The sequence below is a fragment of the Lissotriton vulgaris genome, chromosome 5 (genome assembly GCF_964263255.1).
Source record: "Lissotriton vulgaris chromosome 5, aLisVul1.2, whole genome shotgun sequence".
NCBI classification, from domain to species: domain Eukaryota; kingdom Metazoa; phylum Chordata; class Amphibia; order Caudata; family Salamandridae; genus Lissotriton; species Lissotriton vulgaris.
The window spans coordinates 864,952,191-865,024,279 of NC_141693.1; positions in this window are offsets into that span (position 1 = coordinate 864,952,191).

Sequence of the window (72,089 nt, forward strand, 5' to 3'; positions counted from 1 at the left end):
TCAAGTTGAGTGTCAACGCGTTTCGGCGTCCTGCGCCTTTATCAAGACAGAGAAACACTCCCTGAAAATAAAAACACATTTTAGTACATAAATTTAAACCAGGCTCTAGCTAATTCCTGTTACATGTGTCAAGTCATTACATCAAATATAGTACAAATAAAACCTGTGGAAACTGCGCAGGAATTGGGAGGGTTTTTGTCCTGTTATTTCAGGCAATAATGGCGCCCTAAGGATGAGAGCAAGGGTTGATAGTAGCCTCTACTGTGGCATCACGAACCCAATGGTTCGCAAGACAACTATAAGCTATAGGTAAGCCAAATAAATGATGATATAAAACCCGATATTATCAAAAAATTATTTTCTTCTTTTATAAAAAATGAATAAAAAAATTAAATTCAGGGATAGAATGTTTCAGGCAGCTTTACTAGATCTATATCTATCCTTCTATCAACTTTCATATCTATTTAATAATCTGTTGATTCTTTTGGCTGTCCGGGAACAAACTTTGCTAGTTAGTTAAATTGTAATCATGCATGTCTGCCGATAGGTTACAACCAAAAGATAGAAAGCATTAGATATCTTTTGAAATGTGAACCTTGTCTCCATTATCAGTAGATGCTTAGAAACCATGAGCGAAGGATAAAAAGAAGTGGATGTTCATAGATATGGGTATCCTCGTTCATATAGTATCATGTTTCCATCACTTTGATCCGCTCCAACATGTTACAGTAGTATGTTTGAAGTAAATTATGTGCCTCTCATGCTTCTGTTTGCTATTCTATCAACCTAGATACATCTTAATATGAACTCTCAAAATGTTTGATGTAAAAGTATGTACACTGCATACCTCTGTTCATCATTGTCTTGCGAACCATTGGGTTCGTGATGCCACAGTAGAGGCTACTATCAACCCTTGCTCTCATCCTTAGGGCGCCATTATTGCCTGAAATAACAGGACAAAAACCCTCCCAATTCCTGCGCAGTTTCCACAGGTTTTATTTGTACTATATTTGATGTAATGACTTGACACATGTAACAGGAATTAGCTAGAGCCTGGTTTAAATTTATGTACTAAAATGTGTTTTTATTTTCAGGGAGTGTTTCTCTGTCTTGATAAAGGCGCAGGACGCCGAAACGCGTTGACACTCAACTTGACACACCACCTTTTGGAATTTACAAAAGAAATCTATATGTGTTTTTTATTAAGTTGTTTTGTTCATGAATTGCATTTTTACTTTGTATTGAAATATATGTGGTTTTATACTGTTTGTCTAAAAATAAAATCTATTTAGAGTATATATACAATTAGTATAATTTTTATTGGAAACTGCGGTCCTGTAACCATTGTGTAGGCATTCTAAGACTTCCGCCTAGGTTGTTTTTTCCATTATATTAGTGTCTTTATCCAACATTAACCCGCATGTCGACATCTCCCCTCTTTTACATAAAAAACTATTAAAATCCCCTCCCTAGATCATGAAGACATCTTTGATAAGTCCACCAAGTAAACTTTTTACATTACGACTCACATTTTTTAACACATCTTCCATCGCCTCAGGGGGGACATTATTATAAAAATGTACAACAATCAGGCATAAGGCCTTATCCACACGTATTCTAACAATGTGAAAATAAATGTTTTTATGGACCATTTCAACTTTCACACACTTTAGCTGGTTAGAGATGTAAGTACAAAGGCCCCCTTTCTCTCTACTGTGTTTCGCACTAATAGCTGGTGTGTGTAATGTTTTAAAACCACAAATATTGAGGGGTTCGATAGCCCAGATTTCTTGCATACATAGTATCTCATAGTTATTTACAAGATCCACCCACACATTATTAGTCACCTTAGTTTTTTAGACCAGCCACGTTCCAAAACATAATCTGACATTTATTATCTATGGAGTTACCACCGGTCTGACCAGCACTGTCCAATTCTTTGTTGGGGATGATATTATCATCAGTGACAGTAGCAGGGACATGATGCTCTAATTTATCTTTAAAGGCAGTGACAGCAACATTCCGACCCAGAATAGTTAAACTAGATTCTGTTTCCGGGATTTACATTTTGAAAGAGAGAACAGATTTCCTTGCTATGGGAGGGCGGGATAGACACCCCGAGACGCTGCAAGAACTGGCCCTCCCACAATACATAAAGCCTCGGGGACTGGTGGTCACCGGGGCTTTGGAGACCTTACAGCCTCCCCAACCATTTTTTTTAAGCCCCGGGAGGTAACAGGGCCGTCGAGTGCTCCAAGAGGGGGGCCACGCAGTCCCCATCCCACAATACATAAATCCCCGGAGGTGGTGGTCCCCGCGGCTTTGAGGACCTTCGACCTCTCCCCCCACCATTTATTTTCTTTTTAGCCCCAGGGGGTGACGATCCCTGAGGCTGGGGACCCCTCTGGGCCCCACATAAAATGTAATAATTTTTCCCCTGGTATTTAACCCCCTGGGGACGAATTATTTAAAAAAATCAGTTTTCTTTTATTTATTTTATGCAACAGTCCCGCACCCTACACGCACCTGCCAGGTTAAAAAAAAAAAAAGAAATGTGGGCCCTGGGGGTAGCAGGTCTAGAGGGTAAAATTGTATTTCTACCCTGCCCCCTTTCTCTGTTTTGCACACATATTCCACTGACTTCCTCAGCCTCGCTTCAACCGAGGCGCAAAATGGCTGCCAACAGTTCTGACCAAGGGGTAACTTCCTTACGCGTGCAGTCCCGGTCGTCTCACACCGATCAACCGCTACAAGGAGTTCCCCTGATTTTCCAATATCTATCCCAATACGATTACGTTTGGATTAGAGAGCTAGATGGATTTGCTCCGTCCATTTTAAATGAATTTGTGATTCTTGCGGGACGAGAATTTCTTAAAAGGAGGTGTATACCCCTTGGTCAGACGAGTTCTCTATAAGCTGAAACAGAGAACTATTGGGGCGACATTGTATGTTATCCTGATGAAGGTGGTTACATATATACATCCACCGAAACGCGTCGATGCCAAATGAGAAACACATTGCACATAAACTAGGGATAATTCTGACCTACCGGCTGAATTAATTCTCTGTTTTGTGTCTCCTTTTTACAAATAGGAATTTCTGTGATTTATTGTGTAATATTTTCCTTCTTTAATATCTGTTTCCCAATTTTTATTGAATTTTAACTGTGTATGAATAAAAAGTGCAGAATTATAATTTTGAACTGTTGTATATATCTGTTGCATTGCTTTCATAGTTTTCTATAAGGTTGTTTACGTATATGTCCAAGTAGATGTTTGCGTTACGTTTCATGTGAATGTGAGGATTGTTATCTCAAGTACAAGGTACCCAAAGGGAATCTTTCTTTGACTAAAGTCAGCTGTGGTACCCTATCCCTTTGGATCTGGGGTCCCTCTCTCTTTTATTAGAGCTGTGGCTAAAGGTCCTATAGGAAATTGCATGGGGAAAACATGTTTTGGGACCCCCCTTTTTTCTCGGCCCCCACTTGACCAATCACCCCTGAACTTTCAGCATAGGAGAGGACCAGAGCTGGCCAAAAGTTTGGAAAATTTCACAAAGATTCATCAATCGGCGCAAAAGTTATTGGGAATAGAATGTTGCGGATTTTCTATGGATAATGGGTCCTAACTATAACTACCTACTGGTGACCGCCAGTAGGTAATATATACATATATAGATGCTGCATTTACCCCAGTAATGTAGCAGTTTCGGAACCTTTTGCCTTCATGTGTCTTGTTTATGCACGCTGCAGCCCAATGGTAATCTATCGGTCCTATTTATGCTTACTTACTCCCTGCGTAACCGTAGGGAAATGTATCTATACACTTTTAAAACGTTATATATTCATTTATGCTGTTTCTACCTCAATAATGTATCTGCTATTGATCCCAATGGCTCTGGTATTTCGCTAACGTCCTGTCTCTATATCTTTATACCTACCCAAGTATGTGCAATACTACGCGTGTTAAAAGAATACTGTTTTTGTAGCTGTCTCTACCTCAGAAATGCCTTAGATATTTCGCTGACGAATTGCCTTTAGGTCATTATGCCTTTATGGCTATACAAATTGTACTATTATTATGTACTGCTCAATCAATTTTATAAGCTGTGTCTACCTCAAAATGTATCAGCTACTGATCCCAACACTGTCATTTTGATTGTTATGTATACCCCAATATGTATAATGAAATATTGTGTTACTCTTATGAGAAGCATGTGAGTCGTTTCTCACTTCTTATGCCTGATTACAAGTGACTTGTTAAATTCCCCGACCCTGCACTCGTTCAGGAAGCACCTCAAGACCTGGCTCTTCGACTGATCCAGAGGCGCTAAACCCCCCCACACCACCCCTCCACAGCGCCTTGAGACCTCACGGGTGAGTAGCACGCTATAAACCCCTGATTGATTGATTGATAGATTGATTAAATACCAATCCCTCCGCAAATACATGAGCACAATTATAAGCGGTGCAATGTTTATTGCACTTGGTAATTACCGGATGTGTACCAGGTGTGATTAAGTTTGCACCCTAGTTCAATTTCATCAGGTCAAATCTGCTGTATTTTAACTGTGAAAATAGTCACGCTATTGACTGGGACATGCAGAATTTGGTGCGCTAAGCAGATTTTAGTGCAGGAAAATCAAAAATATGCATGTTAAACTCTGTTACTGAACCAAAACCAAGAATAGCTGAATTTATCACACACGATAAATCCCAAACCCAGAGGTATCAGATTTTATTGGATGCAATAAATTATGTACACCCCTTCTAATCAGCCCCTTGGTAGGTAGCCCTGTGAGTTTTGTTCCTCAGCACACCACTTGACTGCAAATGTTATCAATATTCTTTTTTTAGCAGATTGGAATAATTTAAAGATTGAGCAGGCGAAATTACCTTCTTCTTTCATGCCTGAGAAGTGCAGGAGAGCTTCGAAAGCGAGGAGCTCTTTTCTAAAGTTTGATTCTCAGAGATATGAACCTGAAATGCCACTATTACCAGTTCTTTAATTGGGCCGGTACTCACAGGTACTGAGTACAGGCACTTCTTATTTTTACTAAGCGGAGTACCAGCACTTCTCCACCGCCAAGGAGATGTACAGGTACTCAGAGTAGAATTCGTAAGGCGGGCACTTGGCCTGTGCCGATGGCCGGCTGTGTGCCGTTTTTTATACTGCATATTTGCCATTTGTCTGCGTCATTCAGCTGTGGCAAGAGGCACAATGAGGGCTGTAAGGCCTGCTGGAGGCCTGCTGCTGCGGCAAGTGGGCCTCTGCTCCCTCCCCACCCAGATGAAAGCTCTCATTGTCCTCAACAGCCCCCTGGCGAGCCTCCTTGCTGGGCCGTCTTGTAAGATAGTGTATGGGACATTTTCTGCCTGGGGCACAGTGATGTGTGCAGACTGAATAAGTGGGAGGGGGGGAGAGCCTGCCCAGGAGTGACCACTTAGGAACCCAGTTAACAAGGGCCATTTTTACCCCTTGGCCTCCCACTGGGGTCTGGCTGTCTTTCCCCTGACTCACTTGCCCCTGCAAATCAACCCCCACCTCGCCCGCCTGCAGTGATATTGAGTCCATGATGTGCGGGGATGAGGAGGTGGACTCTGTTGCCGAGTAGAGGTGAGAGGCGGTCGGTCTACTGACCTTCCGGTTAAAGGCCAGTATTGTCCTGCCCCTGACCTCTTCCCTTCTGAACACTGTGCATGTTCACGGCCCAGAAGTGCTCACTGTCTGCCGCTGAAAGCTTACCGACCATGGGGTCTTCTGCCGAGGGCAGAGGATGGATAATGGGGTGAGAGAAGGTGAAGAGTGAAGGGGCAGATATAGAAGAAGCAGACAATAGTTTAAGGGGGAAAAAGATAGACAGAAGGGGTAAGCGCAGATAGAGATGCGGAAGCGATCGAGACAGCTATGGAAAGAGTAAGTGAGGTATGGAGAAATAGAGAGAGTGATGGTAGAGAATGAAAGGATACAATTGGGGTAAAGAGAGTGGGACAGACTTAGGTACATATGGGAGAGAAGTGAGGGGGAGGGATCGAGAGGTTAGAGATGTGAAGACTTATAGAGAGTGTTTGTCTGCTTGTTTGTGTGTATGTGTATGTGTGTGTGTGAGAGAAATGAAATCAGATCGGAAGAGAATCGGGTTACTCAGGAGGAATTTGAAAAGAAATGCGTTGAATATCTGTTTTGTGTGTATGTGTGTGCATACTTGAATATATAAGGATTGCGCCAAATGCATAGGAATAGTATGACATTAAGAAGCTGCAAATATTACAAAACAAGGAAACTTTAATATGTGGTGTTTGACATTCATTTTGTGTAACGAGTTAGCACATTTTATTTATATTGATACATTTCTCACATGGTTTGGTATGTCCTGCAATTGGTGCTATTGCCCTTCTCTGCACATATGAAAAGTTTGAGGCAACTATCAAGGACAATGTAAGGACAAAATGAATGCTCAACAGAAGTGTTTTGATCTCACCCGGCCTCTAACCCCACCCACTCCCACGCCCCTAGCTCAATTTAAGGAGTACTTGCCTTATTTGTTTCCATTTAAAGCTCTATTACTTTATATGCGTTGAGTTATGTAGCACAAATCAAGCTGGGATGCTCTACTTCGAAATTTTTGAGGCAATCATTTTTTTACAGTCTGCTAAATTACACGACAGAAAACCCCCCCTTCGAGATTCTACACCTAAAAATGTTTTGTAATATTTTACTGTATGAATTTGTATTGTTAGTGTTCATTCCAGTCAAAGGTCTCAGTCATGCTACTGTACACTCTGGTCCTCGCATATGTCGGAAAATATGAACAGTATTCACACTCCCTTTTTTCCTTACAAGCACCTACAGTTGACTTTCTATAGTCCTTCTTGCTTTTCCTAGTGCTATAAAGTAAGCCCTGCAGACTGTTAAGTGAAGGAGGCTACTGCCCTTCAGATGAGCCTTGCAAGATTATAAATTGCACATCTCCCTACAGGGTGTGCCAAAGTGAGTTGAAGGTTGTGACCAAGAAGAGGCCTCTCTCCCGAAGATTCCTTTCACTCGAGTTGTAAGTTTTGACCTGTTATTTTAAGTTTAGCAAGGTTTTCAAAACCTGGCTTTCCCAGCTCTAACTGTCCTTGCCAAATTCTTGACTCTAGTTCTAGCACCATTATGAAAGAGGGCGGGCTGGTGCTGGCGATACCTGTGGTAGCCGCCCGCAATGGCTGCAGGTAAGAGCGGTGAGTCGGGGGGAGGCCGCCACCCCCAAAACTCGTGCCGCCCAGGCGGACCACCCCCCTTGCTACGGCACTGTGTACTTTAAAGACCATAGAATTTGATGTCTAATTCCTGTTGAGGACTTGGATATGGTTACTTTTCGAATGCCGTATATTAAAAGTGGATATGATCCTCACAGATCTTGAACTGTGAAATTCTGACTCTAAATTGTGCATTCTGTCTTAACCTGTTCTTTTTTTTTTGGAAGCCTGGATCCGAGAACCAGTGGAAAATACCCCATGTGCGTTCCTGTTATTTCCCCAGAAGGGGGCAGGCGGCCCAAAAGCGGACCTCACCCAACACCGAGGGTTACTACTGTCCTGTCACTAGACTACAAAGAGACTGACGATTGGTGATACCTCATCAGTATACAGGGGCATGTGCCTTTTTATCTGCATACCTTGGGGCATGTCTACCTACCTTCTCAGTAACTCTGTGAAGCATGCTAGAACTGGAATCCTCTGCTGTCCGTGAGCATGTAAGTGAGTGGCTGATTGCATGAGTGCCTCTGCTACACAGGTCTTCGATGAAGGATGCTGAGGCACTTGGTAAACATGTCGTCCTCCTGGGAGAAACTATAGAGCCCAATTAGGGATCACCATGCATGTTGTGGAATTGGACCAGAAAGAAAGTGTTGTGCTCCAGGGAGTTTTGTTTAGGGTTTCCTGTCCTGGTTTAAAATGTGTGAAGTTGGTGTACCTCACTAACATAAGGAAACAAGCCTTGGCAAAACCCAATGTGTTTCACTTATAACATCTATTAACTGCCTATGTTTTACCATACTGTAGAGCATAGTGGCTGCTGTCCAGCATGGCAAAATAAACAAATAAAAGATTTGATGAAATGGCAGCCGCATCTTTTGTAGGGGGGCAAAAGCATTCAACAAGCCTGCGCGTGCCTACAAAAGGACATTTTTTTCTATTTACTAATCTGAGATGGATCTTTAAACTTAAGAAAAAATTTCTTTTAAAATGTAGTGCGTACCCGCTTTTTAAAATTAATACAAATATTAAACGATTAAACGGAGTGTGTTGCAGAAGTGGGTTGTCGAGGGGGTGAGGGTGAGGTAACATGACAGGTGGGGTGAAACAAAACGTGGGAGGAGGGTGAAGCATCAGAGCAGGTGGGGGAGACTCAACGTGAGGGAGAGCACACGGATCAAAGAGAACAACGTGGACCTTGGAGGTGGAGAGAAGCACACGGAACACACGTGTGAATGGGGGAAGAGAAGCAAGCACTTTGGAGAGAGAGCAACGTAGAGGGTGAAGCAGAAGAAGCACACTAGGGAGATAGGTGGAAAACACATGCACTCATCGAGTTCTTAAAAAGAAAACAGTAGTACCCTAAAAGAGCGCTGAGGAACCATAGAAGCCAACCAATCAAAGAGATAATGAAGAGGCTATTCTGCATGAGAGGAACAAAAACAAGATGGACAGACTGGAACAAGGAAAGCAAATAAGAGTGAAATCAAAGCCAACCAATGGCAAGCAATTGTCAGGCTTGCTTGCTCCCCGCCTGGACCTTGGTGCTCGGCAAGAGCGGAGCGTGTAATCTATATAGAATGCGCTGGCCGACAGAAAGCTACTTCCCGTTCTAGTCTTTTCGGTCTGCAGCATCCGACTGTCACGTTCACTCACCTGACCTCGCGGTTTCCTGGGCTCTCGGCAGCGTTCACGTCAGGCGTCTCCTGGGCATCTCAGTTGTCATGCTTTCGGGTCCAGTGTCTTCCTGCTGTTCCATGGTCCTGGGGAAAGTCTTTTTCCAGTGAACCTACAACACTGAAAACAAGAACTCCTAAGCTACAGCTGAACATGTAGGGTAATGTGCCTTGTACGCTTATTCATATGTCTTTGGGACAATTACAACCTGAAAAACGTATCTAATTTTGATGCACTTTCTGCAGTTTTCTTATAATAATGGAGAAGGCTTTATTCAGCTGGTTCTATTGGGATATAAAAGACATTTATGTTGATTGATTTGGCATTTAGACTCATAAATGCAGAACTCAATGTTTGTATGAACAACTTCTGTCTTGTTTGTTAGACTATATACATATATATACACATACACTACACATCGCACAGCAATAAACTAATTGCTAAATGAAGCTTTTGTGGTCCGCCCTCTTTCTTCCTCTGGGGTATGAGGAGTATGTTGGAGTTACCTGCTATATATATATCATTAAACAGAGACCTATTAACTGATTGCCTCTCCCTAGATGGCGTGTCTAAAATCAAATGGCTATCTTATGTGAGGAATATGTTTAAGGAATTAGGCCACCTGGAATACTTTGTAAAACCAAGTACGATGGAGAAGGTCCCAAGAAGTCTGATTAAAAAGATGGCCTTGGACCACCTTGTTACATCTAGATGGAACACAGAAAAAGAAAAACACACCATCATTAGATATCAGCAAATCACCTCCCATGAAGGGTTACATGAAGGGTTACAAAAATATCTAATATCAGTAAATAGCTCTTATGCTCGTTTGCTGTTAACTCGCTTCAGGCTAGGCATTTTCTACCGACTGGTTACATTCCCCCAATGTAATAACTGGTCCATGTCAAAACTTGTATGTCCCTGCGATAATATTTCGTATCAATCTAATATTCATTGTGTCTTCTTCTGTAAATTTTATCAGACACCCCTCAGGGCCTATCTTTTACCCATTTTGAGGACATGGGGGATTCGAACTTGTAAGCTAGCCTTTTTTAAACTGCAACGACTGGAAGAAGATCATGTTATTTAGCATTGAACTGTTTTTTAAAACTTGTAGTAAAGTTCCGCAACTCAATGAATTGACGACCTTTTCCTAGTATGGAACGACACCAATGAACAATTTCAAAAATATTTTGCCGCATTGAATCAAAACGAGGTTGGGTTACAATTTACATGTTCAACTAACAGAAGAGAAATAGACTTTCTAGACACCAAGGTCTATATCTCCAATGGTAAACTCGAAACCACATTGTTCCGTAAAAAAACTGCAACTAACAGTGTGCTACACTGCACCAGTTTCCACCCGAAGGCATTACTGAAGAGCATCCCATATGGAGAATTTGTACGATTAAAAAGAAATTGCTCAAAACCAGAAGATGCCGAAAGCAAAATACATGAAAGCAAAGCCAGATTCCAGTCAAGAGGATATAAGGACTATGTCCTAAAAAACTGCAAAAATAAAGTGGACAAGATCAGTAGAGCAGGGACTTTGATTGAGAAGCCAAAACCCCCACAAGACAAAGATCCTCCAAGATTCGTCACCACATACAGCAAGGAAAGTGGAGTAATTGCCAAAAAAATGAAAAAATATTGGCACTTGATATCCAGTGATCCGGACATAGGGTCAATGGCTGGCAAACATCCTTCCATCACATATAGAAAAAATACCTCACTTCAAGACCTATTGGTTAAAAGCTTTTTTCAGATCAAACAGCAACCTAAATGGTGGACAGAACAAAATATAGGCTTTAAACCATGCACTTCATGCAAAGCGTGCAAAATAGGTAAAAGAATGAGAAATGTGGTAGAACCGGGTGGGAAATGCATGCCTATAAAGCAATTCATCACATGTACATCAAAAAACGTGGTATATGTCATTGAGTGCAGGTGCGGAATGAAGTACATAGGATGCACTACATGCATGCTGAAAAAGAGAATACTGGAACACATCCGTCCTGTAAAAAACTCCAACATGCTGTATGCTACAGCTAAACACTTGAGTACTTGTCAAAATGGGGATTGGCGAGCTATGAGTTTTTACGGACTGAAAATGCTCACTAAATTGGAAAGAGGAGGGGACACTGTCCGTCTTCTTCGACAAATGGAATCACGTTTCATTGTTCGGTTCCGAACAAAGCATCCAAGAGGCATGAACTTTAGAGTGGATCTCCACATACACCTGGAGTAAATATGAACTCAACCGGCTAAAAAACAATGGAAAAGGGTACTATACCCAAAACAACGATAAACTCACTTGTGTAAAGATAAAGAAGATCAAAACGATATATGCCCTAAGTGAAATTAACTTTGGACGTAATGTACTATACATGTACAAAAAGAACACACCAGTCCTTTGTCTGTTATAATTGTTTTTTTTAACCAATTGCTTCACAAACTACGTATCCCATAATGCCACTTTAAGGCAAAGATAGGGCAGTATATAAATGAAAAGCAAAAAAGGACTTGCTGACCGTGAGAAAAGCCGTGAGGCTGAAACGCGTCGGTGGGGTGTTGTAAAGTGCGAATAAAAGCTTCTTAAAAAGTATCCGGTTGTGCCGCCCTTCTTGTGCTCTAAATATATATATATATATATATATATATATATATATATATATATATATATATATATATATATAGTCACAAGTCAGTATTTCTCGAAAGTGCAATCATGATATAATGCACTCTATTGTATATATCGATTGTCTTCCTTGTTTTTGATTTCCTCTGCAATCCTGTAATGAAACCTGATTTTGACAGAAACATAGAGGTACTAAATTAGGCCTCAGTTATCTATCTATCTAGACATTGATATAGATATAGATATATACATATTTGTGTAATCATTTCTTCCAGGGATTATTCACATTCCAACCATTGTTATTTTGCCCCTAGATATATTGGCATTTCCAGTTAACCACCCACATCACATTAGAGATGAAAGGTAATCAACAGGTACCTATAGAAACAGTAGCTCATAGCCACTCAGGAAGAAGCTAGGGAGCATCCGTCTATGTATTATTGTGCTTACATGTTGCTCCTCTTGGTTTATAGGGAGAGACACACAGACGGGTTCTGGTAGACACCTCACCTGCAGCCCAACTCTCTGTGGAAGTCATCTGTTTTTATCTCTTCCCTTCTCCTTTTCCCCATCGGTCAGAATTGGCTTTGACCTTGTTGGGCCTCCTCGCTCATAGGGAAGTTGGGACCTTATATCGTGAACTTCGCTCACCCCTGCGGAAAGACCATGTGAGACTCCTAATGGCAATGGGCAGGCTGCAAGCCCCTGTATGTTCTCGATAAGTCCACAATATTCATTTTGCAAACAGACAGCCTGTGCTGCCTGGTAGGCTTGATCTAAAAATGTCAGTGAAGATATAACAAATCTAGGGAAACTGTTAGGACACAGCACCATGTACAACATTTACTTTGCATTTATGAACAACCGGCACAAGTCAATTAGTTAACTGTACTTTTTTCATCCTTGACAAGGAAGAAATAATCATTTGACATGATATACAGTCAGGCATAGATTACTAAGTGACCCACATTCTATGTGGTTTTACTCCAAGGAGTGCTACCCTTTTTTTTCCAGAATTTCTATTTCATTGGGGTACACATGCTGGCTCCTTTGGTGAAGGAGGAGGGATTACAAAGAGAGGGGTCTAGATGATGCTGCAGATGAGGACCAGCTGAGAGGCCAATGTTGGAAATGGGTTAGAGATAAAAGAGCGTTTGGGAAGTAACTGATGAATATGGTGTTCTCAAACAAGGAATAATGTCTCTGGGTACACATTGCCTTGCTGATGAAATGCTGTCCCTGTGATAGAGTTAATCCTGATAAAAATCTAAGCTGTAGAGCCCTCTACGTTACAGGAAGCCGCCAAAATAACACAATCAAGCATCCAAACTGCCTTGCGGTTGGGTGTATGTAGGTGAAATGCAAAGTGAGCAGCCCGCCCCAAGTCCTTCCTGGCAGTTAAGCGATCTGGACAGTTTTATGTGGTCTGGTTGTGGCGTGCAGGGGTGCAATAGCGGGTGGTAAACTTGAGTTCCTACACCAAGAGGCTGCAGCCTCATTAAAGTGCCCCTGCCCTTACCACCAAGAAAGCCTCAACACCCAGGCTCCACCCTATGAAATACATCAGAGGATGACGTGAGCTTCGCACAGTAGGACATTCCAAGACCTCACCCCTCTTGGAGCAACAGCCGCTCCCTCCTCTGAGGAGCTGGCAGTGCAAGAGAGTCATATACCTAACTTCACACATTCACACCTTGTTGATATATTTTCAAGGCACATAGATGTGGAGTTAAGAATTGTAAATCCATACACCCTTTGTGCACTTCCCATTGGATATTTTGTCTCTTGGTGCTGTTGTTATGATATGTATCCCGTTGATATTTGGAATTCGATATCTCTAGCCACAGTCAGTCATAGTTCTTTTGCCCTCAAGGGATAATTGGCAGGTATCCATGCAATCCCCAAATGCTCATTCAGACTCTGTCTGCTAGGGCACATCTGGGATTCCTCCCCAAGTTGTAGAAGCTTTCCATCTTCCAGATCTCTCAGTAGTCGTACTAAAATCCATGATGGGCTCTGGATATCTTTCACTGCTCATCAGTGGTGCTGCTGTCAATATAGAGTGGTGAGGTAAAGCGGATGGGTTGAACAATAATAAATTAAAAGAAGACTTACCTGCTGCTGACACTGCCGGCCGCCTCAGTGCTCCTCTGCGCCATGGGCCACACAGATTCCCCACCCAATCCAGGTGCTGCTCTCATGCTATTACTAAGCAGGAGAGAAGCGCTGAGATTGACCTGAGCTGGCTGGTTTGACGCTTGCTCAGTCAATGGGAGCCTGTGCCTTTTCTCCACCCGGCTGTACTAAACAGCTGGATTGGAGAAATATAAGTGCACATTTCAGTTTTGTTGTTCTAAGACGGCTAGTCAAAGTGACATGCGCACTTACAATGCTCACTACTCTTCCTCGCTGACATGGCCCTGCTCCGCCCGGCCCTAGACTCACATAGCTCAGTCAGTCACCGACAACTAAAATGATAATAACATTGTTTTATTATCACTTTATTTTTCAACTGCTGGATCTGAGCAGAGGGCTGATGCGCCTGCGCCATTACGGAGGAGCCGCAGCTGCTGCGCATGCCCAGTTGCATCCTCAGGCCTTGCTGTTTAAGGCCCCCCCCCTGAAGCCAGGGGCTTAATTAGTGCTGCAATATTGCCGGGGAGTAAACCTGCATGTGCCAGTCCACCAGATCCTAGTCAATTAACCAGCAGGGTGCTCATAACACGCTAGCAGCAGTCAGCGAACAACCAGGTTCTTGAACGTCCTACCTGGAATTGGAGAAATGATGAATGTATCAGTAGCTTTATAAGGTAGCAATCACAGCCCCTCCTGCATGCTCAAACCCCCAGGGCTCAAAGTCTAGGGGCCTTATTTATGAAGGACTTGCGCCGCCGGTGCGTCACTTTTTCCCATGTTAAAAGTGACGCACCGGCGGCGCAAGTCCTTCATAAATAAGGCCCTAGGGATGAAAATTGAGCGCAGACAGCCTACACAGGTGCTTCCTTCTCCAAAGTGTGCCACCTTTACGCTTGACACTCGAGTGAATAAACATACATGTAAGTGAATAAATAATCAAAGGAGAAGTTCTGAATGAAAAGGAACGGGAATGCATGAATGGGTGGATGAAGGAATGAGCGAATCAGCGAGTGCGAGAGCAGACACATGAACAGTTTTGTAAGTGAGTAAATAGTACAAGTTGGTGCAGAAGTACACAAATAGGTGTGATAAGTCAATGAATGGATGAATGGATGTGCAAGTGGTGTTTGGGTCCCCTGGCACTGGATGAACGAAGGGGTGAAGAGGATGTGTGCGTCGTTAGTGACTGGGCTCATATGACTGAGCCCCAAACTCTTGATGGCCTCTGTCGCTGCAGGCTGCCACCACTGTGAGGGGGCAGGTTTCCCCAGACTCGAGGGTCCAAGAGTTCTGGGCGACCTGAGCCAGGCACCACTATTAACTATTACTTTCAGACGATGCTGCAGATTTATAGCAGGGGGTTTACAGCACAGACAGATGCAGCGAAGAGCTGTGAATTAATTGAAAGAGCTGCCAAAGCGCTCCCTGAAGTATATGGTGCTTAGGAGCTGGAGGCGTGTACTTTATTTTAATGTACATCTTTTATTCCTGCTCAAGAGGCCTGGGCGCAGCTACTTAACATGCATCCATCTGACGTAAATTATTATCTATTAATGCCCTCAACCGTGTGATTCGCCTGCATTGGCTTATTGACTTGTAAAGCGCTTGCATGCCCCTTTGTGGTCGTTTCACAGCCGGCTTTTGGGTCGTTAAATATCTGCAGATTGCCCGGGCGACCCCTTGTGTCGGAAGCCCCTTGAGGGAGACCAAGGTTCTGCTGATGTGGATTTCATGAGGGTGGTCGTGTGAACAGTGAGCTCGCCGTCCTTAACATGATGATCAGCTGTTGTTCCCTCTCTGTTCATTCCCTTTCGTCTAACCGCTGTCTTGGATTGGTTTGGTACATGGGGCTTTCAGTCGGGCATGGGGAAGTGTCTGTGGGATTTCACCTGGGATTTTTACATGCCCATTCTAATAAAACTCTCCGTCTCTCTCTTTTTTTTTGCGGCCTTAAAAAATATTTTTTTAGTTTGAAAAATGTTGTCTTAAGGGACTCTAACAATCCGCCCTCCTCTACTTCCACTGCCACCAAACCCCCCAACCCTTAGCTCCTGCATCTCATATAATGTGATTTAAAACAGATCCCTGCTTACTGTTGAGGAATCAGAAGCTCACAACCCCAATCTTATTGACCAAGCTAGACCCCTGCCTGTTTGCAAATTGGAGCAGTGTTTTAATAGATGTTTTGCTAGGTGTGGAAAGCTGCATGAGCCTGCTGCAGGTAATGTTTGTTTTAATATCAGGGAAATCAAGGGAAAAAACCCAGCCCAGTAGACCCTAAAACAGCCAATAAACAGCCTAAAAAATGGCGCACACGCTGAGCAGCCCATCGGGACCTGACTGTTTGCCCTACAGGCCAGTCAGGAACCGTGGTGGTGACTTCACGGAAATTCCTATTGTAGCCAATGTGACATCAAACAGTCTGATCTCTGATGACATCACAGCAGTGAACCCTATCCTTTATTTCCCGAACAGAGCCCTGTTTGCTGCCGAGGACCTAATAAAATTTCAAGGAGGGGGCACTACAAAAAGTAAACAAGATTTCCATTCTGTTCCTGCTGCTGTGTTTATGACCAGGGTCGGATTGGTAAGGCGGGCACTCGGGCAATGGCTGAGGGGCCGGTATCCGAGTTCCAGCTGTGGGCTGCTTTCTTGGACAGCCTGGGGTCAATTTGGGGGTGTCTATGCTATTTGGAAGCTGCCAGCAGCTGGTCAGAAACCACTCCCTTCTTTTTTATAAAACTTTACTGAAGCAGTGTTTTGCGGAAAGGCAATATGCAAATGTGGGCCCCTTTTTTTTAGTGTGCCTGGGCCGATTTTTAATCCTAATCTAACCCTGTTTATGACCCACAGAAATCATGGGTAGTAAGGGCACAGGCAGGGTTACCAAGCAAAGGAGAAACCAGGGGCAGCAGCAACAAACCTTGACGGCTCATTCACACCTGCGGCAGGCAGCCTGTTCAGAACCACAACGGGGATCCTAATGATGGAGCAAAGTTCACGTGAAGGCCAATGGGCGGGTGCCATGCTCTCCTTCCATTGGTGGGTATCGTGATGGAGCGTTCAGGAGTTTTCAACAATTTTTAGAGCACTGCGGGAGTGCTGCACCGGGCTGCTCTAAGTGTTGACCATGTCGGAGCAACACCTGCAGTGATGCTAATTCTCATCTAGGGGCTACTGTAGTGCAGCCTGGGTGGAGAACATGCACAGTGCGCATGACGGTTTGCCCAGCCGAAGATGGCGTGGCCAAAGCGTCATGCGCACTTCTGGTACTACTACCACTCCTCCTCCCTGTGAGTGGCATGGCGCCCAGCCCCACCCGCCCCCTTAACTGCAAGCTGAGTACAACAAGCAAGTATTCAGCTCGTAGCTGAAGCAGTGGGGCTATGCTCCTCCATCTTAGCATGGGAGGAGCCGACACTGCCTTTGCCTTTTGGATAAATGAGCACTGTTAGTGCTTGACTTTCAAGATGGCTGAACGGAGTGCTCCAAGGCTTACCCGAAGGTTGTGTGGGCTAGAGACTGGGAACTCAGTATATACAATAATAATTAATAAGTCAATGTCCAGCCACTGTCTCTGTTAAAAAGAAAAAACATACTTTAATCCCCATATACCTCATATACAATCACATGTAAAACTAGCATCAGAGTCGCTATACATAAGGGATTCAAAGTAGAAGTTATGACCAGGCTCTGATATACTGTAGTAGAAGCCAGGTTTGCTCACAACTCTCTGGGGTTGTTCACAGGGGTCTCCCACTAACAAGACTCCCTTTGAGTCCTTATGCTGCCTCTGTGTCGCTATCTGTTTATAACCATCCGAGATTCCCTGTAGCCCTGTGTGCTCAGCTACTAGGAGCTAGCTTCTCCTGTATCCAGGATGGCTGGACAGAGAGGCTGACTGGTATAGGAAGAGGTGCAGAAGAAGTGGACCCTGCTCGTGAGAAAGCCTTGGGTTTCTTCTGAACTGTCACACTGGCTGAACCCAAAACTATGAGGAAGAGCTCAAACATACATTGTAGTGATGGTCTTTTGTGTGGGTGGCAGTGGCAGCTGCCTCGGAACCTGGGTGGTGGGCAGATTAAAAAAATTAAAGTAAATAAATGTACCTTTTCAACCATGTCACCTCTCCCGCCGCCACACGCCTCTCCTCCATCCTGGAAGGAAGGTCTGATGGAAGCACTGGAGGAACCCAGGCTTCCGGACTCTCCCAATCACGATGCTCTAGCTGCAGCGTCGTGATTGGTCTGAGCATCCCGTTTGGGCTCACTGGCAGTGCCTGGGAGCCTGGGCATGTTCTCCACAGCCCAAGTGCGCATGACGGTATCGCAGACCCTAGAGGGCCGGCCAAACCGTCATGTGCACTTAGAGGAGTGCAAACCACTCCTCCCCTGCTCTGGTGTTATTGCCCAGCCCTGCCCGGACTCCCAAATAGAAAAATAAAAAGATAATAACGTCCTGTTCATATCATTATTTTCTTTTTTGCACTGTTGAAATAGCAGGTCCAAGAGGTGGTGAGTGCTTGCGGATTCAGCGATTTACAAAAAGTGGCGTTTACTCTAGATACCACACCTACCAAGCTGTAGTGTATAATCCAAAGGAGTAGTGCTCAGATCAGGGGAAAACAGCCTCCTGGGTCCCCATAAGTGGATATGATCCACGCTCTTTTACATTAAAGAGATCAGCACTCACTAGCTATTATTTATCCAAATATTGTCTATTCTAGTAACAACAAAATTAATCGATTGCAATACTGGATTCGAGCATTATTTAATTAAAGTAGTTTACATCCAGAGTTCACAAATTCATTCAAATGTGTTCAGACGTGTTGTATGTTGAAAATTCTTTATTGACAATATGCAAAATATTCACACCAATGTAGTGCTTGAGGAGTATGTGGGTGATTGTTAGAAGCTGTTATCCTTGGCCAGATAGTGTGCTGGTGAGATACATGGTTTCAGTGGATATTGTTATACGATCGCTGCAGTGGTGTAAATGCTCTTTGTGGTTCTTGAAACCTCTTCTACTTGATTACCCTCTAAAAAACCTTTCAGTCAGAAGAGGGGCTGAGCAAGCTCCTGCCTCAAATGGGGTTGACCGTAAGTTTGGGGACACACAGAGGTGTGGGAGTTCACCTGGAGTTAGAACAAAGGGGTTCACAAAAGTTCACAGTGTGGGATTTTCCTTCCCCTGGGGGCCACTTTGTGCAAGACGATAGGGTCTAGACCTTCTTGCACCGAAATAAATCTCCATGCACATGGGCTGTGGATCACTGTTCGAGGTAGCTCTTCGCTGTTCGGGCACCTGCTACACTCCTTCTCCTCTGTGACAGCACCTTATCTCAATCTCCCTCCAAGCAGCGTTTGTAGAAGGATATAACAGAATTTCAGGTTTTGGTTCCAACCTGGTAAAGGAACTGGTGGCCAGAGAACTTTCTCTCCCACACTCATCGGTCAGTGAGAACTCCATGGACCACTGACTTGTGCTTTCAATCCAGTATTTAAACTTGGCTTTCAGATGGCAAAATGTATCCCAGAACCCGTCTCTAAAATGGGCATGGTCATGCATCACAGGAGAGGATCTCTTTCATGTGCTGGGTTTGAAGGAATTGATGAATGGAGTTGGAGGTTCCCTCCATGGGTTTTGAGATAATGGCACAAAAGGGGAGGTTCTTCCTTACCTGGCTGCTAAATAAAACTGAAGTGTACCGGTGGTGAAAAATTTACATAGAAAAGGGTCATGGCGGATCCCTACTCTTCATACGGGGCTTCCCTCACCATCTATTCCTATGCACCTTGACCATTTCAAATGAGCAAGGCATGTTCCTTGGCTTCCCACCACATCACATCCTTATCTGACTGCATCCCCCACCACCCTCCATAATGTCAGCCATCCACCCCCAGGAATTCCGTAATGGATCCCTTTCTCCCTGTAGTAAAGCACAACATACATAGTCTGCGCTCACCCTGCCCCGACCGTGCAGCTCATATATGCTTTCTCCATACATGCCCCACACAGAGGGAACACAAGACCCAGTAGACAGGAACTGGCAGGCTTCTTTAAACATGAGAGGTCAGTAGGTGGACCCATTGAAGGCAACAAATAAAAAGGCCTCCTTCATTTACTACAGTCAGTTGCTGCCATCACTGCCAGTTCATCTGAGCCCAGTGAGAGGACAGCAGTCATGCGCAAAACAGACAGATGCACATGATGTGTTCCGCGAGACCACAGAGACCTTTGAGGGTCTCATACCAGTCCGCAGAAGGCCTCAGTGCACAACGTGATTGTCATATGTACTAAGGTGGTAAATCAAAAGACTACAGAGACGTCCTACGAGGAGGACTCAGGTCAGGTGTGCACACTGCACCAGACTTTGCAGCAGGACATTTCTATCCCAACACAAGGACATAATCAATATCCATCTTGAGAGGGTGCATTGTTTTGGGGGTCATGATTCAAATGTAAGCTTCTAGATAAACTCGAATCATGTCACATGAGCACATTCAGGTGGATGAGTCACTCTCTTACAACAGTGCTGAAGATCAGCCAATCAACTAACCTGGGTGGGACTGACCTGCCTCCTATCAGATACAGTCCAGTCTGCTAGATGTGTAGCGATACCTAACTAGATCAATACTAAGAAAGGAAGAGAATGACGAGAGCTCCAGTGACTTGGCCTCTCTTCTGTAATTTGGGTGCTCTCACAAAGCAGGATGTCAGAGGCCGTTCTATGGATGACCTGACATACTGCCGGCCAGTGTCCTTGGACTAAGGTAGTGGGCTGAACAAACACCGTAATCCACCCAGATAAATAGGGACCAGGGGATGACCAGGAATGTTGCCTGCCTCTTATTTGTATTCCATTCTCTCCACTATGCCCCAAAAGAGCAGCAAAATAAGAGCCACATAAAGAACAGAGCCCATTCAGCACACGCCCATCTTGGCTTTGTAAGAGTGGTAATCTGAAAGATTCATCTACGTCCTGCAGAAGGCCATATAAAAGACAAGATGTCAGAAACGTGTTGAGTATTACCAGGAGACTATATTTATGAAGAAATAAACTGCAATTCCACCCAAAATGACTGGGAAATATTAATTTGCTTAAACTATACATTACTTCTCGCAAAGTGATTAGTGTAGGATGTCAATTAAAATACCCTTTCTCTAGAAAAATGTAATCGACTTGGAAAATGTTCTTTTTAAATGTATGCATTTTTGTGTCAGACCTGCTTCTTGAAAGCACAGAAGCACTAGACAATGAAAAATAAAGATATGTTTTTGTACAGCATATAAATAAAAGTCGAAATTAACTTTGAACAAAGCATTGTCCGTCAGTTGTCATCAACACAGCGCGCACATAATTTAATGAAGTATAAAATTGAAGAATAGTTGAGCCATGACTAATTCCATGCTTTGCGCGAAATTATTTATCTATTCCTCTCTGCGAAGCCTTTATATAATCCGTAAAGTGTGCACATTGTTTAATGAAGTTTAAAACTAAGGAATAGTTGAGGCGTGAAGAATTCTGCATTGCCGTGAGGCAACATGATTTATCTATTCCTCTGCAAGAATTCTTTATATTTTGATTGTTGATCCCCATTTTTCTTCAGGAATACAGTTACACAGTACTACAGAGCATGAGTACTCACAAACCTTTGCCAAGAAGCCAAACCGTTTGGTCTGTGATGTGACCGAGGGTGGCTCTGATGCCTACAGGGTGGTAGCCGGGGATTGGAGGGGAGGGGATTGGCAGTAAAGTGGATGTAGGGAAAGCGGATCATATACAACTAGTGGCTAAATTGGACAATGTGGAACCAGAAAACCCAGGATTAATCCCAGCTTCCCCACTTAACCAAATTGTGGGATCCTAGGCAATAGTTTTATTTCACTTTCCCTCCTTTTTTCGTTATAACTTATAAGAGGGCCTCGAAATACATGAATTCAGGATGTACACTTTACAAAACCTTCTCCTGTGTTTTATTTAGTAATTTATAACGTTATTCATGCATAATAGGAACCCAGGCCACCCAAAGGGGTAGATTTTCAAAACTTTTGCGTTGAATTAAAGTCACAAAAGTGACGCTAACCAACACATTTTTTTTCAAATTTACTTTCCAGTGCCAAACTTGTTTTGAGCTGGAAAGTATCCTAAAAGTATTGCAAAGCAACGCAAAGCACTGCTTCGCATTACTTAGCGCCAAGGTGGCGTTACATGGATGGTACATGGGCATTCCCAAGCAACCACTAACTTATGATGCAAATCCCTATCTACAAAGAATTGTAGACAGGGTTTAGTGGCAAAAGTTAATGCTACTTCATTGGAGGCACTAACAGGAGAAATGTTTTCATTTCGCCTGTTTTTTTCCGACTTTGATGCGTGCTGTACTGTGCAGCTCACATACAAAGTGGGAAAAGCTTTTAAACAGGAGAAAGCATGGTATTTTGTACAGAGAGGGTATCCTTCCTGTACAAAACCTATGCTAGACTCATGCACACACCCTAGCGTAATGGCAATAAGGTGTGTGCCTGGTGCACTGCAGCTAGAACAGCACCAGCGCTAGGGAAAGGCGAGGAAAGAGCCAAATCTCAGTAGATAAGGCGCTCTTCTGCTCCGTCGCTGTCACACAGTGCAGTGCAGCCTCTTTGGGGGCTGCACTATTCTGTGTCGCGTGCATTTTCTGAAATTCTGGCCCAAAGAGTGCACATGACAACTGATGTGCCTCTTAGTTCACTATGGGCTTTGTTGGGAAGATTAGTGGGGGGTACAATTAATGTTTCTGTTTTTAAAATTATCACTTAAAAAATGTATACTTCTCAATGCACTGATATAATCTCATGTACTAAGGAAACAATGTTGTCATTGCTAAGAAAATACTTATTTTGAATTTTGAAGAGATTTCATCATTTTTTTCCACTTTTTGCTGCAAGATGCCTTAAAAAATGAAAGTGTTTCTAAAGTTAAGTAGTGCAGGACAAACTTGTTATTTCCTTTCTTTAACTTAAATTAACCTTGAGATAAATGCTTTTGTGTTCTTTTAACATCTTTTTTTTTGTTAGTACTGAGTTGAGTAAATAGCAACCTGGTGCTGCTGTTGAGGAGGGGGGCCGCATTTAAAGGTCAGGAGGGCCGCATGCTGACCCTGGGCCGTACTTTGAGTATCACTGCTATAGAGGAATGTCTAACATTTCCAGTGTTTGCTGTTGAGTTTCTCTTTTCAGCACCGCCCAATCACAAACGTACTTACCCCTGTGATGGGCGGGCCTACAGAACTAGAGCTCCATCTGAGTATGCACGTGCACATGGGCGCTTCCCAGCAGGGGCGGCTCTAGGCTCATGGCGGCCCTGGGCAGGGAATGTAGGTAGGGGGCCCCGGAAGAGGGGGTCTGAGCGGGGCGGAGCACAGAGGCGAGTGAAGAGGGGGGGGGTCAGGGTGTTTGGAAGTGGAACAGAGCCGGAGGCCGCCAAATCCCTGCCAGGGGCCTGCCACGCAAATATGTTTCCATCCTCAGAGGATTATTATATTAAGGATATATATTGGTGTGGTGGCCCTGTGCAGGTGCACAGCTTGCACATGCCTAAGGCCGGCCCTGTTCCCAGTCTACAAAACCAGCTTCCCATCTCTAAGACAAAATAAACTCCGTCAAATATGCAGGGCCTCATCCCCAGTGCACTGGAGCCACAAATGGTATCCTCGCCCAATTTTTAAAGAACTTTATTTTATTTAAATATCTTTCAATATATTACAGAGCGTGTGCCTCCGTCAATACCATAGCCACTGAAAATTATTGAACGAAAAGTCATGCTAGGAGAGGCAGGCTCCTCTTCTCCCCAGACATTGAGAGAAAGATTCCCTAATGGAGAAGATCAACTTGATGGTGAGGGGCATCACTGTGTCAGTGAGGCTGAAGGTGGATTTTGCTGTTTAGAGATATGTCTTTTCACAGATAAACTCGGCTGAGAACGTCATGGAGATTTTGCAGCAGATGAAGTGGGCTGACGAAGAATAGTGCATGAACTGTTTTTGGGTTACTGCTCCCGTTGAGTGAGATGACTACTAACTTGGTGTCTAGAAGAGTTCCTCTGGGATGGTATATAGGACCGGAAATCATAAGTCTGAGGCAGTGCCAAAAACGTATGCCCCCCAGGGGTAGCGTAGGGGAGGCAGAACGAGGACAAACATATTTATTTCCCCTCGTTTTTTCTCTTTTTATGTGTGCTGCATTCTGCAGCACACATATAAAGAGGAAAAAGCATCTTGTGATTGTTTTTGTGCAGGAAGGTTTCCCTTCCTGCAGAAAAATGATCATCCCTGCAATGCAGGCACCCTTTCACCATGGTGCAAAGGTGCCTGTGTTGGCGCACGGCAGCCTATTGTGTGCCAGCGCTAGGGGTAAAGGACAAAAGTGCGCCGTATCCAATAGATGCCGTAGGGCATCGTAGCATCAAGGCCTGCTGTGCTGCCCTACGGCAAATAACCCCTAAATGAGGCCCACAGTACTTCTCTGAGGACTTTGCACTATTACAGTCACAGTGTGTCAGCTTGGACAGTTCCTGGGATACTAAGAACTCTCATCTGGGTTTCTCTGTGGAATTATCTCAGTGATCTACCTTGGCATCTAGCATTGTCATGCCCTCAAGCACCTTGTCCCAGAAGCACATGACTCTCCAACTGCATCTGCCTCCCCTGATATTTTCAGGCTCCTTTTCATTGTGTACCAATATCTCTCTCAATACCCCCTACTCTGTTGGTCAGTCCCTCATGTATCTTCTGCTGTTTTCACTTCCCAATCAATGTTAGCTGTTTTCTTCAGCCATTGCTGGTCACTTTGCATTAATGGACTGTAACAGGGTTCACTCACCTGATGTGAAATGCTGATCACCTTCACTCTCAGTAAAGTGTTCACTTTGCCTCTAGACTATGCCACCACCACTTTGGGTTGAAAAGAAGTCCTTCTTCCTTCCTCTTCTCCCAGACAAGGACTCTCAAAATACTTTGGGTAAAGCAGCTCTGAAGTAGTGCGGGAGCACCGGCGTCAGGTTGATCAAATGGATAGATTTCTTAACACAGACAGACTCCGCTCTGCTGCTCCAGCTCATCCCCTCCAATAGAGGAGACAGCCACTCGATCTCTCCAATGGTTTTCTAGTGTTGTTTGACCCCCAGAGTTCAACGCTATTCCTCCACCTGCTGCTCTCACAGGATATCTTCCTGGTTATCCTTCAGCCCCGGGTCAACTGAGGCTCGCAGAAACTCCACCCCTTACCCATTTTGCTTCTGTTAGCACTCAGGCGGGTTCTCCTCAGTGTTATCTGCACTTTCTCCCCAATCTGCGGCTCGCACAAAGTTGCTACCACTAACCGCATCTCCACAAGTACTCGCATTGATGCTCCAAAATGCTACTCGGCAGAGTGGCTGAGAAGTGGCAGTCACAGAGACTTCGCTGCTGTTGCAACTGGAACCGCTAAAAGAGGCTCCGATGAATCCATACCCTCAGACCATGATCGATGGATCAAAGTCACTGAAAGAGATGTCAGCAAGGGAAGACCGGAGTCATCCACGGAAGTGCAGAAAAAATGCCACCATCTTGGGTCCCACCTTAAAACTTTATTGAAATTAGCATTCAACATGCCTGATAACATCTGTGGTTTAAACAGTTGTTAAAGTCATGTATTGTGTCTCAGAAGCCGCCTACTAAGTAGGGATCACAACCTCAAGAGCATTCCAGATTATGCACATTATTTTAAGAGTCTGCAAACTCCTGTGATACACAACAAATTTGTGAAAGACGCATGCGTCTTCATACATATTTTCTACCCTATTGCGGTAGTGATAGTCTGGTGAACAGTTGTATTTGTTGGCTAGTCAGTTAATAGTCTTCTCCCACTCTGAATCTCTATTATGGGCCTCATGTAAGTGTTTTCAGTATTTCTTGTTGTGTTTTCAAGTCCTTTGCTGACTCCTGAGTCATGTTCTTGTTGTGTCCTATCTGTCCCTTCAGACTGGGCAGTTTTCTTACTCAGCAGATATCCCCTGAGGGGGCCGCAAAATATCTTTATGGGGCGATGTGTGTTGGAGTAAAGTGTCATAGGCATCTATGTTATGATAACAACATACCAAGATCTTTAGCAAGTCTTGCAGTGTGGGAAGCAGATCGCACCCTCAGATGATCGTCATCCTCCAATTGGCGATCACTCTGTACTGCCCACTACAGGCCAGGCGCTTCCCGTATACCTGCAGCACTGTTTGTAGAAGGTTCGCTTGATTGGACAGTATGTTCATCCATTTGGCCGGAGTCGTATTGAGGGGGGGGGGGGGGGGGGGCAAGAGGATGCGATTTCTGCTGAATGAGGTGCATGGGGTTCCAAAGGATACCAACAGTGAGTAACATATGACTACACCACCCATATATATTGATCCATTAGTGGTACTGAGAACCATCCCATTTTGGAATGGGATTGACATTATAGCTCAGTTTAACCTCTTAAGTGCTTCGAACGTTCGGCGGCCGACAGCACCACTACCTCAGGAGTGCTGCCGTCGGCTATTGAACGTTCAAACCTCATAGCTGCAATGGAACGTCCAGAACTGGAGCTGGACATTCCATAGCCGTTATGAGGTTAGTTGTGACTTTTTTCTCGGCTCATACCAACCAGATCAACAGGGTGCATATAATTGTGAAGAAATATTTATTTAGTCAAATGCGAACACTGATAAAAAGGTACAGCAACTTCAGGCGGGCCATCATCTTGATGAGGGATGCTCTTTCTACTGCATTACTGACTCTTACAACCTGGGCATTACCAAACCACAGTTATCATTCTGCATTACATTCGGTTTCTGGTTTGTATTTATCCCTCGATATCTAACTGAAACCTTACAACATCTCACAGGATCAAGGTATGGTTTAGTGGCACTGAGAGTCAGGAAAAACAATTCCAATTTATTGCAATTCATTTTAAGCCAGGCTTGGAGCAAAACACCATGCACTCACCAGTAACTGGAGAATGATTTTGCTCAGAGTCTCTTGCATATAGTAAATTGTCATTTTCAGAAAGGGAGGAAGCATATTACCTCTTGCCTAACCTTAGGAATTTATCAGAGATACTCCTGCAGGCCAGGGATTCAAAAGAGATGACAAATAGTAGGTGGGATAGTGGACAGCCCTGTTTAGTGCCTCTGGAAATATCGATGAAATGTGGCATGCACCCGTTTATATTTATATGGGCCAGTGGTATTGCATACAACAGGAAGCTCAATTTCATTATATCCCCACCCATTCCAGTATTCTAATCATCGCGTAACTAAAGTGACATTCTATGAATCAAACTCAGTTTCTGTTTACTGAAACACTGCCTCAGCAGATGAATTGGGATAAGTTTGATTTATAAGCGAAAAGAGAGTCCTTAGGTTATGTATCGTGGAACGGACAGGTAAAAACCTAGCCTGGTGAGGGAATGCCATTCCTGTGTGGGCAGCAGGGCCCTTGGGAATCTACAATTAAAGTGCACCCAAACATTGGGTGGATCAGGGACGGTGATAACATTAAAAATGAGGCAATGTGCCCCTAGTGATAAGTTTCAAATCAGCATTTCAAAATACAGTCAAAAGAAAGGACTGACTCGAAAAGTGAGTTTTAAGATCTGAAATGCAGAAAAAACATGAATGTTTATTATACAATTCAAAGGAGAAACACAGGAAAAGTACATTCAGATGCAGTTATAATCTCACTAAATTAAAAAGAACTAATTATTCAGGAAGGCCATCAAAAGCAGAATAATATATCAATAGCCAAAAATCTGAAACATGCTCAGTCTAAAGTGTACAGCAAAATCAATAGGAAACCCGATAGCAGGTCTAGAGAGACAAGAAAGGCCTATGCCCCCCCCCTCCCCCAAATTCAAGGGTTAATATACAGTTTCTTGCATAGGAAAGTACATAATCTGCAAAATCAGCATAGAATGATCATGACTCCAACAAATCACAATTTCAGAATCATAAACATCACTTACATTAAGCAATTTAGCACTAACCCGCTACATGAATATTGATTCAGCATAAGTGGCGAGTGTCGTCTGGAGGCGTAGAACAAAGTAGTTACATAAACAACAGGGAACCATTGTGAATGAATATAATACCGCATACAAGAGGAAGGTCATTGAAAAATGTTGCAAACGATCTCTTCTAGCAGGCTCTTCGAGCTGAGTGTCATTCCGAAATAAACAAGCCACATCCTGCTGCACATAGTGTCAAGCAAGAAATATAAACAAAGAGTGAACTTTATGAAATGGCATCCATTTTGAACAAGATATTGTTGAGACCTAACTGAAACCTAGTTAGTCTTAGCAAAAAATATACACTTTAACATACTACAATAATTTTGTTTCAATTGCACTAGCTCCATATCAGTATACAGAAGTGAACTGAGATGCAGAACTACAAATATTAATGCACATTTCATTTTAAACACTCAAAAGCTTTTACATCGGTCATAAATGAAAATCTTTAACCTTAGCTTGTATTTTAGTGCTTCTTTTTATGAGTGATAATGGCTTCTTTTATCTATGCAGTGGTTATGGATTGCATCAGTGGTTATCTCTCACACTGTTCCAGCTACACAATTCCAATACTATTTAGATATTCTGAGATTATGTAATGAATGTTTTGGGTCTAGTTGTATATGGCTTAGTGAATGCTGCAAACGTTTAGGGCATGTTCATAAAGTGTGTGTAATTTTCTGGCACAATGGCCATTTCCTCTTGTGAGGCCCGGTGTTTTGGTGGGTGGTATCCCTCTCTATATTGCCTAGCCATTGCACATTTATGTAAATACTTGACCTCTCGGGCAGCCTTATTTCTAAATTCTAGCAACATTTAATTAGGGTCTCCAAATATTTCTGGTTGATGCGAGTTATAGTTTTCCTCATCTATCCTTCACTGATAGCTATAGGGGAGATGGGCTCTGGATTCCCTCCTCGGCCGTCACCTACCCAGCCGGACATTGGGCAGACCTTCTGTTGTGTCTTCCTCGTAATAACGGCAGACTACTTCTTTATGTATCTAAGAGCTTTATTCAACAGGTGCTCTCAGGTCCCCGTCCCTACTCTAACTGACTAGCCCATCCCCTGGATCCTCCTCTTCCCCCCAGCCCACTACCTCCGCCCACCCAACAACTAGACCGCTCACAATCCCACATCTCACCCTTTCTTAACAAAATGGAATAACCAGTTAATTCATAGTTCCTCAATTAGTCGTTTAGGCCGTCGAACATCTCGTCGAGGCCGTTGGGAGCCTCCATCATAGGCAGTCTCACTCTCAGGCTGGGCGTCCACATTTGGAGATTCTCTTATTTGGTCACAACTCTCACTGCATTCACCACTGGTTGGTTCAACTGTTCTAGTGAGAGCATCTCTCAAAGCTGGAGTACATCTTTGGAAATGGGATATATTCCTGGTAATTCTACGGCTGTCTGATTCTGCAGTCACCATGGTGCCCTTCTGGCGCATAATGGTCAAAGGATCATCTCGGAATCGACAGTCCGTTTTCTTTTGTTGCTCTTGTTTTACCACAACAGTATCTCCTTCCTGCAGGGAGGAGGGTCTGGCTCGCCGGCGTCGATCAGCATATGATTTCATGATCTCTTTGTTCGCACCAACGGCAGCTCGGATTTCGGAATCAATGTGGGCAGGGGACACGGGTCTCAGCGTGCCTTTCCATGTGGGAATTCTGGTCCGGATAGGTCGACCCAGCATTAATGTCGCTGGGCACTTGCCCGTGGTGGCATGTGGGGTGGTTCTATATAACCCTCAGCATTTCATTGAGAGCCACTTGGAGAACTCGCTTATTCAAAGTTGCTTGTTGAAAAGTCTTCTTGAGTGTGGCCATGAATCGTTCCACAGTGCCGTTAGCCTGTGGCCACAACGGGGTGACTTTCCGGTGGTGGAAATTTAAATGCTTTGCAAAGTCCTCGAACTCCTGACTAATGAATGTGGGACCATTTTCTGTTTTCAGTTCTTTAGGAACACCCCAGGCAGCAAACACCTCATCTAGCATTGCAATTGTGCTGGACGCACTGGTGGACGATACAAATTGAGCAATTGGGAATCGTGAATATTCGTCAATTACTACAAGGACATATTTGCCAGATTGCAGCGGGCCATAAAAGTCCATGGCCAATTCCTGCCACACTCCTTGAGGCAATTTAGTCATTTGCAGTGGCGGCAGCAGTTCTCCAGACTTGACCAATTGACATTGAGGGCAATCCCTTATTGTGAGTTCGACCATGTGATAAAAGAGGGAACCAGACTCTTTCTCTCAACGCCCTTTTAGTTGCTACGATGCCACAGTGACCCTCATGCGCCAAATTGATGACTCCCTGGCGTAGTTTCTTGGGAATGACAATTCTCTGATTCCTTAACAGGAGTCCCTCGGAGGTGGATGACAATTCCTCTTTGATGTGCTGAAATGCCTGCAGTTCTTGCCAAAGCTGTGGCTCACTCTCCCCTTCCTTATCAATGTCTCTCCACCGGTTGTTTCACAAACAGCTCATAACTTTTTGCAGCGCTGCATCATCTCTAGTGGCTTTCTGAATGACCTCGAGGGGAACTGCTGGTGGCCTGGCCTGATCCACCACAAAATAAAGATACTCCTCAGCCATAGATGGCCCAGTGATCTGAGACTGCTGCGGATGGCGTGACATATAGTCAGCAGGATTGGCCGACTTCCCAGGCTTATGCACAATGGTATTGATGTAGTCTTGTAGTCTCAAACCCCACCATTCAATGCGAGGCGGCATCTTCGCTCGAGGGTTTCCAAATATTGTCACAAGGGCCAGGTAATCAGTCACCATCGTGAAATGTTTGCCATATATGAAGACATGAAAATGTTCACACGCCCACACAACCGCCAGGCTTTCTTTCTCTGGTTGTGAGTATGCCTTTTCTGGGTCTGTCAAACTGCTACTCGCATAAGCCACAATGTGTCTTTGATCAGTGTCGTTATCATATTGTGCAAGTATGGCACCTAGTCCCACCGGACTGGCATCCACAGTTATTTCTGTCTTGCGCTTGGGATCAAAATATGCTAGGTTGGAGGCAGACTCTACTGCCTTTTTGATCTCGCAGAAGGCTCGCTCAGATTGGGGGTCCATTCAAACGGCTGACCCTGCTTGGTGAGGGTTCTAAGAGGATGACTGATGGTAGCATAGTCTATGATATACCTGGCACAATAACTGGCCATGCCCAGGAATGACCTGATGTCTCCAATGTCCTGTGGACTGTTGGCGTCATTCATGGCAGCTACTTTGTCGGGGTCAGGCTTCATCCCGGCTGCTGAAAAAATGTGCCCGAATATCTTGAGTGTGGACCGGTGAAACTCACATTTCTTTCAATTCAAGGTCAGGTTGGCTTCCGACAATGCATGGCAAACTCGATCTAGTGCCTTGTCATGTTCTTGAGTGGTAGACCCATACACCAGTATATCATCACTGTAGTTCAGGGTGTTGGGTATATGGTGAATGGTTTGACGAATGGCTTCCTGAAATATTTCCGCTGCTGAGGATATGCCAAAACTCAATCGCTTGTAGCGAAATAACCCCAGGTGTGTGACAAAGGTCGTGATGTATCGCGACTTGTCATGCAATTCTAACTGATGATAGCCTTTATTTAGATCAAGTTTGGAGAACACTTTTGCGCCGTTTAAGGCAGATATCTTGTCACTCAGATGGGGCCCTGGATGGCGCTCCCGTTCTATGGCCATGTTAGGCACTCGCATGTCCACGCACAAGCGCACTCTCTCGGGCGTCCCTTTCTTGGGAACTATCACTACCGGTGACACCCAGGGCATGGGACCATGCGTACGTTCAATGATGTCAGCTTTCAGAAACTCTTGCAGTTCATCTTCGACGGCCTGCTGGAGATGGAATGGCACCCTGCGAGGGTGTTGAGCAACAGGACGGACTTGTTCATTTATGTGAAGTTTAATCTGACACTTATTCATCTTCCCCAGGCCGGAGAACAACTTTGGAAATTTATGAATTATATCAGGATCATTGTTGACTTGATACAGAATTTCTACTAGGCGAAGGCGTTCAGCGGTCGGCAAGCTGAGAAAGCAGTCCGCCTCTGGACCCTCAATAACATGTATGTTAGCTGATATGGACATAGTCTTATATTGAAGGGTCGTGGGGAATTGCCCAAGACAGTTCAGTGGCTCTTTAGCCATCCATGTGTACACCCGGACATGTGCTGGATTCAAGGTGGGCATTGGTTTCATCTTTCTATACACTGGGAGATAATTTAGCGATGCTCAGCTGTCTAGCACAAACTTAGTGCTATGGTTTCCTATGAGGATATCGAGTCGGGGGTACTTTTTCAACTGGTCCGGGTTAGCCACCATGCTTGCATATTCATTGGTGTATTTAGGTTCCCATGATGTTATGTTAATTAAAATTTATAAAGCGCGCATACGCCCTAAAGCATGATGGTGACTGAAATTCTCGGGACGACGATCTGCAGACCTACTGAGATCGTCTCGACTCTCTACTAGAGTTTGGGGACTCAGGCAATGATTGAGTGTGATCTTGTGAGGTTCGCACGTGGTGACGATGAGCACCCAGCCTGGACGTTCGAGCAGCACCATTCCTCATTTCACCTCGAGGATCTCCACGCATAACTTCCAAAAGGTCCTTGTGCTTGCACTTCCGACACTGCTGGTCCATCACAGGACAGGCGTCTGTATGTGGGAGCTCATAACCACAACAATAGCATTTCTTGGTGCGATCCACCCTTTTGTCTAACCGACGGGTTTCAGGGCGCCTGTGTCCGGCTTGCTGGTGCCAGGCAGATGACCTGCTTCTTCTGGACCTTTCTCTGGAACGCTTGCAGGATCTGACATTCTGGACTCTGTTGGCCTGCTCTCTTTTCTCCGCACGCCCTGACTCCATCTTCTCGGCCTGATCGTGCACCCTTGTCATCTCCTCAATTTCATCAAGTTTGTGTTTCTTTAACAGCTTCCTTCTAAGTGCTTCGGATTGACACCCGTCAATGATTCGAAGCCGTATGGCATCTTCAGTGGAAAATGTGTCAAAATTGCAATATTGTGATAGTCGGCGCAGTCGTGTTAAGTAAGTGCTCATCAGCTCTTCTTTGTCCTGTCGAGCCTGGTGAAACATGTATCTCTTGTAATCAACATTACGCTTGTGCAGGAACTTTTTGTTTAAGGCTTCACGAACTTTGGCATACGTCCCGGTTTCAGCCGGGGGCAGTTCTTTTATTACTTTGCTAATGTCTTTTCCAGCTAAATTACGCAATGCAATCAACTGGTCTTCATCCACTGTCACCTTGGACCCTTTGATGTAGTCCTCGAAGTCTTCAACCCACTCCTGCCACCGTGGACCCATACTTTCACCAGCTATCAGAGTCAATGGCTCTGGGGGCCTCAGGTGGGTCATGCCCACCAGGATTGGCTTGGCTTCTCTTTCCCCCAGCCCACTAACTCCACCCACCCAACTACTAGACCGCTCACAATGCCACACCTTCCTTCATCTCGCCTGCCGTTATCTCCCTCCTTCCCCCTACACCTTTCCTCCTTACCCCTGCCCGCCCTATTTACCCTTCCCCTACAGGCATTGTCAAACCAAGAATATGCATGAAGATGTGGCTGGGTATTGGGACTAGAGAGTAGAATTTTGACTTTATCTAGTACAAACCTCGATAGGATACGGGCTGAGTCAAGTGTCGTACAATTGCAGCAAAGCACCAGGACAGAACTAATAGGTATCACATGGGACATTATGCTGCTCATACTCGCTGAACGCCATACCACCCTACGCCCTGCGTCCTTAGTGGATAGTGCCTTGGCAGGCGGAGGCTTTGGCTTTTTGCCCATATATGGTAGCACTATCTGTGCAGAAATAGGATTGTGATCGCTATAGGACTGAATAAGAACCTTGTAGTCTTTAATAAGGGGAAACCTTTGCCAAGTGACAAATATATAATCAGTAACGCTTCCTGCACCCCATCTATAAAATTGGGAATATGTTGGTCTGTCAATTTAGGGGCCCTATTAACCATACCCCATTCTAGTAAATAGGAAAATAGGGCCGCCCCTAGCATAATCATATTATGGTCCGGCTCTTGGGAGATTGGCTCAAAGGTAGTCGGGGAAAGGGAATGCGGATACCCTAATTTTGCATTGAAGACCCCTAACAACAGCGTAAAAGGGCAATCCACTCCAGCCTCTCTATCCACAAGCTTGTCAAGCAGCACAAATAGACCATGGAAGTCACCTTTGGAAGAAAAGTTGTTATTATATAAATTTGTCAAATACAGCTTATTACTATCATTCCAAGGAAGACAAAAAGCCTGTGCTTCCCCCTGTTCATGTGATATCTGTGCAATCAGACCAGCAATTTCTACTTTGAACCAAGCCGTCAGTCCCCCTTTGCTCTACCTGCTGTAGATGGAGTAACAGGCAAGCTAAAACATGTGAACCTATTAAATATAATATCTTTGCTCTCCCAAGTTTCGTGCAAAAAAACGATGTCAATCATAAATAAAGGATCGCCACCCCTCCAACATATTCTTTGATGCTACTCCCGCTATATTCCAACTTAAAAATTTCAAGCATACGCTGTCTATTTGAACTTTATCGTTCCCCCACATAGGCTGGCCTCTAAAGGGAAAATGTTCTGTAGGGGGCCAGAGTGCAGCTGTGAAGTAGAAGATAACCTAGCAAGAGCCTCCTCAGTGCTCTCGTTGCAGGGTCCTACACCCAAGAGATCATGTGGGAGAGAGATATTTGCTTGTACCACTAACCTCGAAATACAAGGAACCCCAACCTTCTCCATAGGTCCAGACACCGTGGGAAGAGGGTTGTGATGGGTGGAGGGTGGCAGTTGGGTAGCAAAAACTATATTATCAGATGGCCCATCCACATCCTGGAGGCCAGACCAGACAACCACCTCTTTAAACCGTCAATCAATATCTTCCAGCCCAGCCAATGGAGCAAATTTATTGGTCAAATGGAGTGATGAAGAAGGAAGGGGTCTAGGCATCACAGAGTCCCAGAGACCCAGACTCCTAGGAGTACAATATTGATTCGTAAAGTGCTGATAGAAAAAACCAAGTGGGACTATCTTGATGGAACTAGTTTTGACCATTCACACACTTGCTTTGTGCTGTATTACTTTGACTAGCATCGGGGTGCGAACATTTACCACCACAACATTTCCATTATTTCCAAGGCCGCTGCCCCCAATGCTTCCCACCCGTCTAGCTATCAGAATATCTTTAGATGTGTCCCAGTTACCAGTAACGTTGTTATTTAGCCAATGGATGGTTTTATTCATTAGGCCTCTGGTGGGTTCCATGTTGATTCCTGTTAGCTTGGTCACGTTTATCAGTGCAATGACGTACGGTGCTGATGCTGGGCGAAGGTCTATCACAGGAAGAATGGTCTGATTAGGAGCACGGGATGCCGGCTGTGTAACAGGATTGATTGTGGGTACATTGCCATGTGGTTGTAAGGCAGCATTGCTCTGAGTAGGAATAGTAGAAGTAGCATCGGAAACCGAGTACTGGGTACAAGTGGAAGACCTGGATTTAATTTTAAATAATTGATCTAAAATGCGGCGTAACTTTGAGTCCAAGACGTCACCAAAGCATTTACTCAGACCACCCCAAGTGTTCTGGGTAACTTAAACTGATCCCCCAGACAGAACTCCATCTGTAGCCTTATTATGCGGAGGAATTTTGCTGGTTCTGACAGAGTTTCTTGGCTTAGTAGATTTAGCAGTTTTCTTCCTCCGCTTAGCTCTTGGGCCGCTCTCCCCTTCAGAATCGCAAAGCTGATCACCACCATCCATACTGATTGAACTAGACACAGGTCCCCCTCCAGGTACAAACCCCACACAGTCTAGACCTTCACCCACATTATGGACCAGCAACACGGAACAAACCTGGCTCGGTAATACCACAGGTGGGCTTGTTGCCACTGATACACTCTGTGTTGGTAGCAGATCACAGCGACTTTGATCAGTGGGTGGATGGGTGATCTCCTCCGGTGTAAGGGAAAGGCGACTCTCTGCCAACTGGATCTCATTTGTAACCATGGCTACAGCTCGGGTTAGATAATTGTCAATTGTTGAGCGGGTACGGGGGAAGTATGGTACTTGAAGCACCTTTTCACTTACCCATTATAAAGACCTGGTTAGCAGGGAGTCGTATATCAAGCACAGAAGTAAGGTATGCAGAATAAATGGCCGTAATTTAGACCAAGCAAGTCCTGCCAGCCAGCAACCACTCTTGTTGCTTCAATAAGAAGACAGAACACTGTACCATGGGCTACATGCCATCGTGAATGCCAGCGAATTTCGCTGCAGGCCTTAGGGGGGTGGCCCAGCCCAGCCCTGTCCGGGCTTTGACGAGCACTGACGGGCACGCCCATGGCCAGTAGTCTGGAATAACCAGGATCTGTTTGCGTCCATTAGAACAGTTCCCTGGTGCTAGAGTTCACAAAGCAACAGTTCTCTTCCAGAGGGATTACTCATGGCCACAATTAAAGCGATTTCAGTCTTGTAATTGACAGGGTCGGACTAGCAAAGAAAATAAGCCCAGGCACCAAAATAAACGGGATCCCCAACAGCGAATTATTCAGCAAAAAATATGGCTCAAGTTCTGCAAATTGGGCGGTTTGGAAAGACATGCTGTAAAGATTTGTTTGCAAGGTGTGGTGGGCTGTGTGAATTTGTGCTTGCTGCAGCAATGGCTATGGTAATATCACGGAAATCAGCAGTAAAATCAGCCCACCAGACCATAAAACAAGCCCACAAATAGCCAACAACTGGTCCATACATTGACCTGTTAGATCATCCTTTCTAGCCCTGCCACCTGGTGCTTTAGGCCAGTCCGACCTGGATAATTGCTGCCTTTTTCTCCAAGCACCTAATATAACCACACAGGATAATGTCTCAGACAGCAACCTCTTCTCTGTATTGCTGTCAACAGAGGTGCACCCTCCAGAACACAGAAAAGTGATGCTCTTGCCATATATTCCAGCTGGACTGTTCAACCTTCCAGTTCATTCAACAATGACACAGCACAGTCCTTTAAACCTTTAATTTCCCTTATTTTCACCCTTGAAGTTTGCATCTGAAGATCTGAAATATGCCACTAAGGGGCGTAATTTAGTCAGTGAGATTTGGGGGAGGGCGTGAATCTTGAATTTCCCAACTGAACAAAAACACCTGTGGCCTGCAGGGTGGAGGGTGAGGCGGCCACGTTTAGGGATGGACTGTTTCCATGTTGGAGCACTAACCCAAGCTGTTGCCTCTGGTTAGACTATTTGCAAATATGCAACCTATCACCTTGTGGGTATCTGCTTTCTAGTAGTATGCCTGGAAACTTAAAACTGGTGCAGCTTTCCAAGCCTGCTTCTGCCAAATTTTGTGAATTAGGAAAAGCAGTAAATTTGTGAATTCCAAAAAGTATTACATTTGCACCCATTCAAAGAGTACTTATAGGGGTGCAGATTTCCTATTATTTGATAAACAAGCCACTATATATATTTGAGATCCACATCCGAAAAATGAACAAGTTAAAACTCTTAGTGAAATCAGACCGACATGCAAAACTGACACAGACATAGCAGAACCAACTTATGGCCTCCAGAACCAACTAACAAACCAAAAATGCATTTGAAGGGTATCACACCCTAAACACAACCACAGAAGCTGCATCACAGCCCGTCCCACCTCTTCCTTGTAGTTCTCCCCGGGAAATCATGAATACAGTCATGTACAACACAACAACCTGGAGCTCCCTTTCCCGGCTTCACTTATTGGGAATGTATTTTTAATGCATGCATTTTTCTTTGTCTATGCTACAAGGAGCCTTTATGGTAGGTATGTAAAAAGGGTGCATGTGGGCAAGGCTCCATGTTTTAGCCCTCTCCTTTCACAAATCTTTTTATAAAGTGACTGGCACTCCCATGTACTAAGCCTGAGTTGCAAATAGAGGAGGATGCACAGGCAAATTAATTGGGCAAGCCAAGACAGACCCGAACCATTAATTTGGCTTAGCTCCAGCAGTCCGTGCATGAGCTTAGTCACGGATATGTTTGACATGTATATAGTTAAAAAAACTTAATGTAAAATTATGATACGAATTCTTCAAAATCCATAAAAGTGTATAAATTTAACATGTGGAAGCGTTTCACCTTAGTATATCAGATGATATCACTGCATAGACAGGCATTTATTAAAAAAGTGATAGCTTTTAGAACATTTGTGGCTTGCCTCACTACGACAATGCCATTAGTGAACTAAGAGGCAAGTCAATAGTCATGCATACCCTAAACGTGGACTAGATTCTTATTATAAATGGAGCAACATTATTGTCTATTAAATCAAACATAACAGATATTTGTACAGCACACGTACTGAACTCAAATATTTAAAAGTATGCTCATATGTGATAATAAAGAAAGAAGCGACTTTGTGAAATAAAATATTTGCCTAGGATTTCATCATTTGAACAAGCAGGGAAGTCAGTATTGATTCCAGGTTATCTGGTTTCACATTTTGAAATTCAGTCTCCAGATGGATCTCTCTTTCTCTCTCTCTCTCTCTCTCTCTCTCTCTTCTCTCTCTCTCTCTCTCTCTCTCTCTCTCTCTCTCTCGCTCTCTCTCTCTCTCTATCTCGCTTACTGTCTATTTCTCTCTCATTCTCTCTCGCAATCATCTAAGTTCACTATTTTCTCTTTCATTCTTGGCTCACAATGAGACAAACCGACACGGAGGTACCAGACTCGACTCAGAGTTCCCATACCCAACTACCAAGCCCACTATGCATTTATTTGGCGGGTGTGAAACCCCAAACACCCTCTGAAGTTACACCCATGATGCCACCTCGAGTCATTATATGCATAAAAAGGCTTTCTTGCCTTTCTTTTTTGCTCCCTTATTCTCCTTGGGTGGAATGGTTTGGTGGCTGAAGTGACAACTTCTTACTTTGAGGCTGGCACACTAAAACAAGCATTTACAATGCAACGGTTTCGCCTTTGGAAAAGTTTGAGCTATTGGCATTATGAATGACAAACTTTTTATTTATGTGTTAGTTTTGAAAACAGATAAATAAATGGCATTGTCATTTACAATGGCAATAGCTTAATCTCTCGCAAATGCGATTTGTATTGCAACTATTTCACTTATCATTTTGCACTACAATGAAAACTGGCTTGTGCATTTACTCCTGCAGAAGAGTATCAAGAGGAGAGGCCCTGTTGCAGACCCGTGGAGTTTCAAGTATCTGTTGTGCATCACCTCATAACAAACAGCATAATTGTAAACGGGACTGAGAAAACTTTTTTTTTTAAGAGGAGTGCCCCTCTAAAAGAAAGGCCCCGGTCACTACTGCTTTCTTTTACAAGGACGCACTTGGTTGTTGTGAGGCACAGGTTGAAAAGAGAAATTGCGTTGTCAGTCCTCGCCCTGGTCCAGTCAGCAGGGCCACATTGGTGCTGCCATACCCAACCTAGCGCTGCCAACTGCATGCCCAATGAACTCAGTGCAGCAACGTGTGCCCACCCTCATGCTAAAGCAAGCCACCCTGTCCTGAAGGCAGCAGCCCTGGTTCCGCCGCGGTGTCGCCGCCCTGGTCTCCCTGGTCCAGCGGGTGTCTTCCTGCTGCGCCCGCTCTCTTATCGACCAGTCAGTCACTTTCCCTCATCCGAAGCCCTGCTCTGTGCTGCACGTGTTCCTACCCCGCTGCAGGTGCCCCTCACCCGGGGCAGCTGCCCTTCACTCCTTCTGCGGGTGCCCCATTTCTGTCTCCTCGTGCAGCTGCCCTTCACAGCCCCCCCTTGCAGGAGCCCCTTTCCCTGCTGCAGGTGCCAGTGTCTATCTCCCTTGTGCAACTGAACACCCCCACCCTGCTCCCCACGGTGGTACACCTCTCACCCTGGCGAAGGAGCCTCGCTGCCTGACGCATGTGTCCTGCGCCCCTCTTCCGGGTGCACCAGCCCCACTCCCAGGTGCCTCGCCCTCATCCTGCTTCCCCTCTGCATCCCCTGAGCCCTAGTGCAGAAATCTCACTCCAGGCCTCCCTCTCTCCAGCGCAGTTAGCCCTGCCCCTGGAGAGAGGGCAGGGCTAACTTTAAGGAACTCTCCAAAAATATTAATTTGGTCAACACAACACCTTCTTTGTTTATCTCTATTATGTTTCTCTTCCTTTAGCTCAAATCCATCCTATATTTCCATTGTAGACATTTGTAATTTGGATTCGTGCAAAGACAGCCCCCTGATATACATATTTGCATAAATAAAAATTCAGAGGCCACCAGATCTAAGGTGTACAGTAGTCACTTTTACAAGAGACCCCCACATTCATGAGAGGATAGCAACGGAGACAACAGAACGTGGGAACGCTTGCTTGTGGCATGTCGGTTCCTTCTGCTGCAGGGCCAACAAAAAGGAGATTGTTTTCCCTTCTATTAAACACTGCCAGTATGATAAATTTAAGAGGTTGCGTATTATTGAACCCTGGCATAGATGTTCATTGTCCACTGCGAGCTAGAGTGTGTGTATAGCATTTATCAAAACTTTCTGTGACTCCCCCCACACCTCATTAGCATCTCAATTTCTGTTCACTGCCTAATATGCGTTACAGCTCAACCGCATAGTTCTTGTTTTCAGAAAGGCAGTTGTAAAATGTCAGACTGTCACAATACAAAACCCCCCAAAACGATGGTATTTGTAAAAATGTTATCACCTCATAAAAACAAATTGTAAAGACACGAAAGTAGTCTGGTAGGCTGTGCGTTCAGGAGCCAGTGAGTGCAGCTGCTTCAAGTACCAGTTGCCCTGATTCCCACACTCTCCCACCAATGGAGGGTCAGACACAGGCATAATTTAAGATACAATTACGCCAATTAACATCTCATTTGCATAACTTGGTGAAGTCAGAACAACAAAGAGTGTCTTAAAAGACTTCACCCGGTTTGCCCAAAATAGATTTTCTTTTTTTTTTTTTTTGCTCGTCCGCAAAAATGTAGCCAATTTATTGTCGCTAGTGAAAAGGGCTCACACTGTTTCTACTTGACAAAATCTAAAAGAAGGTTTTAACTATTAGACGCTGCTCACCTCCAAGTATCTGGTCTCTCCCTGCAGGGCCGAGAGGCAGATGAGCATCAAGTGCACCTGAAGCCTGGAAGCTGGGGCCATGGCAGCGCCCGCAGAGATGGCCACACCGCACCGGACCGCTTCTGCTGTTTTCCGCCGCCTGCCCGCCGCCACCTCAAACACCGTCGTGGAGTGTGGTATGTGCGCTGCGGGCTGTAGATCGCGGGTCATAGAGCTCCTGCCGAGCCGCCACTGCTGCCTGCTCTCCCGCGCCTGACACCCCCGCAGTTCTCTGCGCAGATGAGGGGGGCCACAGAAGGAATGCGACGCTGCTCACCTCCAAGTATCTGGTCTCTCCCTGCAGGGCCGAGAGGCAGATGAGCATCAAGTGCACCTGAAGCCTGGAAGCTGGGGCCATGGCAGCGCCCGCAGAGATGGCCACACCGCACCGGACCGCTTCTGCTGTTTTCCGCCGCCTTCCCGCCGCCACCTCAAACACCGTCGTGGAGTGTGGTATGTGCGCTGCGGGCTGTAGATCGCGGGTCATAGAGCTCCTGCCGAGCCGCCACTGCTGCCTGCTCTCCCGCGCCTGACACCCCCGCAGTTCTCTGCGCAGATGAGGGGGGCCACAGAAGGAATGCGGTTGCAAAAGCTGCCGCGGGACCAAACAAGTACAAGGGAAAATGAACTATTTGCCACGCACCTGGGGCTCCACTCCGATGTAGGACAGTTCAGGCTCCGGGCCTCAGGCTCGGGTCTCTCTTCACTTCTGCAGATCTGAGGCAATGCGGCCTACAGTTCGCCGTGCTGCCCAGTCGGTGCGCTCTGCAAGCGGCGGTCCCCGTACACCTAGTTCACCATCCGGGGCCACCCGCCTCTGCTGCCACCGCTCTGGCTCCTCAGGATGATGGGACACTGCCACAGGGCTCCCCCGGCCCGTCCGAGTCACTCTCCTCACCAGCGCAGCTGTCCGCCTCCACCCGGCAGCTGAGTCGAGACCGGGGAGGCCGCGAGTCTCCGCTGATCCTAGACTCCACAGGGGGCGGCACCAGGCCCTAGTCTCTACCGGCCACAGAAATTGCCGCGCTCCTCGTCCACATGACACCGCTCAGCTATCACACCCAGCTGCCCTGCCTCTCGTGCCTCCCAGCAGCGCTGTCTCAGGATTCGCAGGACGTCTGGTCTCAGAGCAACGGCCGACGCCCCGCAGCGGTGCTCCTCCACTCCAATGGCTGCCAGGCACTTTTCGAGCCCTCCATCTCGGGCCTCGGTGCCTCCGCCTGCCGGCAGTCTCCACAGTTTCATCCGCGGCCCCAAGTCGAGATCCGCTTTGCTCCGCAGGCTCCCCGCTGTATCCCCGCACAACTCCTTACCGCACAGGCTTTAGAAACACCTCTGCAGGGTAAATTGCAGGATAATTAGGGGTCAAACTCTGGAGCCCTACACGGACATGTCTGCCATGTTGGCTGGCTAGCCACGCCCCCTGCCCATTTGCACAGTGACGTATACGGAGGAAAAAGATACTCAGCAACACGGGAGGGGGCGGAGATGTTCCTAATGCCGTGGTTGAACCCGGGAGGGGCGGGAGAGTACACGAACGGCGGGAGGGGGGCGGGAGAGAACGAGGGGGGCGGGAGAGTACACGAACGGCGGGAGGGGGCGGGAGAGGACGAGGGAGGCGGGAGAGTACACGAACGGCGGGAAGGGGGCGGGAGAAGACGAGGGGGGCGGGAAACGTGCACAGGACAGCGAGGGGAGGGGGGACGGCGGGAGGAAGGCAGGACAGCAGCAAGCACGGCCCGGACGGACCAGATTTGGGGGCGTTCCCGGCTTTTGGCTGACGCTGACGTAGCCAAAAGCCAAAGATTCTCGGGAACGCCCCCGTGTCTCCTCCGGCCATGACGGACACCTCTCTGTTCCAATGGCTAGCCTCCATTTATGGAGCTAGCCAATGAAACAGAGGGAGGGACTAAGAGTACACACTAAGAAACATAAGATTTCTCTGGAGGCGGAGCCTAAAGGCTCCGTTCCCCAGCGAAACCTAAAAAAAAGGAGTCTGCATCCCTCTGCATTAGACTGTCGCTTCTGTCCCGGTCATTCCTAATAAGGGCACTTTTCCACATCTCTTGGATATGATCTCCATCTCCAGGGCATAGCACTGGTTGTTTTCATGTGCCCATCATAGGTAGTACTGGGCTCCAGCTCACTTCTCCAGATGAGGTACACCTGCCCTTCATGGATACAGTACGACCACACCAATGTTTTGCCACTGCTGCAGCCTGGGACCCTCACTCCCAGAGGGCTACTGACAGGAATACACCATCTTGTCCCCACATGAGCTGATAGCAGATGTGTTCTCGCTGTGATTAGTGGCCAGAAAACAAGATCAGAAATATAAAGGTTCTTTCCTGGGAGCGGTAACCATTTCTGTTCCTCTGGCTGTCTTCATATTCTCACAACCTTGTTTCCCACCAGCACCTGAAATCCTTGACGATCATGAAGCATTTCAACTTTGACAATCAGTGTATTTCAGTAGCTCATATGGTGCCGCCGTTATATGGGATCAGGTGGTATAAATTAAAACACACTCTTCCACTTTGCCCAAGTATTGAGGGGTGTTTCCCCTTTTCAGAATTTATGGGGGATCCTACCGGGAAACAACCTTTACAACACAACTTTTACAACGCACTACCATTACAACAAAACTTTTACAACACAACATCCATTACAACGCATGCCATTACAACGCAACCATTACAACGCATGACACCACAACGCACACCACTACAACGCATGTCATTACAACGCAGTCATTACAACGCATACCATTACAACGCATCGCATACCATTACAACGCATAGTACCCTTACACTATCCAACACTTACCCTACTGTTGCATCCCCTGGAGTTAGAATAGTAATTTTTACCCCTACACTATCCAACACTTACCCTACTGTTGCACCCCCCTGGAGTTAGAATGGTAATTTTTACCCCTACACTATCCAACACTTACCCTACTGTTGTACACCCCTGGAGTTAGAATAGTAATTTTTACCCCAACACTATCCAACACTTACCCTACTGTTGCACCCCCTGGAGTTAGAATAGTAATGTTTACCCCTACAGTATCCAATACTTACCATACATGCAATGTAATGGTATGCGTTGTAATGGTATGCATTGTAAAGGTAGTATGCATTGTAATGGAATGCGTTGTAAAGGTAGTTTTTAAAAACTCGTTGTAATGGCATGTGTTGTAATGGCATGCGTTGTAATGGATGTTGCATTGTAAAAAATGCGTTGTAAAGGTATGCGTTGTAAAAGTAAGCGTTGTAACGTCATACATCCATCCTACCTAACCTCCGTTTTGCCCAATGTCAGGAAAGAAATGTGGAGACTTCACCCAAACGCAATGCCCAAGGGCAAGCGGACATGCAATGCTGAGGAACAACCTTCTACCTTGACCAATGGAATGGATGGAACATATCACAACCAACACCCTGCCTTGCCTGATGGACGGTTGCTCTTCAATTTGTACCCTTTCCTCCTTCCTTTGCATAAGAGTTGTGGGGCAAAGATGTAGGCATGCAGTCAGTCACAACCTCTACTTTACCAAGTCCCTCTGCTTCCTTCCACTTTACCATAGTGTGTGAAGCTAGTTCTGCTTTCCTTCGCCTTTCCTAAGTACAGGGGAGGGTTAATATATTGCTTTAGTTCACAAACATAGTGAAGGACTGGGTTCTTTTGGACCCAGCGGTGCCAGGGCACAACACCTGAAACCTTCGTGGGTAACCTGCTCCGGCGTACAAGTCACAGAGACACGGGACACTTCCTTCGGCGTCAAAGAGTCAAGGTTTATTTACTGCAGGGAACACAGAAGTCACGGCAAGTACACCACGTGCAACTTGGGGAGACTGCTTCAAATTGGTTTTGTGGATCGCTCCTTTTATACAGTTTTTACCCATAGGCTAACATTGAACACAAAGGTTTACAACTCAGTTCCCACATCTAGCTCCCAGAGGGGTCGCTTTGGTCGCTTTGAAACATACAAGGTCCGGAACATAAGTGCGGAAACATTTGGCGGTTCCCAACTGTAAAAACCCATCTTCCCACCATTAGCAAGTTCCAATCAGCAGTAAAGTAGATTGAAACAGGAACGAAGACAGGTGCAGAGGAAGACGGAGACAGTGGGGAGATCGGAAAGGGTGTAAAAGGGGGAGGTGTCGGGAAGCACGAGATACAGGCATCAAAGGGACGTGCCTAATGAGATGCACGGCTGAGACAATAAGTCCGTGCGGCAAGATGAGCCTCGAGCGGCGCCACCTGCCTTACAGTAGCAACCCCCTCGTCATAAAGACTCTTTCAAAGGACATGTCTCTTCCGCAAATATCTTGGGAGTCCCAGGGTCGCGAAGCGGACAGCGTCCGTTCGCTGACTACTTGAGGGCAAGAGACAAAATGGATGCCGTATCTAAGATGGAACCCGTGGGTACAGATGAGAAGCCCACATAACAAACGAACGGTTTAAGTTAGCACAGCGAAACTGCGCACACTTACTAAACTCGTCATTTGCGGTTCATAGATACTAGACTCGACCATATTCGTGCGAGTCGAAAACACCACTTACGATTGTCACGGAACCTCAGACGCTCCTTTTGCCCTCATGTAGGCAAGCACTAGTCGGAATCATATTCGATATTCATCAGACCATCAAGATGTCGTTGTAGCATAGCTCTGTCCGACCGAGTCCCCTTGGTAACAGGTGGTTGTCTCATACACGTTGTAGCACAAAGGCCACATAAGGCAGGACCACACTGCACACAAAGGCAACACGTGAACAGGAACACTACCACAACCCCGATGATCATCAGAATCTTCCAACCCCAAGTCGATACCAGGCCCCAAAACCAACCGAGTAACGTCCAATCCCCTACATCCACGTGTATGGATTCGGAGATCTTATGCAACTTCGAGATGGCTTGATAAACAGTAGGAGCATTATCAGGTATGAAAATGCAACAGCTCGAATGGATCACTTTACATACCCCACCGCGATCTGCCAAGACGACATCTAAAACCATACGGTTTTGCAACGTCATAAGTCTCTCCGCCTGAAGTTCTGTGGTGATATTACCAAGGGCACTGGCAGTAATGTTAGCTGTCGATTCTACCACTCGAGTCAAATGTCTCAGGTTCCTACTATTAACCATAGGTCCCCAAAACGGGAGGAAACCCTTGAAAAAGTCTCCTGCCTCTTGACCGGCAGTATCCTCTTCGCTAATTACGCCTCGTACAACTCTAGTCTTATGGTAATCGGCATCTACAGTGAACGTCGGAGGCAACAAATTTGCAACAAAACATGAGCCCATGAAGTCTGAGGGCAACCATGTATATGCACGATCATGACAGATGAAGTACGTACCCTTGGCAGCCAGAAACACAGGGGTCGGGGACATTGGCAGAAGGTAACTTTCAGTGCAAGCACTTACTCCAAGTGAGGCTTGCGAACCACGACCCACAAGACAAAAATTACCAGTGTGGGGTACGACCCATATTGGAGGCGAGCTTTGAAGCTGCTTTTCATTAGTGAACATACTATATTCCCCTCTACTCAGGACCCTATAGGCTTGTACCTCTTCTTTAGGGATGAGAAAAGCATCATGGATCTCATCTTCCAAATCCTGTATTGCCATCGATAGCACCCACTGATACGAGGTAGGACCAGGTTTGGGGGAACGTTCTGGAGAGGGGTGGAAACCTAGTGCGCTTCGAAGCATTGTTTGGTATGCTCGAGCTGACCCTTGGGAACTATACGGTAACACCAGATATGGGATTCCCTTACCCGTAGTATGTGGCATCAACCCACACACCCAACAATTAGTAGTGTTAACCACTAACTGATGCTGATGGAGGAGCTGGATAAAGGAATTGTTGCGGAATTCTACACGTCTAGCCTGTTCGTGTTCCGGTAAAATATGAAAGGAATGGGGAGAAGCAGTAGTAGCAGTAGAAGTAAGGTTAGGGTAAGAAGTAGGAGTAGGGGTAGCAAGTAAAAAGTAAGACATAGCATAATACACCCCACCCGCCAAGAATGCAGAAGCAGTTAAAAACAGTACAAACAATTGGAATACAAAACATTTAGTACGACTAAGTTTCTGCAGTTTGACTCTATACGCCTGAGCTCCTTCCAAATCGTTCAGCTTCGAAAATGCCATTTCCCTACGACCGTCCGCAACGTTCCTTGACGCACTTCGTTCTGTGCAGCAATAGTCAATTCCCAGGAGTTCCTAGGAACCGACGGCCTTTAACCTAGCGTCAAGACCTACTGTCCAGAAGGAAGTACGCGCGCGGCCCTACGGCCCTCAATACACAATATGTATTTTATTTAGCACAAGTAGTTCAGCTGTGGAAGGAAAAAGATACAAGAAAAAAATCTTAATACATGTACAAAACAAGTGTCAATGATACGAATTGTTCAAAGTTGATCAGGGGAAACGAAGATATTGCAGTTATCAGTTTCAGCAAAACAAGAAAAATTTTTTATTTGTCCTTAGTATGAGAACGCAAAGAATATCGATGTTTCCCGGGACGTGTCTGCTCGTCGAACAAAGGATCCGTTAAAGAGACAGCGTCCTGTTGATCAATTGGTTGATTTGATCTTGAGTCTTTTGCTGACAATTGTTCAACAGTGGCTTTCTGCTGCGCTGAGTGTTCACCAACAAGCTGTGCGTCGCTAAAAGGTACAAACGCCGGCAATGTCTCTGCTTCTGTTGACGCAATGCCTTTCCTCACCCACGGGTCTGCCGGCAAAGGAATAGGGACTCGTTTACAATGGGTAGCATGTACCCAATTCTTCCGCCCCTCGAGACGAACGGCAGTCCTCGTGGCCAGGAGCACCTGGTAAGGTCCAACAAAACGGGGGTCCAGATTCTTCTTGCGTGAGAAGTTACGGGTGACTACCCAATCACCCGGCTGGAGCTGGTGGCCTGGACCCTCCGTCTGCGTCGGCAAGGCGTCGTAAACCTGTTGATGAATTAGTCTCAGTTTAGCAGTCAAGTCATGTAAGTAGTCAATCAACATCGGATACTCAAGATCAACGAATATTCCTGGCCTAGGAACCCCCCAAACATTCGCAGGACGGCCGAACACTATTTCATAGGGACTAAGCCCTAGTCGGGAGTGTACAGTCGCCCTAGTTGACAGTAATGCTAGAGGCAAAGCGTCAGGCCACGAAAGTCCAGTCGTAGCCTGAATCTTCGCTAGTTTTAGTTTAAGGGTACCATTGTAACCTTCAACCAATCCAGCTGACTGGGGATGATTGGCGCTGTGGAATTTTTGATTAATTCCAAGGCCCTTACACACACTCTTCATCACACTTCCAACAAACTCACTTCCGTTATCTGACCACACGACTCTAGGCATTCCATATCGAGGAAAGTATTCCTTCAGTAGGATTTTCGCAGTAGACAAAGCAGTATTATCTTTGAGGGGATAGGCCTCGATCCATCGGGAGAATGCGCAAACCACAACCAAAACGTATTTCAGGTTATTGCATCGCTCCATATGGATGAAGTCCAATTGGATCACCTCAAAGGGATACGAAGGAGGAGCAAAACTGCCAGGGGGAGTTGGGGTTCCTTTGCCAGGATTGTACATTATACACACCATACAATTCTTCACCAGACGTTCAGCACACTTCGTAATACCATCATTCTTCCACACATCAGCCAACAACTTGCAAATACCTTTCGCGCTAATATGTGCTAACCCATGTGCCATTGTCACAACGGCTAGTACATACGCATCCGGTAACATCCATCTTTTCTGATCCGACAAGTCAATCCAGCAACCATTCGCATCCAACCTTCCCGTACTTTCTTTCCATTTCATCTTTTCAGTGTCGGTGGCCTCATTCTGAATTGCTTTCACGCTCTCTATAGTATTCTCACACATACTTGATTCTGTAGGCCACCTAACCGAACTCGTCACATACATTCGAGTGCTAAGGTTCCGGGCAGTCTCCTTAGCAATCTCATCTGCAAACGCGTTACCACGACCAACATCATCCGTCACCTTACGATGCGCACTACACTTAACAATTGCAACTTGAGCAGGCAAAGTCAATGCATCCAAAAGATCGTTCACGAGCTGGCCATGCTGTATTTTCGTGCCATGCGACGTGAAGAAACCACGCTCTCGCCACAACCGTCCAAAGTTATGCGCTACACCGAAAGCATACTGGCTATCGGTGTACACATTCACACGTTTACCTTTTGCTAATACACATGCTCTAGTAAGAGCAATCAGCTCTGCGGCTTGGGCAGAATTCTGATTCAATCTCGCAGTCTCAACAACAGTATTCAACGTCACAACAGCATAAGCAGTAGTCACATCACCATTCGGTAATTTAAAACATGACCCATCCACATACAGGGTGCCGTCAGGGTCTTCCAATGGAGTGTTTTTAAGGTCCACTCGGCCTTTTGTTTCCTCCTCTGTACGCAAGTAGCAGTCATGTTCTGCTACTTCATCTGACTCTGCACTAATCGGTAACAAAGTTGCCGGATTTAGGACATTACAACGTTTTATCTGAATGTGGCTTGCCAAGAGCGTCAATTCGTACCCAGATAACCTCGCACTCGTCAAGTGCTGAGTTTTCGTTCGATTCAAAAGAGTATCGACTGCATGCGGAACCATCACCGTAAGCATATTATCCATGACCAATCCTGCTGATTGTCGGATGGAGACCGCAGCTGCCGCAGTTGCTCTCAAACAACTCGGCAATGCTCTAGCTACTGGGTCTAAGGTCGAGGAAAAATATGCACATGGACGTTGCTTACCACCAAAAGGTTGCGTTAGAACACTCAAAGCACAACCTTCCCTCTCGTGAACATATAACGTGAACGGCTTGCTGTAATCAGGGGTACCTAACACAGGAGCCGAACACAACGAATCACGTAATTCAGAAAAACTTTTCTGACATTCTTCCGTCCATGGTAAAGGAGTTGAAACATCCTTGCACGTAAGAGCCACCAATGGTTTCGCTAGCAACGAAAAATTAGGAATCCACTGCCTGCAGTACGACGTGATACCTAGAAAGGCACGCACATCTCTTTGGGTTTGTGGCACAGCCATTCGCGCAATCGCTGCAATTCTCTCTGGGGTCAATCTCCTTCCCTCCTTTGACAATAAGTGACCTAGATAGGTTACTTCTTGACAACAATATTGGAGTTTAGAAGGTGACACCTTGTGATTTAACTCACAGAGATGTTGCAGCAACGATACCGTAGCAATCTTGCAAATGTCCTGAGTATCAGCAGCCACCAATAAGTCGTCGACGTATTGGATTAAAGCCGCACCAACTGGCAACCTAAACGCATCTAGTTGACCCTTCAAAGCTTGACTGTAAATCGATGGACTTTCACAGTAGCCTTGAGGAGCGCGTTTGAACCGGAAGCTACGTCCACCAAGAGAGAAACCGAAAAGGTCCCTGCTCTCTTTGGCAATCGGGATGCTGAAAAACGCATTTTTCAAATCAATCACCGAAAACCACGAAGCAGTAGCTGGAATCAGAGTCAGTAGCGCCGTGATGTCAGGCACAACAGGGAATTGAGGAACCACAATTTTATTTACCTCCCGTAAATCGATGACGAAACGATAAACAGGCGGTTTGGTAGGATCAGTACGTTTAAGAATGGGCAGTACAGGGCTGTTGCACACGTTTCCCCGTGTCTCCTCAATAACATCTTTCTCGATCAAATCATAGATGATCGCTAACAAAGCTCGTTCACCATCCAGGGAGATACGATATTGGGGAATACGTGGCAATCGCACATTAGATTTCAACTGAACAACATAAGGGGAGATATCAAGTAGGCCCACATCATTTGGACCCGTCGCCCACAAAGACGCAGGAAGAGAATCCAATTCCGGTGGAAGCTTATCGAGGGACAAATACATGGGAGAGACTACCTTCTCTCCGAACGTAAGCTTTACACCCGCAGGAGAACAATACAAAGTTGCATACAAACGTTTAAGCAAATCCAGACCCAAAAGATTTTCACCACAACCAGTGGTTAGAATCAACGGAGCTTCGAGCTCACGAGGCCCAATTTTAAGGGGCAAAGGGCATGAAACTGGATTGCTAACGGGGGCGCCAGAGAATCCAACGGATACATTTGTTAAGCCAGACAAAGGTGCGCCAGGGAGTTTCGAATGCATGATAGAACTTTTCGCTGCACCAGTGTCCAACAGAAAAGGCTCAACGACGCCCGATGTAGCAACTGCGACGTAAGGCCCTCTCTGATCAACCGGAACTGATACCACTCCCTCTCCTTGTCTTTGGCTGTCCTAGTAATTACTATCGTCAGTTCCCTGATCGACGTAATAATCGTCTACATTGTACTGCGCCGATCGTCCTTGTGATGATCCACGTTGATCGAAACAGTTATTAGAATTTGATGAATTGTCAGAACGATCGTTCTGAGCACCACGACCTCTACCACGTGATGCGTTCTGTGAACCACCACGGCCTCCTCTAGACGAATTACCACTATGACGATCATTTAAAGCAGGACAATCAAATTTAATGTGTCCCTCCTGTCTACAATAAGCACATTGGTTGTACCCTAACGAAGATCTTTGGAAAGAGGAATCATTACGCGACTGCGATCGATTCGATTGCGAGTGTAATCTATTCTGCTGAGACGCATTCTGATTAGAACGCGGCGGATATGCTTGTTGCAACAACACTTTAGTTTTCAGCTCTTTTGTCTTTTTATCAGCGCGGTCAGTTTCCTCTTTTTCTCTATTTTCGTAATATTGTGCCGTAGCCAGTATCTGAGCTGAGGTAGAAACGGCCCACGCACTTTCTGAATTCTTCAATTTATTGCACAAGTCGGGCAATAAGTTCGATACAAATTTATCCACAAACAGCCGTTGTCCACCCTCAGTACCCATATCCTGTCCACTATGATCAACGAATGTTTCCTCAAACCTCGTAAAGAAGTCTGAAACACTCTCATCTTTCTTCTGCTTACAGGCTGACAACTTGTCCCAATTTACCCTCATAGCTGGCATGAGCGTTTTCATTAACGTAATGATCCGCTGGGGAAGAAGTTCAATCAACTGATCGGGTTTAGTAGCAGCCGCTTGTCCAGCGTCTGCCGCTGTAATAGCAGCCCAATCACCACCTAACTCATTTGTGTGATCTTGGTGACGAATCTTGGCCCATACCGGTTGCGGTACGACATTGCCAAACAACATGTCGATATCGGCAAGATTCATCACCGTAGCATCTACGAGCTGCGATAATTCCTTATAATACCCAGCAGGATTCTTGCGAGGATCGGGCAAAGTTTGTTTCACCTGAAGCACTTCCGATCGTTTCCATGGGAGGTGTATCCACACTCTCTGGAAATGTGCCGCTATTGGGTTATTAACATCGGTATTATCAGCGGGTACCCAAACCGGCGGAACTTCACGCATAGGATATTGGCCAGACTCAGATTGTTGGCGTTCAAGATCCTCTACAAACAGTGCGTGAGGAATAGGAGCTAGACGAAAAGACAGCAACTGCTCGATAGCACGTCGGACATTAGTGTCGACTATCAGTCCAGTAGCGAACTGAAGCCGAAGATTAGACAGGGCGGTCAGCACCTCGTCAGGCGCAACGGCCGCTATCTGATCATGTAAAAGTTTACACATTTCGTCAAACACATATCTCTGAGTCGGTATGTTGAATTGACTAAATGTTTCAAGAACAACTCGGGGTGGATTTCTCTGTGGATTGTCCATCCAACCCATCGCCATATTGTACAGCGCAGCGCGTTCCCTATTACCAGGAAGCTGACTACGCCTCTGCGGTGGGCCATCAGAACCAGCGGACCCAAAAACAGGTCCGAGCGACTGAAAGAAGCTAGCCGCAATGGGAGAATTACGATTACGAGTAGAGGGACAAGAATAAGACACAGGACTAACAAGAGAAGGAGTAGAAACATTAGCAACCACAGGGGTTAACAACACAGGAGCAGTAGCGTGAGTAGGAGTATGTGGAAGCGGAGGAGCAGTAGGAATAGAAACAGGCACAGGAGCAGGAACAGTCGGAAGAGCGGGTGCAGGTTGAGGAACTGGTGGAGGAACAACAGGTGGAAGAACAGGTACGGCAGGGACCACAGGAGCTGCGGTACCCTGTACGTACGGAGGTGGCGACTTCATAAGATAGGACATTAAAGGATCCTCAACTGCCTCTTCCTTCTTATCTGACTCCGTAGGCAAAGCAGGATAGCATTTATCTATGGTCATACGCTGCAGCCTCTCAAACACTTCCTTATCCTTATCCTCCTTATCACGCTGAAACTGCTCAGCTTTCTTCACAATAGTAGCAACATTATCTCGCTCACTACGTTTATTCTGTCTGATCTCTTTCTGTCGGGCTTCTTTGCGCCACAACCGAAAGGCATCAAACATGGCCGGCCTAGATTTGCGTTCGAACAACTTTATTTCCAAATTATCTAAGATCGACGCTTCGAAGCTACCATGAGGTGGCCAACGAAGATCGCCGTCTTTCTTTGTATATTTTATCCAGTAATCATTAAAAGCAATCGGGCCTAGCCCATGTTTGCTATATAGGTCATAAGTAGGAGTTCCAACCGGAGGTATCGGACACGAGTCCTCCAGCAGGGAATCCGCACCACAAGGTCTAAAGCAACTGAACAAAGTACTGCGACCAGGCATCTTGCACGCTAGCCGAGTTTCACAAACTTCAAGGGTTACGGGATTTACCAAGTCCCAGCAAGAACAAAACCCTCGGTCTTTGGCGGCTGCAGTCGTCAAACAAATACAACAACAAAGTACGCTTAGCAAAGTGTCACCGACAAAAACACTCACACAGCGTGTACAACAAAAACAAACACTAGTGTTTACAACAAAGACACTCGCTAAAGTGTCTACAACAAAAACACTCGCTAAAGTGTTTACAACCAAGGATTCTGGGAGCGACCCACAAATACTTAACTCAAAGATCAATGGCGTCCTCAGGAAGGCCCGTCAATCGTCTCGCTATACCAAGGTCTACGCCAGGCGCCAAAACAGGTCTACAGTCAGGGCAGCAGTCCGTCGCAGCCGTTAGGAGGCGGGAATCTTCGCGGGAAAAGTCTTCGGGCCACTTATTTCGACAACAGGATCGATGAAGCGGGGTGCACCTTCCCTCGGAGATTTCACACGAAGTTCCTCACGATCGTCGGGCTTGGACCGGTACCACTGATGCAGCCCCACGTTGGGCGCCAACTGAAGGACTGGGTTCTTTTGGACCCAGCGGTGCCAGGGCACAACACCTGAAACCTTCGTGGGTAACCTGCTCCGGCGTACAAGTCACAGAGACACGGGACACTTCCTTCGGCGTCAAAGAGTCAAGGTTTATTTACTGCAGGGAACACAGAAGTCACGGCAAGTACACCACGTGCAACTTGGGGAGACTGCTTCAAATTGGTTTTGTGGATCGCTCCTTTTATACAGTTTTTACCCATAGGCTAACATTGAACACAAAGGTTTACAACTCAGTTCCCACATCTAGCTCCCAGAGGGGTCGCTTTGGTCGCTTTGAAACATACAAGGTCCGGAACATAAGTGCGGAAACATTTGGCGGTTCCCAACTGTAAAAACCCATCTTCCCACCATTAGCAAATTCCAATCAGCAGTAAAGTAGATTGAAACAGGAACGAAGACAGGTGCAGAGGAAGACGGAGACAGTGGGGAGATCGGAAAGGGTGTAAAAGGGGGAGGTGTCGGGAAGCACGAGATACAGGCATCAAAGGGACGTGCCTAATGAGATGCACGGCTGAGACAATAAGTCCGTGCGGCAAGATGAGCCTCGAGCGGCGCCACCTGCCTTACAGTAGCAACCCCCTCGTCATAAAGACTCTTTCAAAGGACATGTCTCTTCCGCAAATATCTTGGGAGTCCCAGGGTCGCGAAGCGGACAGCGTCCGTTCGCTGACTACTTGAGGGCAAGAGACAAAATGGATGCCGTATCTAAGATGGAACCCGTGGGTACAGATGAGAAGCCCACATAACAAACGAACGGTTTAAGTTAGCACAGCGAAACTGCGCACACTTACTAAACTCGTCATTTGCGGTTCATAGATACTAGACTCGACCATATTCGTGCGAGTCGAAAACACCACTTACGATTGTCACGGAACCTCAATAGGGAGAATTCAAGCAAATTTGCATGGGTATGGGTTTTTTGCGTACCCCTCACCTTGCTGAAGAGAAATTTTGGCAGATAGGAGCATTAAGCCACCTCACCTCGTTTACTTCTGTGGAATATAATGTTGAGGAACAATACTCATCTTGAAGAACAGTGAAAGATGAGCTATTTTCTCAGGAATGTGTAAATTTGTTCCCTTTACCTTTGCCTTGCCCAGGTGCAAGGGAGCTTAAAGCATGGGTATGGAGCTGGACCATGGTAGACTGTGTGCCAATTTCAAACATCAGCAATACATCTGTGGGCTGTTATTGCCTTTCTTAAGCCCCAATGTTATGTCTTGTCCTACCAGGCAGTGCATGCTGTTTGGTTGCAAACTACTGATTGAGAATTTACAGTGAGCTTAGAGCCCGTTCATTGGTTTCCATTGGTTGGCTTTATTGTCATTCTCATATTCTTGCTCAATAAATGGCTTGCCTTCTTCTTGCGTTTGTCCCTCCCTTGTAGCATAACCTCTTTGTGATCCTTTTGATTGGCTGACTTGTATCCTTCTACAGCTCACTTTCAGAAACCTACATGTTTTTTTTTCATTCTGCACTCCATGGGAGTGCCTGTGTTTCATAGCTAACTCCCCTGTGCTGTCACCCGCCTTCAAATATACACCCCATGGCCCATGCTGCTCCCACTCCTCCCAGCTTGTCTGTAAAAGCACAGCAACAGAGTAATTTTTCTGCGGTATGGCTAAAAAGCAGACTTTAAGACTTGCTTTTGTTTTATCTAGTGCATCACATATACTGCAAGAAAGCACACGCTTTGGGCACACGTAGGCCTTTATGGCTCTGGGGGAAGGCCCAGCTGCTGCACTTACTTAGATCTCTTCTGAGGCAGTAAGTGTACTTAGCATGACACTTCTCCGGCAGACCCATAAATATTCTTTCATGGCTACTGTAGAGGACCAAATGGCTGAATCCTGTGGAAAGTAAATTAGGCTTTGGCAAGCGTTTCCCTCTACATTATGAGACTTCCTTATTTAATTAAGTTCTTTCCAGAGTTTCTTGAGTGAAAAGAATTTGAAAATAAAATATGAGATTTATAGAGATTTGAAACATTGAATTTAATGTACAGTTTTGTGACACCATAAGATATGTGTTTGCATTGCATCCAGTATTTTTAAGTGTTTTTTTTAAAGAATACCTTACAGTCACATATTGGCAAAGCCAACAGAGCAGCACTCACATTATACACTTGAGGCATATTGACATTCCCAATGCTTGTTGTCCTAATCAACGTGAGACCAGGCGAAATGTGAAAAAGGAGATAGGACATTCAATAACTGGCCAGGATAACTCGTTTGTGCTCCCCTTGCTATTTGTCAATGTGGGGATGTTGACTTTCCCTTCCTCTTCCCTTAGTCAATGCAGTTTGGCAAAGTGAAATAATTAGCACAACCTGTACCTTGGTTAGGGCAGAGTAGGGATTTAGCTCGGGGGGGGGGGGGCGGTGGGGGTTTCGGTGTTTGGGGAAAACTGTATTCTATAGTCCTGTAGTAATTAGTTGGGTACAAGTGCTTTCAGTCGGATAATATGAAGGGCCTGTCAGATTTAACCTGGGATTTTTGCATGCCCACACTGACAAAAACACACACACACTCTCTTGTCTATGTTTTGAAGGCCTTAAAGGGTGTTGATTAGTTTGAAAGATATTGCGTTTTAATTACCCCTAACAATCCACACTCCCCTCTCTTTCCACTATCCCTTAATCCCCCCACATGTCCTGCTTCACATTTAATGTGTTTTAGCAAGATGACCCTCAGTGTTTGTTGGGTAATCTTAAACTCACCCCACTGCGATCATACTGCCCAAGCGACGCCCCTGGGACAGGGATGGTATGACACACCTCCACACACTTGGACATAGTGAGAACAAGCATTTGCAATGCAATAGGTCTCTCATTGACATTAGTTTGAGTTATTGACATTGTAAATAACAATGTCTTCATTTTCTTTTAAAAAAAATAAATAAAAGGCATTGTTATTTACAATGGCAATAGCAACTTCAAAGCTTTGACCTATTGGTAATGTAAATGACAATACCTTTTATTACTGCAGGTGGTTTTTAAACGCATAAATAAATTGCATTGTCATTTACAATGCCAATTGGTCAAAATCTAGCAAATGCGAGACCTATTGCATTGCACCAACACCAACACCACCAGGATCCCAACACAACATACCACACCAGTCACACCACTAGCTTTCTTGTGCCTTATGCTAATGTCTCTCTGTTTTTTAGTAACTCGCGCTGCTCTCCTCCTCCTCACTCTCCATCCATATGCCTCATGCTGCTCTTCTCCTCACTCACCAACATTGTGCCTCACACTACACTTCAGCTCCTCACTCTCCGCCCTTGTGCCTCGCACTGCTCATCTCCCCATCACTCTCCAATCCGTCTGTCTCACGCTGCTCTTCCCTTTTACTCTCCTTCCATCAACCTCGCACTGCTCTTCTCCCCCTCTCTCCTTCCTTGTGCCTGATGCTACTCTTCTACTCCTCACTCACCTTCCATTTCCCTCATGCTACTTTTCTCCTCCTCCTCTCTCCATCCTTCTGCCTCATGCTGCTATCCTCACTCTCCTTCCTTCTACCTCCGTCTGATATCCTCCTCAGTCTCTTCCTTCTCCCTCAAACAGCTCTACTCACTCACCTTTATCCTGCCTCATGCTCCTCTCCCCCTCACTTCCCTTCCTTCTCACTCATGCTGTTCTTCTAATCCTCACTCTCCTTACCAATTCATCACACTGCTCTTCGCCTCCTAACTCTATGCTTCATACTGCTCCACAGCTAACAATTACAATTCAACCCACATAATTACACTCACATCACATACATACTTAATAACACATGGCTAAAATACTATACCATTAGCAAAGCCAAAAGCATTAACTTAAACAAATGCGAGACCTATTGCATTTCCCATGCATGTTTTTTCTTTAGATCTGCAATCATGAGTGTCGTCTTGGTGGCAGCACACATCGCAGCTCTGTCTCCGCGTGGTGTGGTGCTAGATATATATTCTTTGGCAGGTTGGGGATTAACGGAGGTGTATATGGGGGGATGTGTAGGTGTAAATGGAGAACACTGGGGTGCAACAGGAATGCACTGGCCCCCACTGAAGAGAAGCCGCTCCCAAAGGGGAGGTTTTTAAAGTTCAACAGAGCTAAAAATCACTGAGCAGGCGTGCGATGCCCGCCTGCATCAGAAGTGCACTTCTGACTGCAGTGCCAGGTGAGGAAGGGCTGCGAGGATGCCCATTCCACACGCTACATCTTGCGAATGCCCCTGGAGTTCTCCCCGGCACACACGGGGGCAGAAACAAGGATAGTGGGGCAGAAATCGAGCTTGTGCTTTCTGCCATCACACAGCCTCAAGCACTGTAGGCAGGAAATCCACCTGCATACTGACTCCACCTCTGAGGGGCGCATAGAGGCGTGTGAGAGGGGTGCACAGATGCATGTGAGAGGGGCGCACAGAGGCGTGAGAGAGAGGCACACAGAGGCTTGAGAGTGAGGTGCACTGGGGTGAGAGCAGGGCACACAGAGATGAGAGAGGGCCACACAGAGATGAGAGAGGGGCACACAGAGATGAGAGAGGGGCGCACAGAGGTGAGAGAGAGGGGAGCAGGTGAGAGAGGCGCACAGAGGTGAAAGAGAGTAGAGCTGAAAACATCATGCCAGACAGAAGGCTTTTAGGTCTAGGCGGGTGAGGAGAGAGCAGCGGTACAGGTGGATGTCAGCTGTGATCAATGTTAAGACACCATCTTGATTCATGCTTCTACAGGGCGAACCCACAGAAAGCCATCGCTTGAGAGCCTCAGGTTCTCAAGCTGGAATTCGTAACAACAGTTACTTACTGAGGAGTATAATGAGCTGTGCCCTAAAACCAACATATTTTTATTTAAATTCTCCGTCAAGCATAAAATCCGCCCACGTGGGCATGTGGGGAGCGCAGGCACCGAGTAACGTGCAGAAAAACACAATTTCCCACCAGCACGGAGGGGCAGCCAGCGTGGTGGCGGGAATGTGCACAAACAGGATCACGAGGTGCCATCCAGATTAGTCCGAAGGAGTTACAAGCCACAGTGGTATGCAGCGGATTTACCACCTCAGCTTTGGCCCCTGGCCTTCCCCATGGCCCGAGGACATGAATTTCAGTGCCAGCGCCCTGAGGCGCTACTTCTGGTGGTAAGGCAGGTCAGGGGATGCGGCCATATAGACGATATCTAAACCTAACAGTATTTAGGTTTGCAACTGTACAAAAGCAGATTAGTCGAGTACTGGTCAATAAAAAAACACATGCGTATTTTATAATGGAGCCATCAATGCTTTTTGTAAAGTTGACCACTTTTCATCAGTGTCGCCTGCACGGACAGCTCCGTCGGTCTTTTAAACAAAGTTCCCTTTGTGCAAAGACCGGTGCTCAGCACGTGTCCAATCTTGCATGTTCCCGACAGATGCGGCCTAGTGCATCGTCCGCAGTGCATGCTAGGATAAAGACCGGCGTACCTACAGAAACGGACATCTCACTACATCTCTACCCGAGGCCTAAGTGTAGGTCAACGTGCGCGCGTTGGATCCACCAGCAACGCTTCAAGAGTGTCCGACCTCAGGACTATGACTCTGGAATGACTCAGAGCTTTTTAAACAAGCTACGTGTGCTCCGAGGGGGGGAACGCTGAAGCGAGGAGACCTCAGAGTGCAGGGTTGTGCCTGCAGACTTTCTTATCTTTATGGGGAACCATCTGTTTCTAATTAGCATGGCTGCGCTAAGCCTATGCTAATTAGAAACAGATGGCCCCCCTAAAGATAAGAAAGTGCTTCACGACAGCCTTAAAGCAGACCAGCCAGTCCGGACGAAAGGGAGAAAGGGCATTGACTCAAAAGCATCATTTTCAATGGGAAGCCAGCGTTTAGCATACACGCTGATGCGACCAAATGAAAAGGATGGGCGGGGCTTCAAGTCCCCTTCTGAAATCTCATCCCTTACTATAGGTCTCGTCAAGCTAGTAGCGCATGTGCTACAATGCTAGGCAAGACTTAAAAAGGACATTGGGAGGTTAAAATGGTCTGCTTTTAAGCCTCCTCTCTCTCTTGGCAAAGACAGAAGGCAGAAGGGATCTAATATGCCACTCCCCACAGTTAGACAAGATAAGAAGGGGTATAGATTTCACCACTATTCACATTTTGAGGACACAGGGTAGCTGTGAGCTGCCACATGCCGTTTTTAACACTCCTCACTTTTGGTCAAAACTAGGCAAGGCTAAGATCTGTTTGACACCCACCAAAGGTGGGGCTAGTTAGTCTGTTTTAAAAGAAATTTCAATTTATTTCGAAGCGGTCCACTTTTATAACAAAATGCAATTAGATTTCTGAACATGACCTTACTGCCTGTCACCTTAAACAAATGCACATGGATTGGACATAAGAAGTTTATTAAGTTTTAAACTTTGAACCAATTTATTAGTACATTGGTTGGTTCACAAAATTCCTCTCTCGGAGCAGAAAAACTGAAATTGGAACTATAGTATATTGTGACCAGTGTTTTGTACGGATCTAGGACAAAATATAGAAAGACAATATATCGACCTACAAAAATATCGGAGCAATAATATCGATGTCAACAATATCGACATCCTATCTACAAAAAGGTAAGTACAAACATTTTGAAAAAAAAATATCGATGCCAAAAATGTCGTTTTTTTATATCGTTTTTTTAATAAAAAAATATGTAAACTTAATTTAAAAATACTTAAAAATGTAAAAAACATAGTACAAAATATATTATAATATTTACAATTATTAAGTAATATACATAATGTAATAAAAAAATAATGAAACATATAAATATAATATATAATATATACACTTAATAATCAGTTGCAATACTTATTGTAATAACTTATAAATAATTAAAAATATTATATATATTACAAATGCATCTATACACATAAAATAATAACATAAATACAAATTAAATAATTATGCAAAACAAATTAAAATAAATACATTTATTTTTAATTTTTTTTCAATTAATTGTATACTACATTAACTAAAACAGTACAAAAAATATCAAGTAACAGAGGGAATAAAATACTATTCCAACTCCCAAAAAACAACAGTAAGGAAAATGTTGGATAGAGGAGGGGTAAAAATTACTATTCTCACTCCAGAGAGTGCAACAGTAGGGAAAGTGTTGGATAGCACAGGGGTAAAAATTACTATTCCAACTCCAGTTAGTGCAACAGTAGGGAAAGTGTTGGCTAGCGTAGGGGTAAAAATTACTATTCCAACTCCAGTTAGTGCAACAGTAGGGAAAGTGTTGGATAGCGTAGGGGTAAAAATTACTATTCCAACTCCAGAGAGTGCAACAGTAGGGAAAGTGTTGGATAGCGTAGGGGTAAAAATTACTATTCCAACTCCAGAGAGTGCAACAGTAGGGAAAGTGTTGGATAGCGTAGGGGTATAAATTACTATTCCTACTCCAGTTAGTACAACAGTAGGGAAAGTGTTGGATAGCGTAGAGGTAAAAATTACTATTCCAACTCCAGAGAGTGCAACAGTAGGGAAAGTGTTGGATAGCGTAGGGGTAAAAATTACTGTTCCAACTCCAGTTAGTGCAACAGTAGGGAAAGTGTTGGATAGCGTAGGGGTAAAAATTACTATTCCAACTCCAGAGAGTGCAACAGTATGGAAAGTGTTGGATAGCGTAGGGGTAAAAATTACTATTCCAACTCCAGAGAGTGCAACAGTAGGGAAAGTGTTGGATAGCGTAGGGGTATAAATTACTATTCCAACTCCAGTTAGTACAACAGTAGGGAAAGTGTTGGATAGCGTAGAGGTAAAAATTACTATTCCAACTCCAGAGAGTGCAACAGTAGGGAAAGTGTTGGATAGCGTAGGGGTAAAAATTACTATTCCAACTCCAGTTAGTGCAACAGTAGGGAAAGTGTTGGATAGCGTAGGGGTAAAAATCACTATTACCACTTCATGGAGGCAACAGTAGGGAAAGTGTTGGATAGCGTTGAGGTAAACATTACTATTCCAACTCCAGAGACTGCAACAGTAGGGAGAGTGTTGGATAGCATAGGGGTAACAATTACTATTCCCACTCCAGAGAGTGCAAAAGTAGGGAAAGTGTTGGATAGCGTAGGGGTAAAAATTACTATTCCCACTCCAGAGAGTGCAACAGTAGGGAAAGTGTTGGATAGCGTAGGGGTAAAAAGTACTATTCCCACTCCAGAGAGTGCAACAGTAGGGAAAGTGTTGGATAGCGTAGGGGTAAAAATTACTATTCCCACTCCAGAGAGTGCAACAGTAGGGAAAGTATTGGATAGCGTAGAAGGTAAAAATAACATACTTAAAAATAAATTAATAATTTAAAATAATACAAAAATGAATTAATAAATAAATATAAACTATTACGAATACCAATGCATAATTATTAAAAACATGATTAGCAATAAATAATTAAGTAAAAATGAATTAATAATAAATACCAATTAATAATAATAAATTACAAATTAATAATTAATTAACAATAATATAATTTACTGAACAATGAATTAAAATAAATTACTTAATTACATTTAAATTACTTCCCACCCTATTCCCCTATAAACCCATAACCCACTACAGACCATAATTATCAATTAATCAATTATTTAAAATGAACTACCAATTAATAAAAAATAATTATCAATTAATTAACATTAATTTATCATTCCTAATAATTAATAATTAATTTACTATAATTAAATTACTTCCCACCCTATTCCCCTATAAACCCATAACCCGCTACAAAAATAATTATCAGTTAATCAAAATTAATTACCAATTAATTAAAATTATTTTATAATTCCTAATAATTAATAATTAATTTACTATAATTAAATTACTTCCCACCCTATTCCCCTATAAACCCAGAACCCGCTACGGTACTAAAATACAAAATGTACTTAAATTACATAAATAAAAATTTAATTCATAAAAAATACATAATAATATACATTAAAATTATACAAAAATCGATATTAGTAACATCGATATTTCTAACATCGATATTAGTAACATAGATATTACTAACATCAATATTAAACATATTGATATAACTTACCTTCTATATTATGTCCCTTCGATATTTAAACATCAACATTATTGTATGTCGATAGGCTGCATTTCCAATTGGATGGATTTTTGGTACTGTGCTCACGCCTAGACTGCTCCTTTGCCCTATGGCATTGCCCTTATGCTCTGTCTGGTGGCTGCCTGCCGTTGCTTAACACCATTGCTAATTGCCTATACTTATGCCCCCTGCGTGGGACAGTGTGCGGGATTGTCACTGTTGTTTCTCTCTGTTCTTTCTAATAAACTTTTAAAAAAAAATGTTTAAAACTCGATATTTTGTCTGCCTACTGTTTTGTACATCTGCCCATTAATTTGGTGGGGTGGTTCCTGCCTGAATCGGAGATTCCACCCTCGCAAATTCCACCGCAAATTCAGGCTAACTCATAGTAAGGGTCCAAGGGTAGTGAAACAAGGTGTGGGACGGCAAAATCACTGTTGAAATATCGACCTAAAGATTAGCACAAAAACATGAACACAATATTGCCTCCCCAAGTATTTTTGTGCGCATTTAATAATAGTAGATCTACATTTATCTTGAAAATATATTTCTAACGCTCATGATATATCAGTAGGTCAATATTTCAGCTTTTATGTTATGACATATAAACATGGCAGACGTCAATAGACTAGTATACCGTACTGCCTGTCACCTTAAACAAATGCACATGGATTAGACATAGGAAGTGTAATTAAGTTTTAAACTTAGAATGGGTATTATGTTTGGAAAATGTGACTACCTATAAAGTAATGTAAAAAACGTATCAAAGAGCTATTTTCATCCTTGGCTAATAGGGTTTGGAGTTACAGAGGCTTTATCCCCCCTCAACCCTGCGCCAATGTTGCAGGATTCTATTCTTAAACAATCCACACTTTGACCATGGTGAGAGTAGTGTTTGCCCCCTTTATCCACCACCTTGCCCAAAAGTGATGCCTTTTTTTTCAATAATCCCTGCTTAGGTGGGAGTTTATTGTGTACTCCCACGTTGCCCAAAGATTGGAGGTTATTTTGTTACTACCCTAATGTCACCAGAAGCGGAAGTAGGGTGCTGCTCCCCCTTGCCAAGGGTGAGGCAAGTGGATTACTATCATATCTCATCATGCCCTGCCAAAGGTAGGCGTAATGTGTGCTTTCTACCCCTACTGCACCTAAGATATAGGTTGCATATTTTAAACCACCCTGCCTTGCTGGAAAATGGGTGATGTCTGTGCCTTCTCCAGCAGATTGGCCAAGAGCATTTAGGTGAACTTTTAAACTACCTCTTCCTTGCCTAGTGGTTGTAGAAGGCTGTCCGACTCTTTAGTGCCCCACAATGTGCTGCAATCCACAGAGGACTGGGCCAGAAAAAGTTGAACTGCCATGGAAGGTAAAAGCTTGATGCAGGTGCAGATGTGAGCTTCTGCATGGTCCACACAATGCAGCATCCCTCGGAGAAGAAGGGTTGCTGCCATCTGTTTCAGCATCCTGCTTTCTATTCAAAGTGTCGGCATGGCAAGCTGCCTGAAAAGCCCGTGGGCCAGGTACACAAAGTGGTTCCAAAACCTTTGATTAGCTAAATCACATGGCTAGCTAAATGGACTTTTGGAATGCACTGGACCCATTTTGGGATTTGGGAAAAGATAACTGAATCTGAGAAATGGGATTAGAAGAGGCATGTTTAGGACGTCCCTTCTAAATAATGATTCATTGTGGTATGCTCCAATGTTTTGTGAATGAAATCTAGTCGGAAATCATTGACATTTTAGTAAATCCCAACATGTGGTTGTAAGCCATTTGCACAAGGGATGGAGTTCCTCCTATGTCAGTGTAAAAGAAATGGCTGGGGAATAGGCAGTGGTCTGGAGACCAATATCTATTCTCAAACAAAGGGTCCAATTTAGAGTTTGGTGGACAGGGTTCTGTTGAAAACGCAATGGAGTACCCTACCTGCCAAACCCTCTTTCCACCCGCCTCATTAGAGATGGGTGGAACATAAGTATTCCATCACCTGAATCCCTGTTAGCTCCATCAACTGAATAATTCCTCTGTCCACCAAACCCCTTGATGGGCCCCAAACTTTTAAAAAGTTTAAAACTTTTTCAAGCACAGCCCTGCTTTTTTTTTTAAGGGTAATGGGCTGCATTAAAAAATATTTAAAAAAGAGATTACAGACATGGTTGTCTGCTGGCCTCAGTAGGCCACCATCCCTGAGAAGGCCATTAATGATAGTAAGCCGACTTGAACGTGAATGTTGATGATGTAGGTAGTATTGCAACCCACTAAGATTCAGAATTTTGTGAACCAATCTATTAGTACATTGGTCTGTTCACAAAATTCCACTCTTGGAGTAGAAACACTGAAATTCCAACCAGTATATTATGACCAGTGTTTCGTTCATCTGGCCATTAATTTGGTGCGGTGATTCCTGCCTGAATCGGCGTTTCCACCCCCGCAATTCCCCCAGTAAAAAAACCTGCCAACTCATAGTAAGGGCCCAAGGGTAGTGAAACAAGGCGTGGTACGGCAAAATCACTGTTGAAATATCGACCTAAAGAAGCGCACAAAAACATGAACACATTATTGACTCGTCAAGCATTGTCACACGTAGTTTATAATAGTAGATCTACATTTATCTTGAAAATATATTTCTAACGCTCATCATGGCTCATGATATATCAGTAGGTCAATATTTCAGCTTTTATGTTATAACATAGAAAAACATGAAAAAAGCCTGTAGATTAGGATGAATCTGTCTGGTTCGGTTGTAGACACAAACCCTGCTTATGAATGGCCGCTTTTTGACGCAATAAATATCTCATTTATAAAACAGGCTAAATGTATTGGGTGCAGTAATTTTTGCCTGTTATGAAGTTTGTCCATAAAATTGGGTTATAACATGTGGAGTTTTGTGGCAGGTAATTGAGTGATTACCAGGCATTTAAATTCCTTTAACTTCCAGCAGCATTACCTGCTGAAATTTAACAGGCAATGCATTATTTTTTATCACACCCAGTATGTACCAGACAAAACAAAATGCACACCACCATGTACTGTAATAGGCATTACTCGTAATGGAAGCCATACTGTTAAAATGTCAATTATCCCTATGTCCTTGAAAAGATCATGAATGTGGAAAATCAGTTTACAAGAAAGTTATGATTTCGCTTTCAGAGCCAGTGGAAATGTATCCTTCAGGATCAACATACAACTATTTTTCCAAAGAGAATGGCATACGACCCTGACGTGACCCCTGCCAAGAACTAAAAACAAGAATGTGAATCTATCGCCTGAGAGGGCGGTGCTTTAAAGACTTAAGAAGATACAGGCAAAGGGCTCGGTAGAGTTGAAACTCCTGAGGACCAGCCTCACATTAGAGCCTTAATTAGGAGACGTGATCACTGCAGCTCTCTCTGCAATCAGCATAAACTAAAAAGCACTGCTATTCTCTAGTGCATATTGTTTGTCCTTCTTTTATGGAAGTTCATCATTTCCCACTGAAAGAGACGTTTTTCTCCAATTAGTTTAGTTAGAACTTCCTTGTTATTTTAAACAAAAAGACAGTTTTTATTTATATTTTCCAGAGCGATCGAGTTTTTCTGTTTTTGCAGAGAGAGACCTTTACATTTGAAAATAATTTTAAATGCTTTCATTTGTGTCAGGCCAACCATATATCAGAAGGATGCACTCCGCAGGTTTGGGCCTCCCTCGTCTTCAATGTATATAACTTTCAGTGTGAGCCATCATGGTACCCCAACAGCAAGAGGGGAGAAATAGCTTTTCAGCTTCTTCGAACGACAAGATAGTTGGACGTGTGTCTCAGCTTCTCATGTAACTTGTTCCACTTATTAAGAGTGATAACCAAGAATAAACGTCCACTTGCTTGGTTAAGATGGAACATGGGCAAGAGTGCTTGAGAAGAGCAAAGAAGCATGCATGAGGCGTGTAGGACTGAAGTTAAGAGGCGAGATACTTTAAGGCACATACCAACAAGTGCCAGCTTCTTCCCATGCAAAGTGTCACAAACCAGATCTGTGCATTCACTGGTAACCTGTGGAGTGCATCCTACTGCTGCTTAATAGTTCGGCACTGGTGTAGATTCAGCGGCATAGCAAAAGCCCCCCACAGTGCTCTGGGGGCCCCCTCCAACACAGACAGTTCTCTGACCTGAGAGCTCCGGACTGGGTCAGGAGTGCGGGCCCCTGCATGTACTTTGCAGGAGACCCACCTCAAGTATTGTTATTCCACTGTGTAGATTAAGTAATAGCTCTTCATCTTTGTTTTGCATAATTTGGTAGTGATGAACAATATATGAGCATCCTCCTTTTCCCTTCAACTGAGAGGCAAGAGAGAAATTTTCTTTAGCACTTCAAAAGGGGTAAAACATGTAGCAGTGATCTTGTTAATATGAGAGCAGAAAGTAGAATCAGCGTCAATAATAGCAACCACATTTTTGATCATAGTAGCAGGCGCCCTGGGTGGGTGAAGAGACTGTGGCTACCAAATGAGTTCCAGTTTCAAGGTTGCTTCCCCAGGGCCAAGGCTTTCGTTTTATTTGAGTTCAACTTTAAAAGTTTATTGCTCACCCAAGATGTGAATGGAACAAAACGTTCTTGAACTATAACAAGAAAGGCACAGCTTCTATCTCTTAGTTGTGTCAGGAGATGAGTATTACCAGTTTAGTAGAATAAAAGGTAGACCAAAAAGAAGTATTTAGAGCCGCTTAAGGGGTTAAATAAATGCTCAGGTGCTCTGTAAAATTCACAATAATTCTTGAATGAATGAATAAATCTTTATTCGATTATATAACATAATTATAAAAGATAAAAGCATTAAAAAAAATATATGATTTTAAAAATCATTATGACAGACTTAAAATACTAAAACTCAAAAAACATGTCCGAGTAATACGTTTAATATTACCGCCCATAGGCTTACAATAAAAAAAATATTATGAGTTCATAACTAATTGTATTGCAGTGTAAAGCACCTTTCAGAAAGGAAGAGACGGCCAACATTACGGCATGGCCAGGTAACAGCTGCAGATAATTCTTAATAAATCCAGGTCCATGACATTCGCCCCCTGCTTATATTTTCAACAACTTGTCTACCACAACACCAATACAAATAGAATACTGGATGCTTCCCTTACAGTGGTGTGACTACCAAGTAAAACACTTACCAGGCACAATATATCCAGCAAATTACCTGGCACATCACGAGGCAACTAAGTCAAAAGAAAACAAGCATTTGCAATGCAATAGGTCTCGCATTAGGAAAGTTTGAGCTATTGGTCTTGTAAATGACAATTTTTTTTTTATGTGTTGGTTTTGAAAATAGCGAAATTCATAGCTTTGTCATTTACAATGCCAATACGTTTAAATTTAGAAAATGTGACACCTACAGCATTTGTAATGCAACATGTTTTACATTTACGTGACTTAGATGTATTGATATTACAAATACCAATGTTTTTTAAAATAATTAATACTTAAATAAAAGTTTTTGTAATGTAGAATGGCAATAGCTTAAGTTTTTGTAATTAACTTTTGTGAAGATTATGTTCAGTGTATTTTACTGTGAGGAAAATCTAAGAACAGAAGTGTAATATTAACATCTTTTTGTGACATTTGTAATAAAGTTTGAAACATTGAGAGAACATATATGAACCAGTTCTTGTTGAAAGGTTACACAGATTGATGCTGTGGTGGTGCTTAGTGATGTTGGGAATGGCAACGAGAGTTGCTGTGTCGTTCAGTGAAGCTGTGGTAGCGCATAGTGATGTTGTGGTGCCCCTGAGTGATGCTGTGGTGGTGCTGAGTGATGTTGTGGTGATGTGATGGATAGATAGAGGGAGGGCGATAGATAGATAGAGGGAGGGCGATAGATAGATAGAGGGAGGGCGATAGATAGATAGAGGGAGGGCGATAGATAGATAGATAGAAGATAGATAGATAGATAGATAGATAGATAGATAGATAGATAGATAGATAGATAGATTTATAGATAGATAGATAGATAGATAGATAGAGTGAGGGTGATAGATAGAGGAAGGGCGATAGATAGATAGAGGGAGGGCGATATTTAGATAGATAGAGTAAGGGCGATAGATAGACAGAGTGAGGTAGATAGATAGATAGATAGATAGATAGATAGATAGATAGATAGATAGATAGATGGCGATAGATATAGTGAGGGCGATCGAGAGATAGACAGACAGATAGATAGATAGATAGATAGATAGATAGATAGATAGATAGATAGATAGATAGATAGATAGATAGATAGATAGATAGATAGATAGATAGATAGATAGATAGATAGATAGATAGATAGATAGATAGAGTTCGGCAGATAGATAGATAGATAGATTGATAGATAGATAGATAGATAGATAGATAGATAGATAGATAGATAGATAGATAGATAGATAGATAGATAGATAGATAGATAGAGTTCGGCAGATAGATAGATAGATAGATAGATAGATAGATAGATAGATAGATAGATAGATAGATAGATAGATAGATAGATAGATAGATAGATAGATAGATAGATAGATAGATAGATAGATAGATAGATAGATAGAGTTCGGCAGATAGATAGATAGATAGATTGATAGATAGATAGATAGATAGATAGATAGATAGATAGATAGATAGATAGATAGATAGATAGATAGATAGATAGATAGATAGAGTTCGGCAGATAGATAGATAGATAGATAGATAGATAGATAGATAGATAGATAGATAGATAGATAGATAGATAGATATATTGATAGATAGATAGATAGATTGATAGATAGATAGATAGATAGATTGATAGATAGATAGATAGATAGATAGATTGATAGATAGATAGATAGATAGATAGATAGATAGATAGATAGATAGATAGATAGATAGATAGATAGATAGATAGATAGATAGATAGATAGATAGATAGATAGATAGATAGATAGATAGATAGATAGATAGATAGATAGATAGATAGATAGATAGATAGATAGATAGATTGATAGATAGAGAGTGAGGGAGGTAGGTAGATGGAGTGAGGGCAATAGATAGTTAGATATAGTGAGGGTGATAGATAGATAGATAGATAGATAGATAGATAGATAGATAGATAGATAGATAGATAGATAGATAGATAGATAGATAGATAGATATATAGATAGATAGATAGATAGATAGATAGATAGATAGATAGATAGATAGATAGATAGAGTTCGGCAGATAGATAGATAGATAGATAGATAGATAGATAGATAGATAGATAGATAGATAGATAGATAGATAGATAGATAGAATGAGTGAGTGCGATAGATAGATAGATAGATAGATAGATAGATAGATAGATAGATAGATAGATAGATAGATAGATAGATAGATAATAGATATATAGATAGATAGATAGATAGATAGATAGATAGATAGATAGATAGATAGATAGAGTGAGGACGATAGATAGTTAAGATAGATAGAGTGAGTGTGACAGATAGATAGATAGAGTGAGGGCGACCGATAGAGTGAGGGCGATAGATAGAGTGAGGGCGATACATAGACAGATAGATAGAGTGAGGCTGATAGATAGATTGATAGAGAGTGAGGGCAATAGATAGATAGATAGAGTTTGGGCAATAGATAGATAGATAGAGTGAGGGCGATAGATAGATAGATAGAGTGAGGGCGATAGATAGAGTGAGGGCAATCGATAGATAGAGTGAGGGCGATAGAGTGAGTTTGATAGATAGATAGATAGAGTGAGTGTGACAGATAGATAGAGTGAAGTGAGGGCGATAGATAGATAGAGTGAAGTGAGGGCGACAGGTAGATGTGTGTGGTTGTGTGTCTGTGGTTGTGTGTGTGTGTGGTTGTGTGTGTGTGTGGTTGTGTGTTAGTGATTGTGTGTGTGTTGTGTGTGGTTGTATATGTGTGTGGTTGGGTGTGGTTGTGTGTGTAGTTGTTTGTGTAGGTGGGTGTGTGGCTGTGTGTGTAGTTGTGTGTGTGGTTGGGTGTGGTTGTGTGTGTGTGTAGTAAGTATGGGCGGAAAATCCGTTCCGCTCGCGGATTTTGCGGATTTTCGGTAAATTCGCAATCCGCGAGATTCGCGGATTTCCCGCAAAATCCGCAAATCTGCGAGCAGCGGATTTTATGGCTTGCTCGCACTGTTCGCGTGAGTTCGCGGCTTCCCAGTTCAACTTCGCGCCCCGCGAATAAGCGCTAAATTGCAGAAATAGGATCTTAGCAAAACTGAAACTACTTACCAGGTTCAAAAGTTCAAGCTCATCATTAGTAGCCATTTCCTGTAGTGCTTCCTGAGGGGCCCCTCCAGAGTTCAGTTGCCTACTTGCAACTATTATGTGACCTGGCTGTGACCCTCAGAATAGTTACACATATGCCACAAAGGTCCTAAATTACAGCTAAGGGAGACAAGCAGGAGCCAGGCTGGAAGTTCAAATCCAGTGACACATTAATCAGCCCCTAATTCATTATTGTCAGTTGGGGCAGGGCAGGTGTTGTAACTAATTTTGCAACAATGAAAGCACTTAGCAAGTGCAAAAGATCACTAATCAGGAAGCACTAAGGAAGCAGGTGCCAGCTAAAAAAATATTCTGTGACACATTAATCAGCCCCAAATTAATTCAGGTCACTTGAGGCAGGGAAGGTGTGCTTTGCTTTGCCACAATAATGTACACTGGACAACCAGAGGGTGCTGTGATGAAACAGAGGGTGGCATGGGTGAGCCAGAGGGTGGCATGGGAAAACCAGAGAGTGGCAGTGGTGACAGAGGGTGGCAGTGATGAAGAAGAGTGTCCCAAACAGGCTTGACACGTAGAAACAACAAGTTCGCAAAACTTGCGACCCGACAGGTAAGTTCGCGTTTGCGAAATTGTACAAAAACCCTCGCGACCTGGCAGAAA